Source organism: Eschscholzia californica, unplaced genomic scaffold (assembly GCF_041429995.1).
Source record: "Eschscholzia californica isolate CP2 unplaced genomic scaffold, dmEscCali1.0.p SCAF_4, whole genome shotgun sequence".
Lineage (NCBI taxonomy): Eukaryota > Viridiplantae > Streptophyta > Magnoliopsida > Ranunculales > Papaveraceae > Eschscholzia > Eschscholzia californica.
Window position 1 is genome coordinate 24,412,962 of NW_028238461.1, and position 72,089 is coordinate 24,485,050.

The 72,089-nt window shown below is 37.6% G+C and overlaps 2 protein-coding genes and 2 long non-coding RNA genes across 4 annotated transcripts; 1 reads left to right on the forward strand and 3 right to left on the reverse strand.

Moving 5' to 3' along the window:
• Positions 1 to 2,863: 2,863 nt before the first annotated feature.
• On the forward strand, positions 2,864 to 5,060 carry LOC147543808 (uncharacterized). The gene is made up of 3 exons (XM_086635515.1): positions 2,864 to 3,126; positions 3,295 to 3,494; positions 3,586 to 5,060. The coding sequence occupies exons 1-3, from the start codon at positions 2,864 to 2,866 to the stop codon at positions 5,058 to 5,060; spliced, it is 1,938 nt and encodes a 645-aa protein (XP_086491641.1).
• An 8,958-nt stretch (positions 5,061 to 14,018) lies between these two features.
• On the reverse strand, positions 14,019 to 15,339 carry LOC147543809 (uncharacterized). The gene is made up of 5 exons (XM_086635516.1): positions 14,968 to 15,339; positions 14,532 to 14,884; positions 14,349 to 14,439; positions 14,150 to 14,245; positions 14,019 to 14,102 (listed from the first exon to the last, which is right to left on the reverse strand). The coding sequence occupies exons 1-5, from the start codon at positions 15,337 to 15,339 to the stop codon at positions 14,019 to 14,021; spliced, it is 996 nt and encodes a 331-aa protein (XP_086491642.1).
• Positions 15,340 to 20,493: 5,154 nt separating this feature from the next.
• Positions 20,494 to 26,871, reverse strand: LOC147543810 (uncharacterized). The gene is made up of 3 exons (XR_015239850.1): positions 26,539 to 26,871; positions 26,389 to 26,435; positions 20,494 to 20,530 (listed from the first exon to the last, which is right to left on the reverse strand). It is a non-coding gene; the product is annotated as an uncharacterized LOC147543810 (long non-coding RNA).
• A 13,945-nt stretch (positions 26,872 to 40,816) lies between these two features.
• LOC147543811 (uncharacterized) lies at positions 40,817 to 44,688 on the reverse strand. Its single transcript, XR_015223919.1, has 3 exons — positions 43,990 to 44,688; positions 41,978 to 42,351; positions 40,817 to 41,908 (listed from the first exon to the last, which is right to left on the reverse strand). It is a non-coding gene; the product is annotated as an uncharacterized LOC147543811 (long non-coding RNA).
• Between the last annotated feature and the right edge of the window lie 27,401 nt (positions 44,689 to 72,089).

Below are 72,089 nucleotides of genomic sequence, written 5' to 3' on the forward strand. Positions count from 1 at the left end.
GAATCAAGCATTGCACTTATTCTAAGTACAAATGGGAGTCCGAAGGAGATGTCCTTCGACCAAGGATGGAATGCGAGCAAGTTGTCGGATATGACGATTGACGAGAAGATCATCAAGTCCGGATGATTTAGGGATCGTAATGTTTAGCTACAAACCAACTACGTTCATCGAATCACGAAAGCGATTCGCGGCTAACTTCGTTCGGATCCTAGAACGGGTTACACAAAGAGTGTCAACTTGATCGAAAGATATGGCTAGAGAGATTGGACGTATATACATGGATGATGCCCATAGAGATATGTCCAAAGGCCTAAAGAAGTTTAGGCGAAGATAGTACGAAAGGCCCGAAAGAAGAGATTTTGGGCCGAGGCACCAAAAGGGATATTTGGGCCCAAGAGAGTGGCGACCAAAGGGATATGGACAGACACAAGGAGCCGACCAGATCAGGCCATAAACCCTAAGGGTGGGGCGGCCGAAACAAAAGGAATAGAGAAATTAGAAACTAGTTTCTAAATTTCACTATTTCCTTGATCTTATTCAAAATGGTCTTTTGAGAATCTAATTAGGGTTGGACTCTAATGAGAACTCTATATAAGGACCCTTAGGCCATGTTTGGCGCGCGGAAATGGAATGTGATTCCCAGGAATCACGTTCGCGTACGCGTAACGTGATCCTTAGGAATCAGATTACTGTAGTTTGATGTTTGGTTTGATCAGGAATGGGAATTTGATTCCTGACATATTCCTAATTAGGTGTTTGGTTCGTATAGGAATAGGAATGTAAATATTTGTAAAAGTTTACCTTTACCCTTACTTAAACTACATAAAATACATATCAACTTTTTTTTGCATAAAATATACACATCAACTTTTTTGTTTTGCATAAAATATACACATCAATTTTTTTTACATAAAATATACACACCAACTTTGTTATATATTAAAATCAACATTATTTTTTCAAATTCGTAGATATGAATTAATAACACGATACATCAAAGGGTTAAAATTTGAAGATAATAAATAAATGTCTTAATAAAAATTTATCTAAAATTAAATTTTGTTCATAAACCTAAATAAAAATTTATCTAATATTAAATTTTGTTCATAAACATAAATAGTACTTATTAATACCAGATCCTACAAAAAAATAAAATTGGTAATTCAATATTTTGTTAAGGATATATTTGTCAATAAATATTAATATATGTGATTCCGGGGAAACGGGAATCACAAACCCACCTTCTCCTTGGGTTTGCTATTACCCTTTTTTGTGGGAATCACATTCCTGGGCCCACACCATTCCCGCGAGCCAAACAATGATCTGGAATGTGATTCCCGGGAATCACATTCCATTCCCACGCCATTCCTGCGCGCCAAACATGGCCTTAGGGTATTAATAAGGTGTGAAATTTCTCATAAAGCTTTCTTGCTCTACCACATCAAGTAGAGAAAAGAAAGTGAGCTAATTCCCATAACTATCTATCTAGTCAATGAAGAAGGAGTTCTTCATCTAACCACATTGTTATTCTAGCTAATAAACAAGGTGGGAGATCAAGGTGATTACTCGGTGTCCCAAATAGAGGAGCTACAATTGAAGCTCTTGGTCTTCTCAATAGCGATTGGAAAGGTTCGGGGGTAAACTAGCGATAAAGGTATTTATGTGGTAGTTTTACTTAATTCATTATTATTGCTTATGCATGAGATCCTGGGATACTAGTGTTTGACATTAGATGTCAAGTTATCCGCGTACAACACTAGTAGAAGAGGTCATAACCCAACAAAAATATCTAAAATAATCTAAAATGAATCAACTTGATTTTGTAGATTCAGAATCTCCAACGATAGCGTCCAGTGAAGAAGAAGATTTTTGACTCCATTGCGTAATTAAATTTCGGGAATTTTGCTCAAATGCCCCGTTTTAGGGTGCCAAAATCAATTTTTGCCCCAAGTGAAAGAGTGTTTGCAAAAATGCCCCTTTTCTAGGTTTTCATATTTTTCTTTCCCAACTTACCCTCCTATATATAACATATCTAGAATTTCTAGATATATATCTTTAGTTTTTCCCCAAACCAGAGATAGAAACGAGTTTTTCTTCTCTCTCTCTTGAATCTGGATCGAAGCCCCACTTTTCTCAACCTAACGTCCATAATTTTGGGTCGAATGAATCTATGAGGTCGTAGTAACTCGATTGATTTCGTTTTCATGTGATCAAGTTACCCAAAGTTAGATCCATAAGGTTGAAAAGCTTCCATGCTCTCTCTCTCTCTACCCAGAAACCTACAAAGACTCATCTCCATTGTCTTGAAACAGGTATTTCATCTCTAAACCTACACAATGTTATATGTTTAAGTTTGATTTTGTGTTGTATCAATGGATTAAAGACTAGGTTTGACTATTTACATAATTTATGGTTTATACTATAAAAAATTTAGGGTTTTTGATTTTGTGTTTTATTCTGTGTTTGATATTGAATGAAAGTATGAAAATGATATTAGACGTAAGTAGGTTTGATTTTGGTCGGAATCCAATTGAAATTTTGGTTTATTATTCAAATCGGTCATACCGTGTCGAATTTATATCTACACATTCGACACGACCGAACCGATTATACATCCAGTAAGTTTACCCACCTACTGATACCACAATCGATGTGGACATGTCGTTATGTAGTTATAACATACGACACGACCATGTCGATTTTGTGGATATAACATCATTCATCAGAGTACTGTAAGTGTATGTCCAAATTATATGTTTCATGTTGACATGGTCATCTATCTAATTGTGGTTAAGGTTTCGTACATCTATTTACATGTGTATTTTGTTTTTTTGTTTTGGAGGAATTTCTTTCTTTTTGTGAGATGGGATATCTTAATATATGGTTATTCCACGGGGGTGATTGGAGAAATGTGGATAAAAAGAAAAAAGAGTATGTTGGCGGGCAACAAGGTGGGATTGTTTTACAGGAAGGTGCGACCCTTACTGTTCTTCGTGAAGTTGTTAGCTCAGAAGTTGGTGTAAATTTGGATATCGAATCAATGACTCTAAGTTTCCAGGTTCCCGGTATTTCCGAATTTGGTGCACCCATGGAAATACGTACCGATAAAGATCTCAAATTTTATTGGTCAGTTGCAAAATCTCACTTCCTTAGATGTCTACCTCTATATGCGACGATTTAAAAAAGTTCAACAATAAAAGCCAGTGCAACACCATCAGTAAGTTTTGTACCTGATACTTTTTGCGAGAGAGGATCTTCATGGGCTCGTGATCTTTTTTATTTTGATTTGAATAGTTATCCAAGTACCCCAGGGAACACCCCAATTAAAGACGAAATAACTCAGGTCGATGATATGAATTTTTTTCCCACACCTGAACTTAAAGAAGATATTGTCCGCACCGATAATGTTATTCGGCCAGAAAGTAAGGGGAAGGAGAAATTGAGAAGAAACTTCATCCGTAATGATAAAGATATTCGTCATAGCGAAGTTAAGGGCAATGAAATTCCGGTAATTAAAGATGAATATATAGTTGATAAATTGTTCGGAAATTTGAGAGTATTCGGATGATGAGCTGGGTGGTGTAGGGAATGATTCATCGTCAGATGAAGTGGAAATAGTTGATGAAAGTTTTTTGGGTGAAGGTCATTATATATTTGAGAAAGTTGAAGGAGATGATTGCAAAGACAATCATGTTTCTAATGAATCGAAGTTTCTAGAGCAACATAAGTTCATTGGTTGTGCGGAGATAGGGAATTTGCCTGAAATGTGTGGTGTAGACGAAAAAAGCAGTGGGTATGACACTGATTGTTATTCTGTAAAGTGGAATGATGTTTTTGAAAGTAAACAAGAATTAAAGAGAAAGTTGAGTGTGTGGGCTATCAATACAAAATTTGAATATAAGGTGAAGAAGTCGGATAAAAATCGCTTTGTTGCATCCTTTGTTGATGAGGATTGTAAGTGGTACCTACGTGCAACTACCATAGGTCAATCTGGTTGCTTCCAGGTTGTGAAGTTAAATAATACCCACAGTTGTAGTGTCATTAGCAATCTCCACAGGGTGCATAGACAAGCCACTTCCAAAGTGATTGGTGAGCTGATCAAAGATAAGTTTGTTGGTGTGAAAAGAATTTATACACCAGACGACATAATAGTTGATATCCAACAACAAATGGGTGTTTCACTATCATATAATGTAGCATGGCGGTCAAGAGAGCATGCTCGCAATTTGTTGAGGGGTGTTTTTGATGATTCTTATGCGATCTTGGAACGGTACTCGAAAGAACTTATTCGTCTAAATCCAGGTACTGTGTGTTGTATTGAGAAAGATAGTTTGAACCACTTCAAATTTTATTTCATGGCTTTGGGATGTAGCATAAGGGGATTTCTGCGTGGCATCAGGTCTGTGGTTGCTGTAGACGGGACATTCCTAAAAGCAAAGTACCTTGGTGTTTTGCTTGTATGTGCTGGGATCGATGGAAACAACAATATTTACCCACTTGCATTTGGCATTGTTGATTCTGAAAATGACATGGCGTGGCATTGGTTCATGTATCAGCTTCGAAAAAGTATCGGTAATGTGGAAGACCTAGTGATAGTTTCTGATCACCACAAGAGTATTGAGAAAGCCGTGATCGACGTGTTCCCCGGTGCGATGCACGGAATTTGTAATTATCATCTTAATATGAATGTGAAGGAAAAATTCGGGCATGAAAATTTTAGTTCGTTGTTATTTAGAGCATGCAAAGCCTACAAAGTTGAAGAATTTTTTTTTCAGTTGGATATTGCATTTCCTCGCATTGCTCGTTACTTGTGTGAAGCTGGGATTGAACGATGGGCACGTGCTCACGCTAGTAAGAAACGATATGACATGACGACATCAAACATTGCCGATAGTTTGAATAGCTGGATGAAAGAGGCAAGAGAACTTCTTGTTACATATGTTATTAAGTTCCTTAGAAGTACACTACAAGACTGGTTTTTAGACGTCGTGAACAAACAACTTCTAACGACACGATCCTTACGGAATGGGCATCAGATTTGGTGGATAAAAGGAAGTTGAGGGCCGAGCATTTAAGAATTTACCAATTTGCGGTGAACAGTTCGAGGTAGGATATCCTCTTCATCGTGAGGTTGTGGATATGAAAAATAAGACGTGAACTTGTCGTGTGTTCGATTTTCAACAACTCCCATGTGTGCATGCTCTAGCTGTTTGCAAGTACAGATGTTTGGATGTTTTCCATCTTTGTTCAAGGTATTACCATCTCGAAACAGTCAAAGATGTCTATGAAGACTCGATTTTACCAATGACATCGTCATCCGCATGGTCGTCTTCAGGCGCTGCGTCTACCTCAAATATTAAGCCTCCCACTACACGTCGTCAAGGAGGAAGACCTAAGAAGGCGCGAACAAAGTCTCGAGGCGAAGTCTTACCCAAGAGACAGGTGAAATGTGGGCGGTGTGGTCAGTTAGGACATAATCGTAAGATATGTAGAAATAACGAACCCGTTCCTACTTTTTGCAAAACTCTTCCCAAATGATTGTTTGATGATGTTATGATTGTTTGATGACATTATGTTTAGATTGTACAATTATAAGTATGTTTTAAATGATTATTTGTTAAATGATAAATTAACAAGGCATTGTAACTTCATGTAGTGTAAATCGGTTCAGGTATGTCGATTTTTCTTTGATTTTCGATGGTTCAATGTCGTTTTGTACCGAGCATATACGACATCGTCTAACCGATATTAGTTCCAGTAACATATGAAAAATTATCGTTACGAATCGGTTATTGCATGTCGTTTAATTCAAGGAAAATTCGATGGCATCTCACCGATTTTAGCAACTGCGATTTCTTATGTATTCCATTTACCAAATGCTATACCCTAGGGTTTATGATTTGGATATTTGTTTATGTGACATACATTCTTATTACAATGACACCATAGAGTGTAGGGTTTAGCTACTTGTGTAAGTTGATACCCATGCTTATAACCATACTATACGGTATAGACTTTCCATTGTATAGTCACATCCTTTGACCATAATAGTGTTTAGGGTTGAGGTATGGTGTACTGTAAAGTAGTGTACTTCTGCGTGGTCATTTCATGTCACCATAACCCAAAAAATCAGGCTAGAAATTGTAGATAAATTAAGTATGGTACTTGATATGTCTCATCCTTGACCATAGTACAACACTTGAATAAGTTCCCAATATAAATGGGTTCATATGAAGAGTAGATAAACAACAACCCAAATAACAATTTGAGTTTCAAAAGTTTGTTTCCAACTCCAAGAGCATTTGAAGATGGATAGAAGTAACAACAACTCACAAGAAAATGTTGGTAATCGTCGAAACATAATCACACCACGCATGAGAGCTCGTCTCTACAATGAACACGAACAATGGGAACTTCTACGGGCTGAATGTTACAGGGAGTGTATAAGAGTCCCTGCATTCCGAGATTACTATTTAGATCCCACATTTCGTCAATACGAAAAAGCGCTTCAGCGCCTAAGAGATGGAGTAGCAAGAATGAGACTTCATTTACAGAGGCGTAGGTTGTTTCTTTCTGGAGAACACTAGTCCCCCTAAGTTCTCCATTTGTTATCCGAACACAAGGTAGGCCATACACCGACGTTGTCCGGATTAATCTAGACGGTATAGAAGGTTACACTGTGGGTTCGGACAATGAGGACAATCCAAACCTAGCGTCTGACTCATCTTCCGAACCGGAGGTTTGAATGTGGGTTAGTTTAGATTTAATATCGCAATTATTTTGTTTACGTATTATGAAAATGTTGTTGTTTGCTTACTGATCGGCTCATCAATGTCCGATCGTTTTGTTGTTATGTAAGTCGACAATGCCCGAACGATTAGAAATATTAATATCATTAACTAGATATTTTATTACTCTTGAAAAGTTGCTCATACATAAAATCCACCATGGATAAATTTTTCAACTAAGCATCAATCATTTCTCCACATTTGTTACACAAAAACATCTCCTTTTCGAAACAATAGCGATATGTTTTGCGAGAGCACTTTGACCCTTTGTGGATGCTGCTACAATCTTGTGTATCACTAGAAGAAGCTTCTTCATGAAAACTCCTGCAACCAGTCAGTATCTTTCCCATAAACCGAGGACATTTGCGTAGATCATGTCCACATTCGTAGCACAAACAACAATATTTATTCTGAAATTGACAAACATAGACAAATTATTAAGTTGGCTAAGAAATTAGAAACCCCCCAATACCATAAAAAGAACTTACATCCTCCTCCATCTTAATTGCATCAGATAACCATTCGAATGCATTACATGAATTGTTCTTACATAAAAGGAAGTGACACTTTCCTCTAACATCACCAGTATACATTAACGACATGAACCTTGGCCAACCGTAACCACATCCTACACGATGCCATCGACATTCGAAAAGCACATGCCCTTGCTTTTTACATGCTATACAAACATTTGCGTTAACGTTTGCCATCTTCCGTGTAGGTAGTTTAACCAATACAAGACTGATCATGAAAATTTCTATATATGTATAGAAAACGTAGCTTGCTCAACAAGTCATTTCATTTATAACATAGGGTTACATTGCTTTATGACTTTGCTGCAAAAGTCATTTAATAGTTGCAGTGTGTAGTTAGTAGATGTGACAACACAACTTTTCTAATCCACACACTGCAATACATTTATGAATTAAATGATAGATACTTAACGTAAACGACAAATTATTGTTTCTTTTAACATTTCGAACTTTGAATCTGTTTCATGATATCATCATGTTTTGAAACCACATCTGTTTCTAGATCAAATTCTTCACAGTTTCGACAGCTGGCGTATTTTTCCGGTTTTCCACTCATAGACATGACACAAATATCCATCCAACCACTACACAACGGGTTAACACATGGATGCCCGGACCAAGGACATTCAGTATAAGCATGATTATCTTCCTTACAATAGTAACAACAACTTTCCTTTTTTGATTTTGAAACTTTTAACTCCATAGCATCATCTAACCATTGAAAATAATCACACCCATCAATTTGGCATTTCAAATATTTTCTACGTCGTGACGGACCACTTTCAAACCGAAGTAATTTTGCAATACCGATACACCCACTATTTGGACATTTTGAATATATCCAAGGACATTTTAATGCGGTATGCTTGGGAAGGTCACATAGTTGACATACAATGTTGGAAGACGAGGATGCTATATAAGATTAAAGAATGATTTTGTAGGTAACGAGAGTGAGAGTAATCTTATTTGTGGACATTGAACCTGTTTTATAATGGTTTCATCAAAAAATGACTGTTGGGCAACGGTCGTTTATTTTTTTAAAAAATCAAAACATAGTATAGCCAAATCAAAAAATCATAAAAATGACCGTTAGACATCATAAGGTAAAATCGGTTGTTCTATGTCGGTATATTACATTGAATTTCGGTTCGATGCAGCCGAAAATGACAACAGTAAGGTATAAGACATCACGAGGTAAAATTGATCATTCTATGTCGGTATACTTACTCAAATTTCGGTACGATGCAACCGAAAATGACAACAGTAAGGTCTTAGACATCACGAGGTAAAATCGATCTTTCTATGTCGTTGTACTTGATCACATTTCGGTACGATTCCATCGAAAAGGACAACAGTAAGGTCTTAGACATCACGAGGTAAAATCGGTCATTCTATGTCGTTGTACTTGATCACATTTCGGTACGATTCCACCGAAAAGTACAACAGTAAGGTATAAGACATCACGAGGTAAAATCGGTTGTTCTATGTCGTTATGTTAGTTTAAATGTCGGTACGATGCAACCGAAAATGACAACAGTAAGGTCTTCGACATCACGAGGTAAAATCGGTCATTCTATGTCGTTGTACTTGATCACATTTCGGTACGATTCCACCGAAAAGGACAACAGTAAGGTATAAGACATCAGGAGGTAAAATCGGTTGTTCTATGTCGTTATGTTAGTTGAAATGTCGGTGCGATGCAACCGAAAATGACAACAGTAAGGTATTCCTGCAAGTTCATAAGTCAAAGACAAAAAAGCATATAAACCCATAAAGATTGAAACGTTGTCTTCAAACAAAAACAAATTGTATTAAACAAGGAAATTAAACACATCCATATTCGAATAGTAGTAGTTCAAACAAAATACATTTTGAAACAAAAGAAAATAAATCCATCCACATTCAAACATTTATTTCTTCTTAGCAGTTTTTTTTTGGACCACCTTTTTCCCTCCCACTACCCTTGTCGTTGTCCTCCTTGGCGGCGTAACCGCTTCATCCGGGACAATTGGCGCTTCAGGCAGAACTTGGTCATCTAATGTCATTTGAAATACTTTCATGTGCGAATCCCCCTGATAGACCTTGAAAGTAGCCATGACATTTCTAATTGCCTCTCTCTGAAAAAAATAATCGAAGACAAATGTAGTAAATAAATGACAATTAGAAATAACAAATTTAAAATATACTTGCATAGTGTAAGTTTAGTAAACTCACGTAGTATTCGATGGACCCAACTTTGTTTTCGGCTTGGGTACTCGTCCTTTCTTCCGGGTTCTGCACCTTCGGGTGAGATACATGGTTGAACCAATTGATGTAATCATCTCCGCTAGTTTATCCTCAGCCAAAATGTGATTGCGGTAGTTCTGCCAATACCAATTGAAGTCACCATAATCCTTTTCATCAGACCTCTTCTTCTTGGTCAGTCTTATGGGATCGCTTGGTATTGTTTGGATAATTCCAAACTGCCAAAGTATCCTTTCGAGTAGATATGGTTCAGCTATGTGTTCAAAAACGATACATCCAGTGAAGAATGCACAGTTTGGAATTATAGACCGACCACCATCGATAGCTTTGTATGGGTCCCAAATAACCTATATAACAAAAAACACCCATTGAATGTATTGAACTAGTCATTGCAAAATTAAAAAATAATCGAATTTATTTTACCTCTCGATCCTGGAGGTCGTCTAGTTTTTCACGATATAAAACCAAACGACCCTTTGGGTTCGCGGAAACAGAATGTGAAGCCCACTTACACATCAAGGGCATGCCATCGATAGGCCTGTACTCCGGGTTGAGAACGGACTGACCAACATCAAAGTGGTCGTATATCCATGCCTATAAGAATGATAAACATATTTTCAAACTTAAGCTTTACATACAAAGTCCTAGACGAGTAGATATCATAAAATCAAATTGAAAATTACTTGGAGTAGTGGAAGATAACCAGCTATTTATCCTCCCTTCGTCGAGGCATGACCAAGCTGTTAGAATAGATATGCCAGACATGCCGAGCCCCATGAATATTTGGGGACTTCAGATAGGTGCATCAAGTACCGGAGATAGTACGGGGGTACTTTGGTACCGCTCTTGTCACAAAAAAGTGTAGACCCCATCAGGTGTAGTAGGTACCCTCTGACAGCTATGTCCTTTCTCTGGGCTGAGTCCTCATCTTTGCTACCACCACAGACCAATTGAACCCAAGACATTCTGACATTCTTACACTTGGTCTCTTGCAATTCAGCCTCAACGTCTTCATCTGTGACCCCTAATCCTTCCTTTAGAAGAACGACGTCATCAAACTCCCTCTTTTCCATTGTCATGGAATTCCCTTCAATCGGGAGTCTCGTTATCTTTTACACGTCTTCTAGAATGATTGTCATTTCCCCGAAGGGTAAATGAAATGTGTTTGTGTCTGGTTGCCATCTCTCACTAAAAGCCGTGATGATTACATGGTCTAGCTTCTGATATGAGTGTCGAGCTATTTGCATGAGTCCACTTTACTCGACGCGATTACGAACATCAATGCATTCTTTGTTTAGGTCCCAGACATGATTTTTCTTCTCCGTATCATTACTTTGCACGTGGGGCCCCAATTTGTGTGCAAGAAGCGTGGTTGTGCAACCGCAATAAACGACGTTCCTATACAACAATATAGTTTATATTATACACATTTCTCACCCTAAACCAAATGAAATAAATAAGCTATGTGTTCAACACACCAAGTTAGGTAATTTGTTACCTTCCCGTCCCAAATGCCTCTCGCTATGTGGTCCCCGTAATTTACGAGAAGCTTTATATCGACCGGACCTCCGGGAAAAGGACTTTCGTGTGGAGCCCTTTTTTGTTTCTTTGATTGTTTACTTCCTTCTCCCGTACCTTTTCGGGCGTCTTCTTTCCTTTTTCGCACGCTCGTGGTGGGACGAATACGGGGTGCCATGACTTTACATAGTTGAAGAAAGTATTTATAAGACATAGTTGATGCAAACAAATAGTAGTAGTTCAATACGACTGGAATATGTCGAACCCCTTTACATAAAAACCGACAAATTACTTAACATAATTGAAATAGAACCTAACCTAAGTCTATTAAGAGTAACCATAACAAATTTGATGATTTCAATATTCAAGTGTAGTAAATTTCGATTAAATTTCACCATTCAAACAGAAATAGAACCTAACCTAAGTCTATTAAGAGTAACCATAACAAATTTAATGAGAACAATATTCAAGTGTAGTAAAATTCGATTAAACTTCACCATTCAAACATAAATAAAACCTAACCTAAGTCTATTAAGAGTAACCATAACAAATCAAAAAATCAAAAAAATCACACAAACTGTTGGTTTTAGGGTTTACCTTTAAATTTTTGGATTATTAATCTCTTCACAAATCCAAACAAAAACGATTCTTAACCTTGCTTTGATTGTCACCTAAATCGACCACAAGCAACACAAACGAACTGTGCCAACTTATGTATGTAGAGGAGCAAGATAAATCGGCTGACAAACCCAACTATTGATGTCTTTTCAATTTTCTAGAGTGAGAAATATTGAGTAGAACATGAAACGGTATGGGGGAGAGAAAGGTTCAGTACATGAGAAGATTGATGAAGGTGAAGAGAGGAGAAGGGTTTTTTGCAGAAAAGATTGGTTTAGGGTTAAAACTGAATATGAGTTTAGGTTTTTAGAGTTTGGGGATTTTGTATTTTAAGAGAAGAGAAGTTTGGGGATTTTTTAGAGAAGAAGTAGAGAGGGAGAAGTTGATATGTTTTTTTTGGAGGGAAATAATTCTGGAGGGTTAAAGGCCCCCGACCAAATTACGGTAGGCACACTCGGATTAGAGGGTCATCTCACAATTTGTGGTTCAACCGGCGTTTGCTAACGGCGTTGGCTAACAAACAAATAACGGTAACCAATCGTTTCTATCTTTACGTAATGGCTAACGGCCTTGGGTCAATAAATTATGTCAGTTATAGCATTTAGTTACAAAATAATTTTGACGAATTTCAATAAAATAAACGTACTCCATGAATCAAAGTAGATGTCGTTTCAATGAAATAACATACATAATTATACTTTTTAGGGGATTCTAATATTCGTAATAAAACATTGGGATCCCAAATATTAATCTGAATCACTCTCCTTGGACGTTCGTCTTTAGGCTCGACTCGCGGACATATATTATGATCGTGTCCAACCTCATCGCAAACAGGGCATGGTGTTTCAGCCACCTCCTGAATAAATTGAACATACTTTTTATGTTACATTTGGAATAAATTTTATATATACATATAACCACAATCGTAACCTAATAAACTAACCTTTGACAAACGATCGATATAGTCTGAAACTCAGTCAAAATAGTTGCACTTCTTGCAGTGAAGATAACCACCTCTTCCACCAACTCCGTCTGCATAACTCAAGCTTAGATAATCATGACAATCGTTCAAACAATAACACCTACTCCATCCACACTCGCTCATGGAATGCCCGGAACGATTACAAACCAAAAAAAAAATACGACAATGAACCAGACATCTTTACTCAATGGGAACGCTCGAGCAACAAGGTATATTTATAATCTCTTACTGATACTCTACAACAGCCTCTCCATGCCACAACACTTTTATAGGGGAGGGTTCAATAAGACACTTTGGGTTGAGCGGACAAGGCTACATTTGCAGGGTTGACTGGACAAGACAACTTTTGCAGACTTGAGGGGACAAGACATAGTGTCTGCTTTGATTAAACAAGACATACACCTTGGGTTGAGAGGAAAAAGACACGCATCCGGAGTTGAACGGTCGAAATGACCACATTTAACCTGTTGGAAATCTCAAAAAGTGTGTTAGTTTTAGGGTTTACCATCAAATTTGGGATTTTAGATCTCTTGCTTTAAGACAGACTGGGTTGAGCGAACATGACACCTTTTCCAGAGTTGAGCGGACAATACAACTTTTCCAGGGTTGAAGAGACAAGTCATAGTGACTGGGTTGATTTAACAAGACAGACACCCTGAGTTGAGGGGACAAGACACACATCCGGAGTAGAACGGTCAACATGACATTTTTGGGTCATGTCTAAATTACATATTTCTCAACAATTTAATATAAAGTTACATAGTTAATTAATTGGACACGCATTTAATATAAAGTTACATAGTTAAATAATTGGACACGCAATCTCTGACGGAACTTGATGATATCAGACTCGGTCCAATTAGAATGTTCTCCGCCCTTCGTAAAACATTCAATATACTTCAAAACGTACAACCCACGATCACTGCTACAAAAAATGAACAAACAAAATATTATTTCTAAACTATTTACAAAGGAAACACTGTGTGCTTTGAAAGGACGAAACTAAACATATTACTAGCTCACCTGTTGTGCTGTTGAGGTATGTTGGCTTTACTCGTCACTACCCACGCTTTTCTAGATGATCCATCACTTACCACCTAGGGCATAATACGACCAAGGAATGAAGAATGTCGTGTTATTGGACGGTTCCCACTTAAAGAATCATATATAGTTATTTTTTTCTTAACTATGTCAACGACAGCAAGTACCCAGTGGTTACTATTAACAAACAAAGACATATACGCTATTTGAACTTCCTTCCAAGGCTTTGTCACAACGGGTTGTGAACCTGACACATATTTGTGATGCATGTTTGAACCCTTAAGAGGGTCAGTCTTAAAATTGCTTCGTCCCGCACATCTTCACAAATGATGCTACAAGTTTATATGAAATCATACTCTTAGTCCTAAGACCCTTTGACTGAAAAGTAAAATACAATAAAGACGGTAAAGTGTAGAAACACTTACCGAAAAAAGGCAATCACCAGTGGTCCATTCCGACCCGTACCTCTCTGGGTTGCAATCTTTGCGTTGCCTGAAGTAGTGGAGCACAACATCTATATGCTATTGTCCAAAGATAATGTAATAAGTGGCGTTACACTATCGATATGTTATGTCCTCACAACACAAATAAAATGATTTCATATGGCCAAGTAGTGGAGCACACCTCGTTATTTAGCCACTTTCCCTTCATCCACAAATCTCTAAACCATTTTGGCTCGACAATATTTTGACCAAGATTAACTGGAACTCTCGACCTATATAATAGAAATAAATGTTCATTAAATGAATTTCATATGACAAAATATTAGACGACGATAAAGACGATATGAAATGTAGTGAGACTTACACTCTTTTCTTCCAATTAACGATCCAGTTAAATAACCCGACAAAATCCTTGGGGGTGCACTTTTGCAATTCATGATATGAATTTATCTCCCCTCTACGTCTTTTCAACCTTTTTTGACCATCGTTAAAGTCATATTGTTCGAGGACCTTCTGAACTGCCTCAACCTTACGGTCTGCAACTGCATCTATATCATCGTCTGATACCGCAAATACATTGCTAAAGGTTAAGTACATGCTTTTCTCTGAATCCTCTGAATTCTCTGAATTCTCTGAATTCTCTGGATTCTCTGAATTCTCTCGCACCTCTTTGCTAGCCTCATGCACACTCTCCCCGGACTCGTCTTTGTTAGCTTCCTTAACCACAAAAAAGTTTAATCATACAATGCTACTAAAAACAAAATGAAATAAAGATACAAGTTAATTAATCAACTATTTACCTCCATCACGTCGTCGGCTACAAAATCACTCGGTTCCCTCTCTTCTTTCAGCAAGCTAGACGCACCATCACCCTTTTCTACATGTGTAGTGACTCTTGAAATATAGGTAGCCAATTTAATTTGAAGTTCTTCGATTGTGTCATCTCTCTGACGAAGTGTCTCCCTAAGCTGAGAGACAACCCCATTAAGCCTTTGTATTTGGTCATCCCTAGAACGGATTGCGTCTCTAAGTTCATTGAGAATCACATCCACCCTATCTATTTTTTCCTTGGCTTCAACTGCATCTTCAACTTCAACTTCCTTACCTAACTCAGTATCGTCAGGTGAAAAAAGACCAACAACAACCTTCAAAAACAACAAAACTATAATCATTAACTATACGGAAAACAATATAACACATTAATTAATGAAATCATATCGTTAAAAACTTACATCAGCTGCAACAAATTTTTTGCGCATATTTTCATACTCAATTTTCCCTTTACTCTTCCATCGTAAAATACGAGGATATAAGACAAAAGATTTTCTTTCCGCATATTCATTCGCAATAGAAGGGAGGCATTCATATACCCATACCTACAATTAAATATAACAAATAAATTAACAATCATAAATGGTACAGGAAAGATATATGATAAATGGAAAACTTAAATGGGAAATATTGGAATACCAGGAATGTAAATGGAAAACCATTCAGATTGTATCTCAACTGACTACCTTCTTTCTTGTTTTTTATACCGCGACCAATACATTTCTGAAGGCTCCCTATAGTTCTCTTGAACACTTTAGGACCATACGCGTACTTGTTGAACAAACTCAAGTCTTCAACCAACTCTAAATCATCCCGGTCAACAAATAACTTCTTCGAATCCTTCCCCAACAAAAAGAAGTCTAAACATAGAAGCAAGCAAAGTTTGACCTTATGAACATCATCCTCGCATGTACCAATACACGTTTCCAACATATCCTTGCTGACTTTTTTTATCTTTAGCAAAGTATGCATCGTGCAAAGAAATATCATTTTCTATCTCGTCCATTTGTGGTGGCAACTCTTCGTTCCGGAGACGCTGTAAGTTGTTAAGCCCTGATATGATGGAGAACTCCGTGATAGAAAATTTCAACTCTTTACCACCAATGTAAAATTTCATTGACTCCCCGTCGTTCAGGAATGATTGCGGATAACACTCCCGCAACAACATGTTGTGGACAGCCACCCCACACCATGTTAGGTCCGTCATTTCAAGAAAATGACCAAAACATGTCTTCCGAAACATACCGAGCTGCCTTTCGTTCAATTTTCTTTTTATAAATGAAATAATTTCAACCTTAGATAAACAGGTAATCCCTGCTTTGCAATCAATGTTTGTCTCAAGTTGTGGCTCCTTTGCCTACAAAAAAAAAACATAAATGTTTAAACATGTGTGGAAAGGCAAGGAAATGTCAAATTTAACCAACACAACTAACCGATAAGTGACAACCGAAACAAACTAAAGGATAACGACATGGGTTAATCGATTTTAAATCCAGAACCTTGTGATGTAGAGGAATTGGCCGAGAAATACATGGATGAGATCGAAGCAGCCAAATACAAGGGTGACAGACTAAAACGGCCAAAATTGAAGGTACGGGTGTCAGAATTGGACGAAATTTTGAGGGATGGTGCGAAATAGCATTCCGGTCATTCGTTGTCGCTTCGCCACACAGGCCTACTTTGAGGGGAAAATTCCATCGTTTAGGGCCTCAAAACGGACTTTTACTAGTTTCTTTTTCTATTTTTGGTAATTGTTTTCAGTTTAGGATTACTACTATTCCAGTATTTTATTTTTTTGGAGTTTCTATTGGAGTTTGACAAAGATTAGGAAACCTTAAGTCTATATAATGAGGGCTTAGAAGTTGTTTTAGTTATTCATTCAATCAATAAAATTCAGTATTTTAGTATTCTTGTTATCAATTTCGGTTCAATAGTTTTTAGACGGAGTTCTAAGACTTTTATCAGTTTTTCCACTGCGTCACCTTGGGTAACCTACTGGAGTTACATTCGATTGCAACATGTCGAAATTTTATAACATAATCGACATTTGTAAATCGATTATAGCTACAAATCCTTGGGTACCTATTGGATTTACAATCGATGCGTCTGTATCGAAATTTACTGAACACTAACGACACGATTCAATCGAAATTTATTGAACACTAACGACACGATTCAATCGAAATATTCATCAATCTATTATGTTACCTACTGGAGTTTTGATCGGTTCTCATATGTCGATATTTTATAAAACAAGTCGACTTCTGTCAATCGACCTATTCAGGAAGCAATATTTTAACACTCGATTAAAAAACATTGATAATAGAAAGCATGAAACAACATTAATAAAATATAATCTAAAAAACAACTTTTTATATATATATATATATATATATATACCATGTTCATCAGGAAATATAACATTATAATCATTTGCTAGATCGAAAAATAAACACAGAATAAGCTTTCTTCTCTTCACTTAGTTCTTCAACCTTCTTCCCTTTACTTGTACCAACAGGGTCTTGCAACTCGGCCTTTGCTTCATCAAGCCACTGGAAGCCAGGAAGGAAACTTGGGAAAATGACAAGCAAGGTACTTCCTTATTTCACCATTCATCACGGTATTACACAACATCGTGAGGCTAGTACATCCCTCAATTTTACAAGGAATATAAATCCATGGACAAGAAGGAGAAGAATGACCACTTTCTTCGCATAACTGACATTTGACACCTAAAGTTCCCGATATAGTTCCTCCTAGTACAAGCTTATCAACACGGTTACGCTTGTTTGAACCAACAGATGAAGAAGAAGACGACGATGAAGAAACCATGATTGATGAAAAAATTGATGAAGAAGAAGTGGGAAATGAAGAAGATATGAAATCGAAATTTATAGAAGTAAATGCATTGGAATCAAGAAGAGAAGGAGGAAAAGTCTAGGTACATTGGAACTCTTCTGCAATGAATGGAGTCATATTTTCAAGATTTGATTGAAAAATACAATGAATGACTTTTGACTATTACTGTCGATCTATTCGTGTTGATCCAATTAAAACTATTTGGACATAACCCAATACCTACTGGAGCTTAATTCGGTTCGATCGTGTCGAGTTTTATTGACATGATTCGAACAGGTACAACCGAAAGCAATTGAAAATCAAAATACAAATCAAAATCAATTATCATTCATGCTTTCATTCAATATCAAACACACAATCCAACACACAATCAAACAGACATTGATACACACAATAAAACACATAATAAAACACAAATTCAAAAAACCTAAATTGTTTATAGTATAAACCCTAAATTATGTAAATAATCAAACCTTAGTCATCAATCAATTGATACAATACAAAATCAAACATAAACATATCACATTGTGAAGATTTATAGAAGAAACACCTGTTTCAAATTGAATGAGATGAGTCTTTATAGATTTCGGACTAGAGAGAGAGAGTGGAAGCTTTTCAAGCTTGTGATTCAAACCTTAGGTATGTTAAAGAGATGAAAATGGTATAAACCGACTAGCTTCGAGTGATGGATTGATTGGAGCAACAAATTTGGACGTTAGGTTGAGAGGAATCGACTGATTACTGAGATTCAAGAGGAGAGAGATGAAGAATTAGGGATGCTTTCGTTTCTATCTCTGGTTTGGGGAAAAAATAAAGATATCTAAAAATTCTAAATATGTTATATATAGGAGGGTAAGTTAGGAAACAAAAATCTGAAAACCTAGAAAAGGGTTATTTTTGCAAAAACTCTTTGAGGTGGGGCAAAATTGATTTTGGCACCCGGAATTTGGGCATTTGAGCAAAATCCCCTTAAATTTCTCCCTCTTCATCACAACTACAAAGCTTCTACTGAAATGCCCATGATATACTCGGCAGACTCCTCAAATGCAGTTACGTATATAGCACCAGTGGAGTATTGTAGTTTTAACAACAGAATATACCTATAGTTGCAATCAACAAATGCCTTATCACATTTGGTGCAATGCCATTGGCAGTCTTCATTCATAATAACCTTTTTGTTGCACTGACGTGTCTCGTCCATTAGGGGACAAGCCGTATAAGTAAAGTTTTCAGCTTTGACTGATGATATCGTGGCACTGACAGTGATGAAGTCAGGTTTTTCAGATGTTCGAAGTTGATCGTCTTTGATTTGGCATATAAATGTACGACATTTATTCATCATTCCCTGTGGATCCTTGGATAGGGAGATGGAATTGACATTGCTTCCCATTGTGCTAAACCATTTTTTTTATTTCACCGGCCTCTGGAATGTCTGGTTCCACGAATAATTGACTCGATGGGAGCATCTCTACTGATTTTCCATTAAAATCTGAAACCCTTACCGACTGAACAGATAAAATAGGAAACACTCCAGTTTCGACCATAAGATGAATCTCTCGTCCCTCCTCATTGCAAAATTTACCTCATTGAGTTAGGTCCAAAATATAGCTAGACTTATCCCTTACTTGAAGTGTTCTTTTTTGTGTTTGAGTACCATCTTTTTCCGTTATAGGCGTAGTAACATTTATTGAGGAGACCATCCCAATTATGCCAACAAATGAATTGGGTTGCATGGTTTTAATGTCACTGATGGATACGAACTGGAAATGATGCTGAGGTATACACGTCTCATCCTCTAGTCACTTTTGAATTCTAGAATACTTTTCTAGATACAACTTGGAATCATTTTTCCAGTAATTGAAAGACTGCGAGGCTGGTTTCAACACTCCATTAGAAATCAAATACACGCTGCCAGCCTCAATGTCGTCGTAGAATTTATCGACTACATCGTTAAAACATGGTACATGCAGTTCCCCACATTCAGAATCAAGGATATCGAATGAAAATAATTTTCCTTGTCCCCTGGCATTACTGTACGTTTGGAGGGGACTTTTTGTTGTCACCCGGGCCTTCACTGTCCACCTTTTCGGGTTAGGAGTTAGAGACCTAATAAGTAATACCTTTGATGGAGTTCCTTTAGTAACAATGTTTGACTCTTGGCTTTGATCTGACACACATTTCCTCTTCATTGTCTACACAACATGTTCCAATATTAATGATGATAAAGATCTAACATGGAAATGGAGAACCACCCATAATAGACTATATCAACACTTTGCTATTAGGGGAGAGTTGGTTACTAATCAAGTCTATTGTGGACATAATGTATAGTTTGTAATATATTACTATTACAATGTTACTGGTGGATCACATATTGAAAGTGAATAAACGTATTTGTGCGTTAAGTGGATTATTTGGAAGGGGAAAAAGTTAGAACATGGAAACTAACAGTACTATCGTTGTATAATTTGTAATAGATTGTTATCACAATGTTATCGTTAGATCACATACTGTAAGTGAATTTAGGGTGATTCTAATGAAGTGTATTTATGTGTGTGAGGATGAGAAAGAGGGATCAGCCTCACCTCAACCTTGATGTGTTATTCGATGAATGAGCTGGATGTTGTAAAAAGATGCCCCCAACTATATCACCTTTGTTTTTCCTGCAGAATACTGCAATTAACTAAGAAAACACAGTTAGTGATTTGTACTTATGGATGTCGAATACCGTACCGAACAAAAACATTTATTATACATAGCATGACATATGGTATTTTGTGAGCGAAGGCCACCATGTTTTTGTTGTTTCTCCTTGTGGGGGTGATAACCAACCATCCGATAAGATATTTTGTTAGGAACAAATTTGACAACATCACGCCGTGACAATACCAACAATGCCTAAGTTGTTTGGTAAAATATAATAACGTTAAGGGTAACACAATTATATAAAAAACTACCAACTCCATATATAATTACGGGATACCATATGTCATATATAGCGACACTACCAATAACTAAGAAGTGAAAATAATTTCCAGAGACCAACCACCCTTTATTTAATTAATTAAGCTAACATACAAAAATATAACAGTTTCATTTATTCACGACTCTAGAAAACAGAGGTATTCTCAAACTGTGTTGTTCGGATTGAAGAACGGTAAAAACGTTATCATCATTTTGATGGCGAAAGGGGCGCGAAAGAGTATGTAAGTTTACAGGTCTTCACATTTTGACTCAGCATAGTGTACTTTCATTGGTATTTTTTTACAGCATACGACCATGTACGTCATGCTCACCCCCTTGAATGTTCGGATATCATGAGATGGTGTATGACATCTGGCACAAGGTGCCAACGAAAGTATTCATAGGTTGGTGGTGGGCGTGGACGTTGTGGTGGAGATGAAGGGTCGTTCACCGACGATGAAGATGAGGACGACACTGTAGGGGAGGACGGTCTATTAATGGACGATCATGACACAACATGATAATGGTGAGGATGGGCGATTAACACACTATAAAGAATCGAATTGCTTTTCAACTTCAAATGTTTTCCACTTTTTGTGGGACGTGTTGTCTTCTTTTGCGGTAAATGGTAACATGTTTGAAACATTTTTTCCTCTTTTGAAAGCATTGTAAGAGGGTTAAAAAATAAGTTGTTGGAGACGTCCAAAAAAGCGAAACCTCTACATGGAAGATACAAAAGGGTTGTAAGAAAAAGATAGTAGGGTAGTTTTACAAATTTACAATTGAGAAACCCAAATAATATAAGAAGATGGGATGAAAAACAACACTTTAGCAACTAAGTGATTTAATTTCCATAATAAACATGTTTCATTAGTCAAGACAATCTACATGCTACTATTTAGGAACAAAATAAATCAGCCAAAGACTCAAATTCCTATGGAACTTACCGGTAGTAGTAATGAAGTCAGATGAGAACCTTAACAGGGAACTAATAAATTCATGTATAACTCATAGCTGTCGAAAACAATATAACATATATAGTTTCTAATCATTAAACCAAAACTCTAAAACAAATGCTATGTAATATCTATTAGCTCCGAAAATATGAATTATCTTCAGGTGCCCTGCACTCATGCAAGGTGTTTATGACGTTTTTAATGCTAAAATGCTTTATCATATTAAAGAGTAGTTAGACTGCCGATTAGCTTCTCCATCTAGTTATTATTGCCCTCTGGCCTGCTTGCAACTAATAAACTACAGGAAGGAGTTTGCAGGGTTTGATTGGGTTTTGAGGCTCAAAGTTATGCTCCAGCTACAAGGACCAATATTTTCCTTACTAAGGAAAGTCACCTGAAGCCTCAAATTTCTTTTGAAAACATTGAAAGCACTTGACTAAGAAAGTTCAAACATACACTATTGAACATGACACTATAAACCATGTCAAACAGCTTTGATAAACATATGGCAGCTCATCTAATGAGACCCAATAGCTCATATAATATGAGGACACTATTTGCAGAGTTCTGTTACCATTAATGGGTGACCAAAGAGATTTTCTATTGACACAAACTCAAATTTCTTTTGAAAACATTAAAAGCACTTGCTTACTAAAGTTCAAATGCACACTATTGAAAACTTAACGCTATAAACCATGTCAAACAACTCTGATAAACATCTGGTAGCTTATCTAATGAGACCCAATAGCCCATATAATGAGAGGATACTATTTGTAGAGTTATGTTACCATTAATGGGTGACTAAAGAGATTTTATATTGACACAGTAATCCTGGAATATTTTACTCGTATGGTTCAGAATCACCAAAATAAAACACCAAGGTCGGAAAAGATAACATTTTTTCAATTTCTCAAAGCATACTACAGATAGAAGGTACTTTGAGCATCACTTTGTGTTCCGGAAAATCCAATCACAAAAAACCTATTTTTCACAGTCTTCTATTAGTTTGGTTTTCTAGATTATTAGTTTGAGTTTTCAATCAGAAAAGAATTCATAATCCAACCCACCTTATCCTGTTGTTGTCCAAATACACCCATTCTACTTTTTTGTTTGTTGAAACCACCCATGCTACTTTACAAGTGAATACTCTCCAAAGACCATATATATTTCAACCGAATGGAATAATTTGGTGTGCGAAAAGTGTAAAAATCATTATATTTTTAAACGCAATGCGCTAAAATAACTGGAGTTCAGAATACTGGAAGTAAAATTTCCAAGCAGAAGTCAAAAGGGTTAAAAATTGTCCACATTCAAGATACCAACTTGAATCTTTCTCTATTTAAATATTTGTCTCATATCTCTACTAGGGTATAACCCGTGCCCTAGGGCACGGACAATTGTATCAATTGAATTTGACGAATTTTAACCTAGTGTTTTTAGATGTGCCACATAGTATTGCTCTAGCCGCTCTCCCCAAACATGTCACCTGATTTTTCATATTTATTATTGCTATATTCTAGATATCATAACGTTTCGGTATTCTACTTGTTGTTTATTTTCTTTTGTTTCATTTTTTCTTGTTTTATTGAGAGAGAGATATCTCAGTTTCTTTGTTTAATCCTTGCAATTTTTTTTGTTTCTTTTTTTTTTTAAATTAGTTACTATTTTATTTCTAAGGACACCAAAATTATAGTCGCTAAGGATCTTATAAGAATTATAACTGAATGATTGAACTATCGGATGAAGATTCTGTCTTGCCAAAAAGAATTGGGGTTGTTCCTTCTTTACCAATCAAAAACTTAAAATTCCAAGTTCATTATAGAGTAACTCTGAGTTTGGTTGGAAGATAAGTTACAAAAAGTGTAATAGGTGTTGACGGAATTAGATGGATTTTTATGCCTTATTCTTCACCTGTTTGAACCAGTGCATAATTTAAGGAGGTGGCTGGACATGGGCTGATCTGGTACGATCACCACCATCGATGAACTCAAGCTCATATATTACCCCATGAGCTCAAGCTCATTCAATCACGGCTCATGTTGATATCTAATTATGTATGATAATTTAACTTTATAAATTTATCAAATCAAGCTTTCCTTTAGAATTCATATTATACAGACACCCTTTCCAAACTTGCCGAACTTGATTCAATACCAGGTCAAAATCATGAATGAGAAGCATTCATTTATATCATCAATTCGAGTACCAACTTGCCAAACTTGATTCAATACTTTCCCATAACTTCCTGGTAAAACAATATAGTTGCATAAATCCTAATAAACGTAGTAAAATACTCATATTTTGAATTCAAAACATCAAAATCAATCTTCCCTTGTTGAATAATCTCACATGAACTAACATTCTAAGTTTTTACAGTTATTAATCCATCTGGTTGTCTAAAAGCAATTAGAGATTGAGCTCCTACTCTTCCAATAGATGTTGAGCTAGGGTTAGTAATGATTTATTTGATGAATTATAAGTCCAATTAAGGTAAGAATTCAATCTGGGTAGATAAGAACAATGTTGATATACTCTCTTTTCTGAAAATGTTTGAGATGAACATGTTAGTGAAGAAGATGAAGAAACTGAGATCTGGGCATGTTGAAAAAGAATGAATGAGATGAGATCGGTAAAGTTGCAGAGATTCGAAAACCTTTGACAAATAGACACCATTGTTGGTTCTTTCTCTCTCTCTACCCAGTTTCTTTTGGTTGCAGAATAAAGTGGGGGTATTTATTTGGAGATTTGGAATTTTCATTCTAATGTAGTGGGGGTTGGTTAATTTCCTCCAATTCATTGTATAAAATCTTTAATCTTTTGCCGAGTTTACGTTTTCTAAGATTTTAGGGTTATTTCCCAAATGGCCCCCAACTTTGTGACCAGCTTCCTGCTTGGCCCCCTACTTTAGCAATAATTCTTGTATGGCCCCCTTTTTTCGTTATCTTTAACATTCCGTTACTCTCTCTCCTCCATCTCATTTTCTCTCTCTGCCAAGTCACCTATCACGCCATATCATCATCTTCTCCAGCAGGGGTCGCCGGCCGGCCAAATTTCCGGCCGGCAACCTTCAAATTTTTTTTTCTCTCTCTTCTCTACAAAATTTTTTTTTTTTTTTTTTAAAGTTCTCTCCTATCTCTCTCTAAACTCCGACGAAGGGGGTTTCCCTTCGCCGGAGGATCTGTTCGTCACGAACAGACCAGATCTGTTCGTCACGAACAGACCAGATCTGTTCGTGACGAACAGATCCTCCGGCGAAGGGAACCCCCCTTCGTCGGAGTTTAGAGAGAGAGAGAGGAGAGAATTTTTTAAAAGAATTTTTTTTATTTTATTTAGAGAGAAGAGAGAGAAAAAAAAATTTAAAGTTCGCCGGCCGGAAATTTGGCCGGCCGGCGACCCCTACTGGAGAAGATGATGATATGGCGTGATAGGTGACTTGGCAGAGAGAGAAAATGAGATGGATGAGAGAGAGTAACGGAATGTTAAAGATAACGGAAAAAGGGGGCCATACAGGAATTATTGCTAAAGTAGGGGGGTCAGGCAGGAAGCTGGTCACAAAGTTGGGGGCCATTTGGGAAATAACCCTAGATTGTAATGAAGAAAAGAAGAGAATAAAATTGCTATTTAACCATCCTCTTAAAAAGAATGAATAGCCACGAAAATATCTACAAGATTTGATAAAGATATTGTGTTTTGATTTCATATTTTAAGGAAAAAAACGAAAAATATTGATGCTATTACAAGAGATATTTTGACAATTTTGAGATATTCGATTTCCGCACTTATATATTTGTATTTTGTAGAAGGACATTGAAGAAGGACTATAATTTAAATTTCGAAAGACTTTTAGACAATATCTTATATTAAAAAAATATGTTTGTCCCAATCAACGTTTTTCCTTCTGTTTTATTATATGGATATATCATTCTTTGAACAGTTGGAAAAAATAATGGAAATTCTAAAACAACAATACTGTACTAAATTTGAGCACCTAACATGTACAATAATCCTTTCAGGATTTATATAAAGAGACAACCATGCACACAAGCAGGTTGTGTTGGGGTCTAGGATTGATTTGTTAAAAATCGACTCATCCATGAAAAAATATCTAACTCAGATTAACTTCATAATGCATGGTTGCTCCACTATGGGACCTTATTGAAACTATACTTCAGTTGTAAAAACTAACAGGTTGATGAAATCTATTATATAAAACTTACTTCTAAAGAGACAACCATGCACACCAACAAATTAACTTCCTAATGTACGGTTGTTTATTGAACCACTTTGGGACCTTGCTCCACTTTGGGACCTATACTTCAGTTGTAAGAAAGTCATGAAGATAACATTTTGCTAGTGGCTAAGGTAACCTATAATATGAGAATAGTTAAAACTAATTGTTGGACTAATAATTAAAGACATGAAGAGAACTCACCATGTTTGATAGTTTCCTGAGACAATTAACAATCAATAACATAAACTTATTTCTCAAAAACACTTTTGGGATTTATAACAGAAACTTATTTGTCAAAATCACTTTTGGGATTTATGTCAAACAGGTTGTGTGCATCTAAAAGGTTGTGTTGGTACTTAATAACAATAACAGAAACTTACCGGCTGGATGATCAGTGAGACTCTGAACGTAGAAATCACCACCTTATCTATGTACAAAATCCAGAAAAATTGAAAATTCAGTAAAGAAATTCAAACAACTACAGAACTTAGATAACCAATAACTGAATAAAAAAACTCAATAGAACTCACCATGTGTAGAGAACTTAGAAAACCAATAGCTGAATGATGAAATCATCAGCTTTTCAGAGTTTTATAGTGGATTTCACCATCTTCAATGGTGAAATCATGGGATTAATCATTATTTCTGGCTTTAGGAACAGTTATTTTTAAAGTTAAGAGATTTTACGTCAGGAATTGGCTGAAATCGATGAAGAGAATTGAACTGAATTGTCTCATGGATATTTGAGAATATTTCGAAGATATAACGGTGAAAATTGAACTGAAATTGTTCCTAACGGGATATTTGAGAATATTTGAAAGATCAATAGAGTTGTAACGGAAGTTTGACGGTGAGAATTGAAGTGAAATTGTTCCTAACGTGCTATTGAGAAAATTTTGAGAATTGAAGTGAACTTGTTCGTAACGGGGCTATTGAGAAAATTTGGAAGATCAATACATTAGTAAGGGTTATTTCCCTAATAGCCCCTAACTTTGTGACCAGCTTCCTGCCTAGTCCCTGACTTTAGCAAATATTCGCATATGGCCACTTTTCTGCCGTTAACGTCACAAGACCGTGAAATTCACTTTTTCTTTACCCAAAGTACCCTTACGTGTTTAGGCATGCCTGACAACCCTGCGCACGTCAAATCCCCACATTAAATGTTCAGACATCATCAAGAGGGATGTTCCCCAGGCCCGTTTTTTCTTGGAACGACAATTAAGTAACCTCCTCGCCTTCCCACCCAGCAAAGTACAAGAGTTAAATTTTAACTTTCTTCTCTGGTTCATTCTCCCTCTCTCTAACTCTTCTCTTTGTAAAACTCTGCTTCATTCATCAAACTTTATTCTTCTTCTTCTGATCTGTGTTTCCCCTAAAATCTTCCATGGACGACAACTATCATCGTCGTTATCCTATAGAAGATGTGATCGATGTTCATGTTCACTATGGTGGTTATTTTCCCGAAGGCACCGATTGGAATCATATTCATTACACAGAGTACATCGATGGAGATGTAGTCATATTTCAAGACATTGATGTCCCTCTAACGAAGGAGTGGACGCTCGTGAAGTTCCTTGACGCCGCATGCAAAGGGTTTAAGTTGCCTCCGGGAACTCATCTGCTCTCTTTGTGGGCAATTGTTCAAAGCAAGTCCTTCATTGGTATGGTTTTAAACGGTGACATCTTAAACTTTTGCTTTCTACAGGCTAGAACTTTCAGAAAGGAAGATGGATATCTCCATTTTTTCCTTGTGGTTGAATCTCCAGAAGTTCCCCCACCACCACCAGTTCTATACCTTGAATGGCATAACCCCCCTAAAAAGAAGAGGTTCAAGTCGAAGGGTGGCTTTGGGTTGAGGGAAAGAATTTTCGCAAAAGGGTTGAGGTTACTCGAAGAACGAAGGAATGGCAAAAGGATAATGTTGACCAGAGGAGCAGTAAAACGAAGACCTAATTTGATTATTATTGATTCGGATGACGAGATTGAACAAAAAGGAGGTGATGTTGTTAGCGGCTGATGGGCCTAGAAATTTTCCTAAATAGGTCACCACCCGCAAGTATACGGGTGTCAAGTAATAGTTCCGGTAAGACCGGTTCGTTCCTCAGAGACTAAGTCAATCTTATTCTGACTCCTATAACTAATTTGGATTTTCTTCAGATTTTGATTTTCTTGCAATTTAAACAATAATACTAACAAAGACAAATAATAATGGTAAATGATTTTATGGGAGAAGTAGCCTAGGGTTTTGAATCCGTTACGATCAAACACAAATATTCACTCAAATCTTATTTTTTTCTTGTCTCACCTCAATTGATTCTCTACGATTCTAACTATTGCCTATCAACTATCAAGTATTCGTCATTAAAGAATCTAACCTAAATATGACGAATCAAGATGTACGAAGTATAGGTAATGAAAGATTCAAACACAATTTCAACATTCGCCTATTAACTAAAAAGCATTAGTCATTAAAGATATACCTAAACATGACTAATCAAATCAGAAATATAAACGAAGAAGAAGTTATGAATAATTTCGAAAATTTATCAATTGAATTTATCCTTCAAACTATTAAGATAATAAGTCAATATTCATGTAAAATGTTAACTTCATCGAACCCTAGACTAAAGGAACTTAGCTACTCATCGCTAAAGTGATCATAATCATGGTGGGATAAATGAGAAATAATAACATTAAAGAAAGAAAAAGAATCGGAGAAGAAAACACCTTTTTTCTCGCAAATTTCCCTCTGTGCAGCCAAACAGACCCTTAGGGAAAATAATTTTCTCGTCTTCCCGGAAACGATTTCCTGATGAGAAACTTATTTTCTTTCTCTGGTTTTTCTCTCTCTCTACTGTTTTCTCTTTCTTTCTCACTCTATCCTTTCTCTTCCTCTCTCTATAGCAATAATAAACTCTCTCTTTATGTCTCTAACCGAACAGTAAAGAAAAGGGAAGAAGAAGACAATTTCAATGGATTTTATAATAAATTCAATCTTTTTCTCTCTCTACAAAACAATATTTCTCTTTCTCTTCAAACTCTTTCAATCTAAACCCCTCTCTCTCACTAATAAAAGGAGAAAGAAGAAGAAGAAACAGAAACAGAAACAGAAACAGAAACAAAGTCTCTCCCTTTTTTTTTTCTCTCTCTAGGTCTCGGTTTTTCTTATCATGAGCTGCCTCTCTCTCTCTCTAAACTCTTTCTCTTTCTTTAGCCATGGAGGAGATGTTAATGGTGGTCGGTTCCCAAAACCCAGCTCGCCCCGGTTGATGAAAAACCCTCTGTATCTTATAGCCGAGAGCCTGTTTTCATCTTCTTTCCTTTTCTTCACTCTCCCTCTTTCCATTTTCTGGAGAAAGTTTCTTTAATTTCTCTAAATGTTGCCATCTTCAAGCTGATTACTTCCCTTCTCTGTCTCCTCCTCGATCTCTCGGTTCTGTTTAAAGAGAGAAAGAAAATCTCTTTTTCTCTCTCTACTGGTATAAGAAGAAAGTGAGAAGATGAGATGAGAGAATCTTTACTACCACCAATCGTGGGCTGGCATGTTGGCTGTCAAGTGAGAGTGAGTTGGTGCTTCACGGTTAGATGAAAAAGATGCAACGTGCTTCAGTGACTGTCGGATTTAAGAGACAAATCTTCAGCCGTCCGGATCTATCTTGCACGACTGAGAGGCACCCGAAGTATAGTGCTCTTGGTTGTACCGGATCATAATGCAAAGAAAACCCCGCGCGCCGTCCAGGTATACCCGAAGATGACCCGCATGGATTTGCAGTCGCGCGATCTCATTCCCCTCGCGCCACGTGTCTCCGACGGATCTTTGTTTCATTTCAGTCAACTGACTTTAACCAAAACTTTGACTTGGTCTTTCTTTCTCATTCGGACTCCGATTCAACTTCTGTCTTCGCCTACGGATTCCTCTTGGATTCTATTTTTCAACCGGGTACTAAAATTTCTAGAACAGCCAAATTTTCAGAATGACCAAAATGCCCTCAAGTGTGACTTTCTCCCGATTTTATCCGTTTTCCGCATTCAACTCTGTAAAAGACACCTGGACAAAAGAAACAAACAAATCGTCAGAGTAACCGCTCGAACTAGACTAACTAACCCGAGTTAAGAGATTCAGATGGGACATTTTCATGTCTCATCAGCGGCTCTAGTATGGGCCATGGAGTTAGTGATGATAGTGCGGTTGCTTCATGTGATGGAAGAGTTGGTGCTGGTGTGGGTTTGGAAAAAAATTCAGAAGTAGTCGAACATAGAAATGTTCAAATGAGAATTAGTGGTCCACAATCTTCAGGGAGATGAACGGGAGGTGATTCATCGTCGACATCAACAGACTCATCATCGACATCAACAGATTGGTCAGATTCAGATTCAGAAGTTAGGTAACCAGATATTAATCAGAATGAACAAGATTTTGGTGATCATACTAAAGTTAGGCAAACCGAAATTGATCAACCAGATATAGATTTTGGGGAGGACACAGAAATTAATCAAATGGAGGAAGATATAGGTGGCCATACTGAAGTTGATCAAATAGATGAAGATTTTGGGGGTCAAACGGGAATTGATCAAATGGATGAAGATTTTGGGGGTCAAACAGGAAACGATCAAATGGAGGAAGATTTAAGGGTACGAACATAATCAAACAAAGTAAAGGAAGATTTAGGGGGTCAAACAGGAAACGATCAAATGGAGGAAGATTTAGGGAGTCAAACAGGAATTGATCCAATTGAGGAAGAGATTGGGGTACGAACAGAATCAAACCAAGTGGAGGAAGATTTAGGGGGTCAAACCGCAAGAAGCCAAATGGAACAAGACGAAGGGGGCCAAACAGGAAATGAGACTGACTGGACTAACTTTGATTGGGATCAGTTTATGTGTACTGACGGCGATACATGGAAATCGATACTAAGACAGATGGTGGGGGAGAAAAGGTCATAGTAGAAGGAACTGAAGAAGGGGATAAGGATCATCCTATTGAAGAAGAGAGAAATAACTTAGATGAGAATGTTGATCCTGAAGAAGGTTATCAGAGTATGGATTCATCAGAAGACGAAGATGGAGATGATGAATACGACTCAAGATTCGATGAGTATTTAGATTTCGTTGAAGGGACTGAGAATATGTACATGGCAGAGGATGCAGGGATCGAAAGAGAAGTTCGGGAGCAACAACTGGTGGCAGGCATGATGTGGCCAACCATTCATGAGGCAAAATCATTCATCAGGTCATATGCCATCTCTCATCATTTCACAGTCAAACAAGTGAAGAATGAGACGAAGAGGTTGTATTATAAGTGTAAGGAACCGAGTTGTGAGTGGCATGTTTACATTGGTCTTATGAGTGATGGAAACACTTATAGGGTTGGGACAAATGTAATTTTGTGCATACTTGTGCCGCAGATACTGAAAATAAAAACCCAATTACCAATTCTCAGTGGATAGCACAGGGTCTGTTAGAGGAATTTATTCGAAACCAAGACATGACGGTTGATATTATAATGAAATGGGTAAGGAAAAATCATGGGGTTAATGTCACGTACAAAGTTGCCTGGAATGCTAAGAATATCATGTTGGAGAAGATTAACGGGAACTTTGAAGAAGGTTATCGTCTCGCACCAGAAATGGCAAGACAGATACTTCTATCTAACCGAGGTAGCGTTGCAACTGTTTCAAGGGATGACAACAATGGCAAATTCACAGGTATGTGTGTCTCTTTTAAATCTAGTATTGATGGGTTCTTGAGTGGGTGTAGACCAGTATTAGGTCTTGACGGTTGCTTTTTGAAGGGTAAATATGTTGGTGTATGCTTGTCTATCATGTCTCTTGATGCTTGTAATGGGCTTTTTCCAATAGCCATATACAATTGTCGAAATGAGTGTAAGGAAACCTGGACTAGGTTCCTTGAAACTGTTGGAGGTCATTTACAGAGGCACCCTCAGCCTCTTACCCTTATTTCAGATCGACAGAATGGTTTAGTTGATGCAGTAGACTCTGTATTTGGGCGTGGTAGGCATAGGTATTGTTTCAGACATATGTACAAAAATTTCAAGAGGGTCCACCCTGGTCTGCACTGATGCACCCGAAAAGGTTGCACACCCAAGCGGAGGTATCAAGTAGAAATCCGGCAAAGCCGGGATCGATCCAAGGATAGGAAGGTAGTTTGAATAACGAAGGAGTCTCGTTCGTCGGTCTAGGTATCACTAGCTAACTTAGACTAAGACGGAAAGGAAACAAAGATAAATAGGGGTTTTGATCGAATAAGCAATAAGAGAATAAAACAAGTAAACTAATCAAACGATAAAAGTAAACGGGCAAGAGAGATTCGAGAGAAGAGTTCGGAGGAACAAGAGTCGATTCGGGCAACAAATAAGTGAGAGAGGTGTCGAAGTCCGGGAATCCATAATCATAAACCTACGACTATGTGTATTACGATTTGATGTGTCGAGGTACAATCGATATTCGACTCCTAAAGTAGATGTCTCTAAGTACTATGTATATCCGGAGATCATACTTAGTCAAACAAACGTCTAAATCGGTTAATCCCGAGTCAACGAAAGTGTCGTCTAGTCGCCTAACTATGTGAAGTGCATGACAAGACACATGAAATTATGACTTAGACTACAATCGATATCGAATACTTCGTTTCGTCTATTAACTATGCGAAGTGCTTGACAAGACACATGAAAATACGATCAAAACGATAATCGAAATAAATGAACATCAATTTATAATCAAAACATCAAATCATATTAAACATAGTCACGAATTCATCACATTTCATCTCATATAATCGACAAACTAAAGTTAGCTAAACATGGTGATTGAATAAGAAATGGAAAGGAAATGGTGAGAGAATCCCCCTTTTTCGATGTGGTTCGAGGCTAAGATCGTCGGAAAATATGAGTTTTTAGTTGCAGCCGATCTCCCCTTAGCAATTTCTGGGTTCCCCATAGCGACCACCATCATCTTCTCCATTTAGAACACAACCTCCATTAAAGCTAACCCTAGCTTTCTCTCTCTAGAAGATTTCAAGTCCAAAACCAAATCAAATCACATGGGTAGCTAGCCAAGATGATGGGGAGTAAAAGCCCTAAGTTTTCCGGCCCAAATGATGGCCGGAAAACCTAGAAAAGTCCGGCCAAAATGATGAGGATTCCGGCCAACCCTAAGAACCATGGAATCCGACCAAGATGAAGGTTCGGCCAGCTCCAAGGTGCTGTCCCGAGCGCGTCCCATAGCCGTCCCGTGTCTTTGAGCTGTCCCGAGCATGAGCTTCCCATCCCGTGCTTGCTGGTCCCGGCTGGAGATGAAGATCGGACAGCAGCTGCTGTTCGGAGCATCCTTACGTGAAGATGCGGTTGCTGTCCCGTCCGAGCTGTGCACGTCCCGTGCTCCTGCCGGGCTGCTGCTCCATTACTCTCGTGTGCAGCAGTCCCGAGCTGCAGCTCGGGCTGCTGCTCGGCCGGCCAAGCTAGGTCGGCCTAGTGTTGGCCGGCCAAGCTTGGCCGGCTTCCTCCTTCTTCCTCTCTCTTTTTCTCTCTCTCTCAAGCCTTCAAACTCAAAGAACCCTAGAACTTGGTGATGAAGAACCAAACCCTCTTGCCTCTTTCTCCTCTCTCTTTTCCCAAGATAGAAGATGATGAATAGTGTCTCCTCCCCTTTGACCCCTCTTTCACACTTGTGTATACACAACCCTAGACTTAGTCAAACTTGACTAAGTCTTAGACCATTTGACTTGGACCAAAGAGAGGGTGCTCATAAGTTCTCTATTATTATCTTCCTCTTTGGGCTCTTGGGTTGGGCTTCTTTCTAAAACAAGGGAGTGCCTTCATCTTGTCTCTACATTTAAAACCAAGGGGGGTGCCTTCATAGAATCCTTGTTTCAAGACCGAACCTCGGCTTCTTTCATTCACAACTTCTCCGTCCGAACTCCGAATCGACTTCCGTTTTCACCGTCGGACTCGTCATTGACTTCACTTGTTGTTTGACTTCTGATTTTGACCAAAATGACCAAAATACCCCTGGTGCTCTTTTCTTCCCTTTTGCCGCATAAGATGAAAATGTGATAATTCGCTCTCTTTATTCCGAATTACACGCCAAACCCCAAATAAACTACCTAGCAATAAAAACACATAAATAATTAGAAATAAAACCCGAAAGGAACTAACTAATCAAAGTTAAGTGACCTAAATGTGGCATTTTCACGCCACATCATGCACCTTGAAGAGTTTGCTTGTAATGCAGCCAAATCATATACCAGGAGTGGGTTTGATAGGTGGATGTCTGTATTGGAGACAACCAGCTTAGTTGCAAAACAGTGGCTTATGAGAGAAGACCCGAGTACATGGGCAAGATCTCATTTTGATGTAGCTGCTAAGTGTATCACCAACAATTTCTCCGAGAGCTTCAACAGTCAAATATTGAAGTTGAGAGACAAACCTTTGTGCAAGATGATTGAAATGTATTGGATGATGGTCATGTCATCTTTTTATAACCGTAAGATGAAGGCTAAGGTATGGAAACAGGATGGATTAGTCCCAAAAGTGGAAAAAGTGTTGACAAAAAAGAAGGAGAGCATTAGGAACTACGTTGTATCACCATCCGACTCAAGTCTTTGGAATGTTTCTATTCCTAATGGAGCTAGGTGGCAAGTAGATCTGAACTTGAAGACTTGCACTTGTTGTGCATGGCAGATCTCAGGTTTGCCATGTGTGCATGCACTGGCTGTTATAGTGCCTAAGCGAGAAGATCTGACCAAGTAAGGTTTATCTTCCCTATTGGCCCCCTTTCCTTATGTTGAAGTTTTGAACAAAGTTTGAACTTATACTATGTTATCTTCTGTTCATATATAGGTATTGCATTCCTTTCTTCACTGTTGAAGCCTTCACCAAAACGTATGACCATCGAGTTGTCACAATTCCAGATGAATCAGTGTGGGAAGAGGTAAACTTTTCCTTTTTATCCCCTATTCCCATTTAGCCCCCTTTCCTATTTAACTCCCTTTCACAACTTATGCCTTATGTTCTTTTCCTGTTTCACCTGGTTGCAACCCCAATATGTTGTAAGACCTCCAGTACTTTCAAGACCACTAGGCCGACCTAGGAAAGAGAGAAGGAGAGATCGGGATGAAGATGGTCGTTACATCTGCACAACTTGTGGTAACAGAGGCCACAACAAGAAAAGTTGCAGAGGAGCCCCACCACCGAATGTAGGGCCATTATCTTTAGGAGGTCGAACTCAGAGTCAACAAGGAAGAGGTAGAGGCAGGAGAGTCGCTGGATGGGGTCAAGGAAGAGGAGGTGGAAGGAAAGGGAGAGGGGGCAATTCAGGAGGTCGAACTCAGAATCAGCAAGGAAATCAGCAAAGTGAGCAGACCCAGCAAGGAAGTCAGCAGTCTCAACAAGGAAGTCAGCACAGTCAGCAAACTCAGCAAGGAAGTCAACAGCAAAGTCAGGAGCAAAGTCAACAACAAAGTGGTATAGCCACTCAGCAAAGTGGGGTAGTAGGTCAGCAAAGTCAATCGCGGCCTTTCATTAGGCCAAGGTTAGTAATTCCTGGGAGGTCCGACACACCGCCCCTCTCCACCGAGCGAAGGGGTCGAGGAGGACGATGCACAACCTACTTCAGTATGAGCAGAGACCCGGGCGGCCTATGATAGCTTGTTAAAAGTCTTTTGATGTTGATTACTTTGGACTTAGTATTTTGGACATGGTGTTTTTACTTAGGGTTAAGTTGAACTTGGTATTTTGGATGTTTATGAATGCTGTTTTGAACTTGGTAATTTGATATGTTTAAGATTGTTGTTTACAACATTGTAACTTTGACCTCTTTTCTCATATGACCCACTTTTCCCATACGACCCCTCTTTTCCAATATGACCCCCCTTTTCCCATATGACCCCTTTCTATGTGAGACACTTACTCATATGTCGACTCCAACTAAGAGCAGATAGAACAAATATAGACAAAATTAAATGTCATTCATATTGAAATCTGTTACAAAGATTATAGGTTACATAACATTCTTCTTCATAAAATTCTTACACAACTCATCATAAGGAACTTCACTTGATACCATCTCACACTTTCCTTTGGATGCTTCAACCTTTTCAATCCATTCCGAGACCCAATCGAATTTGTTGCAAGTACCACAGGAAAAGAATTTTCTCTCATAGTTTTTAGTCGTAAGAGAAGTTCGGATCACCCTCTTACCTGTGCAATGTGATCTCGGACAAGGGGTATCGGACCATGGGCATGCCTTAGCCCAATGATCAAGCTGACCACAGTTGAAGCAGGGTTAGGCACATTTGAAGCACTTGAGGCATTTCTTGAAACCGATGAAGATTTTGAGATACTTGATCCTACTTCCTCCTTTGCCTCATCAAGCCACTGGAAGCTAGGGCATGTAATGAACTGGCAAGCTAGGTATTTTCGAACTTTACCTTCCCCGTTCCTCGCAGCAGAAACAGATTGAATGCCTATACATTTTGTAGCTTTGCATGGAGTGTAGATCCATGGACAATCTAACCCGTAATGTGTTTTTTCATCACAAATTTCACATATCTAGAGAGAGAAACGAAAAACCCGAGAAATTTAGAGGGGGGAAATTGGGGAAAATTGGGAAGAAATAGCCTAGAGAGAGATATCTTACCGTAATTGTGTTTAGATGTTCATCGCCACCACCCATGTCTTCGTTTTTTGATCTTCTCATGAAGTTAATGGTATGGAAGATGGAAAACAGAAGTAAATGGAGGAGAGAGATTTAAGATTGCTTTTGGAAAAGATGAAGAAATAAATAGAGGCGAGAAGGTTTAATCTTGTGTTGGAATTGACAAAAAGTAAATCTTCGAAACATTTAATGTGGGTATTTGACGTGCGCAAGGTTGTCAGGCACGCCTAAACACGGAAGGGTACTTTAGGTACAGAAAAAGTGAATTTCACGGTCTTGTGACGTTAACGGCAGAAAAGTGGCCATATGGGAATATTTGCTAAAGTCAGGGGCAATTAGGGAAATAATCCAACGACCATATTTTGATGGTCAGATTTAACAGTTCATTCTTTAACGCTGAGATTTGAGATGGACAGTCAGATTTGTCTCTAGGTTTGTGTTTTTTTTTTGTCCAAAATTTTGTCCCAGTCAGCACTCTTGATTCATATATATAAATAGATATACAAATATTTATATAATAGATATATATAAAAATAGATATATATATATATATAAATAAATAATATGTATATATATATATATATATAAATAATAGATATATATATATATATATATATATACACAAATATATATATATATACATATATATACACAAATATATATATATATACATATATATACACAAATATGTATATAAAAAACAGGAAGAAGACTATTTTAATGCCCCACCAATATATATAAATAGATATATATATATATATATATCTATTTATATATATATATATATAACAGGAGATGATCAGTTTAATGCCCCCACTAATATATATATATTTTTTAGTTTGATGCCAATTTGATAGGCTACCTTTTAAATGAGATGCAAATGTAACTCTAAAGCCCACTTTAGAGTTTCTCAATGATTTAGTTAATAACTGTAAGACATTAAAGAAACTTATTCTAGCCAACCCTGGTCTCCGTATGAAACGCTTAGATGGTTAGTTAATCTTAGTTTCAACTATTAGTTGAAATATGCCACCATAAGGCAAATTGCTTTGGGTTCAACCCATTATCGGACTCTTTTGATGTTGAAATGTTTATGAAACGCAAGTTCGAGTTCATTATACAACTGAAAGTCCCTAAAAAAAATCATAGGAAGCTCTTACAACAATATATATATATATTATATATATATATATATATATATATATATATATATAAGTAATATACACATATATATATGTATAAATAAATATACATATATAAATAAATATATATACATATATATAATTTAGTTGGTACAGAAATTTATATACATATATATACAAATATATATATATATATATATAAAAGGAAAAAAAAATTAGTAGTGGAGCATTAAATCATCAATTAAAGCTCACTTAGAGCATCCCGACGACACTGGAGACCAGTGCCTTCCCCACCCAACAACGCGGGAGATCACCAATGATCTCCGTGTCGTAAACCATGGGTCATTTTATATCTTTTATGGTCCTTTCTTTATTTTCTTATTTAGTTTTAGTTTTTTTTCTTTATTTTAAATCTTTTAGTGTTTTTTTTGTGTTTGATCCCGTAAAAATTTTAATTACTTAATTAAATTATAATAAAACTGAAAATTAAATATTTTACTAAAATATTCGAAAAAAACTAACTGGAATATTTTTGTTTATACCCTTAAGAACACATAATCGAAGTATTGTGATTATCAGCTCCATCGTTATCGATTTTGTAGTTCTGGTAAAATGCCGTAGTTTTAGTAAAATATCGTATTAGTTCCAATTTGTAGTTTTAGTAAAATATCATATTAGTTTTAAGGCCGCTGCTTTGGTGAATAAAGAAAATTCTCCGGGGAATAAATTCTCGAGGGAATCCAGATTGTTTTGAAAATTCTCCGGGGAATAAATTTTTATGGGGAATACAGAATACATTTTTTTTAAGTTCTCCTCCATATCATCTGTTCTCTCTGCCACTTCATCTTCTCGCCACCTCATCATCTTCTCCGGTGAAGGTCGCCGGCCGGCCAATTTTCCGGCCGGCGACCTTCAAAAAACAAATTTTTTTTTTTTCTCTCTCTTCCTCTCTCTCTTTCTAACACTCCGGCGAAGGCTCCCTTCACCGGAGTGTTAGAGAGAGAGAGAGGAAGAGAGAAAAAAAATTATGTTTGAAGGTCGCCGGCCGGAAAATTGGCCGGCCGGCGACCTTCGCCGGAGAAGAAGATGAGGTGGCGAGAAGATGAGGTGGTAGACAGAGGTGATGAGATGAAGGAGCCTTTTTCTATAGCATCTTCTAAAATTAGAAGCCCCTTAGCAATAAAAAAGAAACATAAAAGTCAATCTTATTTCACTAGTTTTAAGAAAGTCTTTATTCCCCGGAGAATTTTTTTTATTCTCCAAAGTCGCGGCCTAGTTTTAATTTGTAGTGTAAGTGTTGGAATTTCAATTAGTTGTTACGTAATCTTGTTTCATTTAAAAGTTGAGTGTTAAAATGATAAAAATAACATTTGGTGTGATGAATAGTGATTTGGTGGGAGTTTTAGTGTTTTGTCTTTGGGTTCAAAAATTTGGAAACACCAAAAACTTTGAGAAAAGATTCCTTTTTGGTGTTATTTTTTATGCCAACCATTGGGGATGGTCTTAATGTGGGGAGTCAGTAACCCCCACATTTGGGCGAGAAATCAATGGAGCGTTAGGAATCACCCTTACTTAAATGTGGGGTTACTAGTATTAAAGTGGAGTTTAGAGTAATTCTTTTATGACCCACTCTAAAGTGGTTACTAATTCTGGTATGTTTTTCAAGTCAGCTGACTTGTCAACTGGTTTGGCTCGATGAACCAGATATTGAGACAGATCTTGTTGAACGAGTCTGATAATGAGTTAGATCTGACTTGGATTCTTTATGAGAAAACTAATAATAAAAGGAAAGAAAACAAAGGAGGTTGTTTATTTAGTATACCCCAATTATAGTGAAGCATTTTGACAATTACTCATTTAATATAAGACGTCCAATAATCAAAATGATAGGCCTAAAATAGGTCCAATTACTCGTTTATTTAGTATACCCCAATGATAGGCCTAAAATAAGTCTATTACCGCAAGTATACGGGGTCAAGTTATAGTATATTAGTAAATTCGTGAATCGTCCCAAGGGATAGGTAGGCAACTTCGGATATTGACGGCGAGTTTAGTCCAATAATCAAAATGTCAATAACTAACTTAGACTAAAGCACACATACACACCCCACTTCATAAATTTGGTGATTGATTTGTAAGAAATAAGAAAACAAATAAAACTAAAAAAACTATCTAAGTGAGAGGTGAGAGAGATTCAGGAGAAGGGTCGCAAGAAGTCGGACAAGATTCGGGTGAAAGTCAAGTGAGAGAGATACTTTTGTTCACAAGATTGATAACGATTACTACTAATTATCTACTAGAATGGAAAGTTAATTAACTTCACCCACATACATTGACACTTGATGCACCCGAAAAGGTTGCACACCCAAGCGGAGGTATCAAGTAGTAACCGGTAAAACCGGAGTCGATCCAACGATAGGTTGGTAGTCCGGGTATCGGGAGAGTCTAGCCCACCGGTCTACGAGTCACTCACTATCTTAGACTAAAAGGAAAAGGAACAAAGATAGATGGGGGGTTTGTAGATGGAATAAGTAACTAGAGAAGAAAGCAAGTAAAACTAATTAAATAAACAAAGTAAACTGACAAGAGAGTTTCAAGAGAAGAGTTCGGAGGAAATAAGAGTCGGGAGACAACAAAAGTCGGGAGACAAATAAGTGAGCGAGGTGTCGAAGTCCGGAAATCCATGATAATAAATCTATAACTATGTACGGTCCAATCGAATGGATTGATGTAAATCTAGTCTCGATTCCTAAGGTGGACGTTCATAAGCACTACGTATGTCCGGAGATAATACTTAGTCAAACAAACTTCCTAAACGATTAAAACCGAATCATCGAAAATGTCGTCTAGTCGCCTAACTATGTGAAGTGCAATACAAGACACATGAAATTTGAATCTAGACTACGATCGATATCGATCACTTTGCCTAATCGATTAACTATGCGAAGTACTTGATAAGACACATGAAAAACGATTGAAACAAGTAGTCAAAATAAGAGAACATCAATTTATTATCAAAACATTAAATCATATCAAACATAATCACAAATTCATCACATTTCATCCATATAATCGACACACTTGATTTAGCTAAACATGGTGATAAGTAATAAATGAAAAGAAGATGATGAGAAATCCCCCTTTTTCGATGTAGTTCGAGGCTAGGTTCGTCGGAAAATATGAGTAGATAAGGTTCAGCTGATCTCCCCGTAGCAAATTTCTGGATTTCCCCTTAACAGTGCATAATGGGTGTCCCCGAGCAAAAATCAGATCTCCCCTTAGCAATCAGCATCATCTTCTTCATTTAAAACCCACCACCATTAAAGCTTCACCAAGCTTTCTCTCTCTAAGCAATTTTCAACCAAAATCAAATCAAACCATATGGGAAGCAAGATCAAGACATGGGGAGCAAAAGCCCTAAGGTTTCCGGCCAAGAAGGTGGCCGGAACCCTAGAAATAATCCGGCCAAAAACCTTCAAAATCCGGCCAAGAGAACATAGATCCGGCCAACATAGCTCCTGCCCGAGCCAAGAGCTGCTGTCCCGTGCAAGTGTGCGCGTCCCTAGTACCGTCCGAGCTGCAGCCGTGCACGTCCGAGCAGCCAAGAAAGCGTCCCGTTGACGCGTCCTTGCTGCTGCTGCTCGCGCCGGCGAGAGCTTCCCGTGGACGCGTCCGTGAAAACCGAGAAGCTGCTGCTACCCGGACAGCTGCTGTTCCGGCCGTGATGATGTAGCCTCCCGTGCACGCAACTTGCTGCTGTCCGTCCCGTGCTCAAGCAGTCCACAGCAGCCCGAGCTGCTGTTCCGGCCAAGCTTTGGCCGGCCTTAGTGCTGGCCGGCCTAAGCTTGGCCGGCCCCCTTCACCTTCTTCTCTCTTTGCCTCTCCTCAAGCTCTCTTTCTAGCTCTCAAGAACAACAAAGAAACCCTAGAAGAAGCCCAAGGTTTTCTCTCTCTCTTGCTTGGTGGAGAAGATGATGAATAGTGTCCCAACTTGTGTTTACACAACCCTAGACTTAGTCAAACTTGACTAAGTCTTAGGCCATTTTGACTTGGACCAAAAAGGTGCCCATAGAATCTCTATTATTCTCTTTCTTTTTGGGCTCTTGGGTTGGGCTTCTTTCTAAAGCAAGGGAGTGCCTTCATCTTGTCTCTACATTTAGAACCAAGGGGGGTGCCTTCATAGAATCCTTGTTTCAAGACCGAACCTCGGCTTCTTTCATTCACAACTTCTCCGTCCGAACTCCGAATCGACTTCCGTTTTCACCGTCGGACTCGTCATTGACTTCACTTGTTGTTTGACTTCTGATTTTGACCAAAATGACAAAAATACCCCTGGTGCTCTTTTCTTCCCTTTTGTCGCATAAGATAAAAATGTGATAATTCGCTCTCTTTATTCCGAATTACACACCAAACCCCAAATAAACTACCTAGCAATGAAAACACATAAATAATTAGAAATAAAACTCGAAAAGAACTAACTCATCAAAGTTAAGTGACCTAAATGTGGCATTTTCACGCCACATCAACACTCCAAAGTATAATGCGTCCCAATAAGTATAGTCGATCACAAGTTACTATGCATCGACTATCTAGCTATGTACGCACTATCTAATTACATATCAATGAACTAATATGACATTCCAAAGTATACTGCATCACAATAAGTATAATCGATCACAAGTTACTATGCATCGACTATCAAGCTATGTACGCATTATCTAATTACGTGTCAATAGACGATTAAAATCGAAGCCTCTAATTTATAAAATTAGACGAAGTTTATTGAACTCGCATTTAAGAAATAATAAGTAATTCATCATAAATCAAATTATGCTTCACAAGTATTCGAATACAAGAGTTAGCTAAAATATTGAATGAACAATAAATGGAAAAGAAAATGATGAGAGAATCCCCCTTTTTCGATGTGGTTCGAGGCTAAGATCGTCAGAAAATATGAGTCTTTAGGGTGCAGCCGATCTCCCCTTAGCAAATTCTGGGTTCCCCATAACGACCATCATCATCTCCTCCATTTAGAACTCAACCTCCATTAAAGCTATACCCTAGTTTTCTCTCTCTATCAATCTTCAACCAAAATAAAATCAAACCACATGGGAAGCAAGCCAAGGATGAGGGGAACAAAAGCCCTAAGGTTTCCGGTCAAGAAAGTTGCCAGAATACACAAGAAAAACCGGCTAAAGAGATGAAGATTCCGGCCAAAACCCTAGGTGTATCCGGCAAGAAGCTGATGTCCCGGCAAGAAGCTGCTGTTCCATGCGAGTCTAAGGTACTGTCCCGTGCTGTTGAAGTCCCGAACAGCAGCTACAATGGAGTGTTCTTGCTGCTAGGACGTCCCGGAGCTTCTGTCCCGAGCCTAGTGCAGCCGTCTCGTGTACATCCTATGCCCGTCCCGTGCTAGATCGAGCCAGTAGCAGCTTCAATGAAGAATCCCGAGCTGTTAAAGACCCGGAGCTGCTGCTGCCGCGTTCTCTTGAGGTCCGCAACTTGGCCGGCCAAGCTTTGGTCGGCCAAAGCTTGGCCTAAACCTCCTCCCTCTTTTCCTCTCTTCCAAGCTCTAACCCTCTTTATGAAGAACAAAGAACCCTAAAAGCCTTGCCTCCTTTTTTTCTCTCTCTCCTCTTGCTTGGTTGATTGGGGAAGAAGATGAATAGTTCCCCTTGACCCTTTTCTCTAACTTGATTAAAACCCTAGACTTAGTCAAAGTTGACTAAATCTTTAGACCACAAATGGGTGCCCATAAAATCTTTACACATTTTTCTTCTCTTAGTATTTTTTGGGCTTGGACTTGGTTTTGGGCTTTGATTTATAAAGCAAGAGGGTGTCTCTAGCTTCTTCTTTACCATCTAACTTCAAGACAAGACTTCGGCTTCTTTCATTCACAACTTTCCCGTCCGAACTTCAAATTGATTTTCGTTTTCACCGTCGAACTCGTCATTACCTCCACTTGTAATTTGATTTGCTTGAAGTCATTTTCTCTTGTTTTGGGCACATGAAATGATAGTGATAATCCACTCATTTTATTCCGAGTCACACGATTGACTCCAAAATAGGTACCTAACAAGAAACACACATAAAATATTATTGATAGCACTCGAAAAACACTAGTTAGTCTAAGTTAGGCTCTCCAAATGTGACATTTTCGTGTCACATCAAGATCCCCAAACTTAAACTTTGCTAGTCCTCGAGCAAATAAAACAAAACAATAACCTAACTCACTTTCGGAGGCATCCCGGTTGCTTTTAGCGTATGCAACAAGCCTTTAAACCTCTAGGTTACCCCTAGAGGACGAGTATTGTCTCGTGAGGGTTTCCATAGATGACACCCACAAACATCATGATTTCAAATACACAAGGGTTCAACAACCACATCATAAATATGCATGGTTCATATAGTGAAGGGTTTAAGCATGTCAAAACATAATGAATCAAGTAAACAAGTTCATGTGAAAGCTAAAGATCTCTTCACTAATGGTCTTACCCTAAAATGCAAGTATCATACCATAATAAGCACATTTATGTTCCGAAGTCACAAAACCTTGATTTCCAAGTTAGTACATTTTGCCTCGACTTCGGCCTCACGGACATACACTCCAAATATGAAATCACTCAAGAATGGTTCGCTCGTATGTGTGAGTGTGATCACTTAACTTGAACTCAACAAATAAAAAGGGTGAGGTCAACATTTTGGAACGAATGATCTTCGAAAAGGAATTAGCCACTAAATAGAGTGGGGAAGCTCACTCGCCCTTCTCACCCATTCTACCCTCTAAAAATGCCTTCTAAAGTTTAGCGGATACTAGAGATGGATGACGATGGTGGATTCCCGAGAATTTTGACCTCTTCATTATGGTAGAACCTCTTAAGCATCTCAACTTTTGTTTCTTGCTTCGAATACTTATTCATGAACAAAAACACCAACACATATTTACAATCACATCACTCACACCAAAGAGCTAACACATGCTCAAACATACACAAAAATCACTTTTTTCACTTTTTTTTTTTCATATCACATTTTTTTTTTCTTTTTCTTTTCATAACACAAATACAATCAACCAAAACAAAATACAACACACACAACTCTATTCTTGCAATCAACTTTTCATTTCATGCTTGCTTTTGACATTCTTCATTCTTTTATCTCATGTCTTCATTCTCGGGATATAAGATGATGGATGGTGATGGAGTATCCGCTTTCCTCTAGTTGGCATTCTCATTGGGTTTCATGGACTACAAGGGCAAGGTTAATTCGCTATCCTAATGTCACTCCTAGTGGCTAAGGAAATTGAGCACACGAGATCAAATGAGCTCTTTTATAGGTTACGAGGTTGAGTAGCTCTTCATTCTACTCGGAGTTAGCGCGGAAGAGTACACTCGAATGACAATTTAGGCTTTGAGCTCTCACATGGGTTAAGTCTCCACTAATGACTACTTTAGGTCTCTTAGAAATGTTTCTTCTTCACTAAGATGTCACTCACATGGCACAACACAAACACTAAAAGACTCGACTTTCATGCAAAGGCCATTAGCAATCACAAAACTCATCAACTCGACACATATGCATCAAAATTCTTAAAACTATCACTAGAACCACATGCAAATCTACTCAAAATGTTCAAAATTTTCAAAATTTGGCTAATTTGAACCCTTTTGTCTTTGAAACCCATGGTCATGCATTGGTTATGGTCATATCCCGCATCCCCAAACTTAAAACTAACATTGTCCTCAATGTTCTAAGCATACACTCACCAAAAGATAAAGAGGCACATCAATCTAAAGAGAAGAGTGGAGAGATATTACCATAACCGAAGGAGATAAAAGATGATACTACCAAGGCTCATGTATAAAGAGGTTCCAAGTTGATGCCAAACTTGCGCCATCCCCAAACTTGGAACAAACCACGCCTTAGAAGTAAAACATATAAGAATTGCTCCTAGAATATCAACAAATATCATGAGAATGAATCACAAAAAAGACATGACCACATACAAATCTACCGCTAACGTGGGTATACACGATTTCATTGAGCTATGCAATTAGCCTTTGATTATCTTGATTTCACACAAGAACACGAGTTATGTCTCGTGGAGGGTTTCCAGAGATGATACCCACAAACATCAAGACCCATTAATCGGCCTAACGATCATAAAGCAAAAGACGGAAGATTTGGGGTCAACCCAAAGAAAACTATATACAAATAGTAATCGTCTCACAACTATGTACAAACCATAAAGTGCAAGTAAGACGATTGAAGAAAATAAGCCATCCCCAAACTTAGTGGATGCACGGTCCACTAAGTAAGCATAAATGCTATGGGCGACGACTAAGAAGTCGTCAAAAGGATCAACATATAAGTGAAGGGCTAAGAGGTCAGTCGAAGGCAAAAAGTCATCTGCAAGCTTAGTTGATAGAACATCCACTGAGTCCACAGACATTCTAGGAAAGTCGACTAAAATGTCCCAAAAGAGATCAACGACCGAGTCTGAGATCACGTGAAAGGTTGAACTGGACTTTAAGGGTAAGGCAATAGGCTTAGGGACCAAGTCAAGGTCCATGGTTTCCTTAGGTAAATGGTCCGACAAACTATCCAACATGTCTCTAGATACTATGTCATCGATGTCCACAAAGGCATCTAAAGCCTCATAGTCAGCCATAACATCATGTCTGGCATCTAAGACTGACTCCCTACAAGTGTCGAAAATCGAAAAGTTCAAAATAGTGTCATCCCCAAACTTGTTCATAGAGCCATCATCCTGAATCTCAAAGTCTAATGTAGTTCTATCATGATGAGATGACACATGGTGAGGAAACGAGACAACAAGGTTATTAGTTTGTTCAAGCTCTTGGGTCCTCTCAGTTGATTCGTCGACATTTAACTTAGTACTAGGGTTAGACGTATTACCATCGCCATCGGACCTAGTACCCTCTTGAGTTTGGGGTGGTAAAACCCCTTCCTCGTCGACTAATAACGGTGAAGCAATCATCTCTAATGGATGATTTAGAGACTCTAATTGATGATTTAGAGACTCAAACCTCTGATGTAACTCTTGTTGCATTTGAATCTGCGTTTGTTCAAATCGATCTTGTGTCTCTTCAAGTTGTAACATCATTTCAGTCAGACGACTCACAGACTCTAATTGAGATCTATCTTTAAGAGTCTCTTCATGATAAGGCTCACAAGTGTAATTAAATGAAGACTCTTGATAATAACTCCCACCGTACATACTAGGATCATACCTGCCTCTAAAATCATTGGTCTCAGAATAGTGTGGACTATAAGGTCTCTCATACATATTTAGTGTCGGACCATATCCATCACTAATTTGACCATCTCTATACATATGTCGGTATTCAGCTAGTGTCATACGAGATCGATCATGCTCCAATGGTCTATTCCCCTCTCTAATCGAAACATCCCTACACATCCGTTGGTATTCACCTAAGGTCATATCAGGTCGGTTAGTGCGGGGAATCCTCGAAACAAGCTCATCATCATCAACATCGAATGGCCAACCGTTATAAGAACGGGCCATGATCTCGTAGTATTCAAAGATGGTAACACACAATCACAAAATGGGAACTAACAATTATAGAACCAAACAATCGCACAAAAGTAAGAAGGAAGAGGCGATACTATCGACTTTTCGCTCTACTTCTCGATTCATTCCTTTCCTTCGCTCCTATGTCTCTTATGGCTATTTCCTTGAAATGGTACCTAAAAGAAAATACACTTAAGAAAAAAAGGAAAACAAATAAAGAAAAAATGTCTAAGTAAGAAATTAACACTAAACTAATGAACAAACAAACAAACGATATCCAAACTACTAAACCTATCCCCGGCAGCGGCGCCAAAAACTTGATAGGCCTAAAATAGGTCTATTCCCGCAAGTATACGGGGTCAAGTTATAGTATATTAGTAAATTCGTGAATCGTCCCAAGGGATAGGTAGGCAACTTCGGATATTGACGGCGAGTTTAGCCCAATAATCAAAATGTCAATAACTAACTTAGACTAAAGCACACACACATAACCCACTTCATAAATTTGGTGATTGATTTGTAAGAAATAAGAAAACAAATAAAACTAAATAAACTATCTAAGTGAGAGGTGAGAGAGATTCAGGAGAAGGGTCGCAAGAAGTCGGACAAGATTCAAGTGAAAGTCAAGTGAGAGAGATACTTTGGTTCACAAAATTGATAACGATTACTACTAATTATCTACTAGAATGGAAAGTTAATTAACTTCACCCACATACATTGACACTCCAAAGTATAATGCGTCACAATAAGTCTTTTTTTCAGTCAAGCAAACTTATTTTTCAGTCCTATTTTAGTCAAACAAGACTATTTTCAGTCGTACTCTTTGGATTTGTCCTACAGACTTTTACTTACAGTAAATTTATTTCATACAGTCATAGAGTTTAACTTCGGTCATACTTGTTTCACTAAATAGGACCAATCATACTAATTTAGTGGTCTTTGTGGACATTGCTTTCTGGATTATTTCAAGTAACAATTTTTGAAGAACTTGAAAAAGAGATATTAAAGACTTTTCTACTCTAAATTTAAACAACAGTTCACCGGTACATGCCTCGAATGAAAATGATCTAACATTTGAAACAACTAATTGAAGCAAAACGTCGCCAAAGTGACATCTTTTGTGTAGATTAGTTTTTAACAATGTTGGAGTCAGCTATTGATGGGCCTAAAAGGTTACCCTAAAAGGTTTATACCCGCAAGTATACGAGCGTCAAGTAGTAATAACCCGGTAAGACCGGGGTCGATCCGTAGAGACTTAGTCAAACTTATTCTAAAACTTAAAACTAGTAAGATTTTTCAAAGTAATTTGGTTTTGGTGATGAAACAATAAAATAACAATAATGGATGAAAATGAACTCAAATGGGGGAGAGGGCCTAGGGTTTTGAAATCCACCATATAACTCACTTTCAAACACACGAAATTAACTGATTAACTCTCTCGTTTTTTAACTCTGAATTTCAGATAATGAACTATCTTGATTCTGGGAGATGTTTTCGTTCAAAACCAATAACCAATACAAATATAACTGTTTTATTTCGAAAACATAAATCTCTAAACTACTATCTATCAATGAATAAGCATGAACCGTAAAAGGATTTAACATAAGCACGATGCATCAAATCTAAAAGCATAGATAGTGAAAAGATAACCGATTTAACAAATTACACTTTATCGGACAATCCAAAGAATTAGTCAATTAACACTATGCCTAAAAGATCAAGATTAAAACTATAAGTATGATGAATAGGAGAGAGAAAGGAGAAGAACTAAACTTTTCTCGTTGAATTTCCAGTTGTTAGCCAAACACTCCTTTAAGGAAAATACTTTTTCAGCAGTGTGGGAAAATAATTTCCAGCAGTAGTTGCAAGCCGAACGAGGTCTTCTTCTTAACTCTCTCTCTCTCTCTACTGTTCTGGTTTATAAAACAAAGATAAGAAGAAGATGATTCAATAAATACTCTGTGTTTTTCTTTTCTCGCTCAACAAATACCCTCTATCCCTTTCACAAAGATAAAAAGATAATGAAGAACAAGTTTGATGATCCTCTCTGTTTTTTACTCTCTCTTTATAGAATTAACAAATACAAGAGAAGAGAAGAAGAAATAGAGCTAGCAATCGTCATCTCTCTCTCTAACAAATCTATTATCTTCTCGATCGAATATCTTTCCTTTTCGGTAGAATCTTTATTTCCAACTCTTTAATCCAATCTATTTCTATAAATTTGCTATCCAGATCCTCCCAATCGAATATCTCTTTCTCTACTGTAATATTTCTTCCGTTTAATCTATTTTTCGCTCTCTCTAAATCAGAGAACAAAATCTTCTCTTCCGCCTTCGATCGAATCTGTTTAAGATCTCTTCAAGCTCTCAATATTTCTCTTTCTCTCTACATCTCAATTGAATGAAGGTAATTTCTCTTGATCTCTAAATCTTCCAAAAATATCTAGCAGCTTCAATTCCTTCTTTGTTTATACACTCTTTCTATTTATGTTAGGAGCATCTATCTTTCCTTTATAATCTCATCAAACCCCACTTTCCATCTTTCTGTTTCTACCCCACGTTATCTCTATCTAAAAGTTTCAAAATATTCAAGGGTGTTTCTAAAGGCACCAGGGCAAAAGGCTGTTACCATTCGTCTCAGTTAGCACCAGGCCCAACTGTTTTTTTCTCTATTAGCACCGTCTAACTATGTAGGCACCGGTCAAGTGGAGTTAACCATAACCCCTCCATCCAGCTCTCACAAAATCCAACCACAATGATGCCCTAAGACATACTAGACGGACTGGACCAGTCCGTCCGTTTTCATTAAGTCACGGATTAGCCAATCCGTTACTCTTCACATGCTCACGGATTGGCTGATCCCTTTCTCTTCTTCTTGTTCATCGATTGGTAAAACTATAGCTAAATCTGTTGGCATAACTGCAGCAACCACAATTGTAATTGCTAGGATTTTCTTCTTTTTACTTCAAGGATTTGTTCTTGCTAAAAATAAGAAGAAACCAATTTGGGTTTTAAGAGAGAAGGAATTGGTCCTACTGAAGATGATAAGAAAAATTTTAATGCAACTTTGAAAGGTTAAATTGTTGATGAAAATGGATTAGATGTTCTTTATTGGAGAAATCTTGAAGGTGGGCAATTAAGAAGTAGCTTCAAGAAAGAAGTTTTGTTAAAGATTAATGAACTTGAAAACGATAGAAGTTTTAATCATGGAAGAAGTCGTCGGATTAAGTCTAAACCAGTTCAAGAATTTACATTACTTCATTACATTACTTCATGATGTTTCTTCAGATTCGAGTTCATTCGATCGAATTAGACTTGATTCAGAGGATTCAAATGATCAAATTGTTTCCCATCACCACCTCAAATAGTGCCTATGGCGGTGAAGAAAAACCCATCACCACCACCTCCACCTCCAAAGTCTATGATGAAACCACCACCACCTCCACCATGAAAAAACACACCGGCCGAAGCTTATTCGTCTGAAGGAAGTTCATCTGGATCAGGAAAGGCAAAGTTGAAGCCATTACACTGGGATAAAGTCAAATAATATTCAACTTTTTCCAATCTGTTTTTTTTTTTCGATTGATTGTTCTTGATTGATCTTATCTTCTTCTTCATGTTTATGTTACAGGGTTGATGATAATTTAATGGAAGCTCTATTTGGTTATGTTGCAACCAATCAAAAACCCATAGAAACAAATTGAAAATGAAACACGGGTAATCTCAATTCTACTAGTCCTACTTAAATTTAAATTTTCATCCTTGATCCGCGAAAATCACAAAACATCGCTATCGTTCTTTGATCTCTCAATATATCTCGACAAGAGATCCTCGATTTTTTAATCCCAGATACCTTAGAAAAAATTTCAAAACTTCCTACAAAAGAAGAAGATAGAAGAAGTAAGTGATGGGCCTAAAAGGTTACCCTAAAAGGTCTCCACCCGCAAGTATACGGGCGTCAAGTAATAACCCGGTAAGACCGGGATCGATCCACGAAGATAGGAAGGTAATACGAATACCGAAAGAGTTTAACCCACCGGTTTAAGTGTCAGTCACTAACTCAGACTAAAAACGAAAAGATAATAAGTTGAGTTTTTGGATTTATTTTAAATAAATAAACAAAGAAAAACTAACTAGACTAAAAGGTGAGAGAAACTCAGGATAAGAGTCGAGCAAGAATGTAGTGAGAGGGATATTTCGATTCACACGATCGATAATGACTAATACGAATAATCTATGAGCATGAAAAGTTAGTTAACTTCACCCACTTACTTGGATTGGTCAACGAACTCTTTATATTACTCGAATTCTATAACATGAACGCTCTAGAATCCGGAAAGTGTCATCATTAAAAGCAATAAAGACTCTTTGTCACATCAAAACATGTTTCACGAGTATCCGACTACAAAGCTAGCTAGACATGGCGATACAATTAATAAACGGGAATAAAACAAAGAAAGACACGAGTTAAGGTGAGAATCTCCCTATTCCGATGAGGCGCGAGACTAAGATCGACGGGAAATATATGTATTGAAGTGCTGTCGATCTCCCTGTAAAAGAATGCAGGAGTCCCTTTAACAAAATATAATAGGTGTCCTCTTAACCAAACTTGACCTCCCCTTAACGACAGTGTCTTCTTCTTCCTTTCAAAAACAATTCACCATTAAAGCTATAACTAAGCTTTCTCTCACTAGAAATTTGAACACCAAAGCACAAGGAAACACAAGGGAAATTATCAAGTGAGTAACTCAAGCATAAACCCTAAAATTTCAGGCCAAAAAGATGGCCGGAATCACCACAAAACTGTCCGACCAGATCTGCAAAATCCGGCCAAGAAGTTGAAATCCGAGCTGCTCTGAGGTTCGGCCAAGCTTCCCGTGCTCCCGGTTAAGCTTCCCGTAAGCGTCCCGTGAATACCCGAGCTCTTCCCGTGGCTGCTGCTGTTCCCGTCTTTGAAGACACCCGAGCTGCAGCTGCTGTTCTTGAAGATGAAGACCCGAGCTGTTATAATGGAGGATTGAGGCAAAACCGAGCTGCTGTCCAAGTGGAAACCCGAGCTGCTGCTGTTGGAACCCTAGAAGCCTAATGTTGCTGTTTTCCCGGCCGGCCAAGCTTTGGCCGGCGGCTTCTCCTCCCTCTCTCTCTCTCTAGCTTTTTCTAAAATACCTAATGGAGCTCTCCCCAAAACCCTAACTCCTTGATCATTAAAACCAAAGTCAGACTTGTCAATTAGAAACTAGGACCACCTTCACTTGGTCCACTCAGTTTGACTTGGTCTTAAGTCTATTTTGATTTGGGCTTTTAAAGGGTGCTCATAAGATTTCCATTTTGTTCATTCTTCTTTGGGCTTTGGGCTTGCCTTTGAGTTTCATCTAGAACCACAGAGTGCCTTCATCATTTTCTCTACACATCTAATTCTCAGAAAAGATTAAAATATCCTCGGTTTCTTTCTTCCATAATTTTCCGGTCCGAACTCCGATTCGACTTCCGTTTTCGCCATCGGACTCACCATTGACTCAACTTGCCATTTAACCTCTGATTTTTCACCAAAATGACCAGAATACCCCTGGTGCTATTTCCTTACGGTTCCCACATGAGATGAAAATGTGACAAACGCTCCGTTTTATTCCGAATTAAGAGTCAAACTCCAAATGAGGTACCTACCAAGAAAAACTTATAAATAATTAGAAATAAAACACGAAAAGAACTAACTCATCAAAGTTAAAGTATCCAAATGTGGCATTTTAACGCCACATCAGTAAGCGAAGGTGAACATCACCCACATTAAAAACCGGTGCTTATAGAGATCTAGGGTTAATGACCATTGACCCGAGTTAATAAAATTTCCCGATGCTAACAACCTCTTGGTCCGGTGCCTTTAGAAGCAGCCAATATTCAAATGTGAAGATAAAGATTAGATAAAGATGGAAAGAAAGATTTGTATGGCTGGTGCTGACGTTGGCTCTTAATGGGTTGATATTGCGTAACCTGATGCAACTTAAGACGTTGTGACATACTTCAAGGTCAACGGATTTAAGAGATAGTTTTTCAACCATTAAATGTAGCTTGCACGATAGTGGTATCTTGCAATTGGTTACACCGGATCTGTCCCATCAATAATCCCGAATGTCATCCCACTTTGCCATAAGTCTTACCGAAATATTCAAATTTGCGCCACGTGTTAGAGAAAGACCCGATTTTTTACCCAAACATTGACCTAATATATTTTGCTCGTCTAGACTCCGATTTGACCTCCGTTTTCACCTACGGGCACGTCTTGGACTATACTTTTCAACCGAGTACTAAAATTTCCAAAATACCCTCATCTCTAAATGAGAAAAATGCCCTCAAGTGTGTCTTTCTCCCGATTTTATCCGTTTTCCGCGCTCAACACCTTAGAACACACCTGGATAAGAGAAACAAGTAATTTATCAGAGTAACTGCTCGAATTGGACTAACTAGCCCGAGTTAAGAGGTTCTGATGGGACATTTTCATGTCTCATCAGCTGTGTGCATGTAAACTCATGCAAATATTATACGGTCGAAAGGGAGTTTAATATTTGGCAGAATTACATAAGCACCTGTGGTGATAAATGTGTGATGATTATTAGGTTTCCATGTGAACAATGACTTTGTTCAAAGATAAATTTGTTGTTTGATAGGATTTATCGTCAACATTTGACTGCTACAACAAGGTACCACTTACAAATTAATATTACTGTCCAAAGACTTGATCTTAATGTTGTGCTCGGTATCTTGGATGTAACTCATACTTACTTAAAGTTTTCTGAAAAATCAATTTTATTATGTGAGCATATGTATGTATGTTTCGTTCTTTGTGAAGTTAAACTGTATGTAACTCTTACATCAGTAATTCCTGTCGAAAATTTTGTCGAGGTAACTACGGTCATTCATTATTTCCTTGCTAAAGTCAGAAAAGAGTATGAAAAGTATGATAAGGCGAAAAATGACCGTTTTCAGCTCACCTGACTTTTATAAGGCATAAAGGCAATAGAAAAATGAGGGAGTGTATCATGAAGATGTGTCATATAGCTTCAAAACTGAAGGCACCAAATCTCGAGTTCTATGAGGTCTTACTCGTACATTTGGTATTCAATACTCTTCCTGCACAATTTGGTCAATTTAATGTCAGCTATAACTGCAGAAAGAAAAGTGAACTCTTAATGAGCTCATTTCTAAATATGTGCAAGAAGAGGAAAGAGTGGAGCATGAGAATTATGAATATGCTCATCGGGCCAATACCTATAAGAGAAAGGGAAAAGAAGGAATGAAGGATATTAGAGTCATTACAAACGTAAAACAAACAAGTAAAAGTATTGACATAAGGTAAAATCCTTCACAAAAATGAACTAAAGGAGTTTTTCAAGCATTCAGAGTTCAGGACATGGTAAATTTTATAGTAAGGTGAATACACATTTAGAGCAGTTAATCTGAGGGGACTAAAAGTAGGTCTTATAAGTCGAACAAAAAGATAATTTGACTCTAGAAAGCGTGCAACTAATTTACTGTTCTCGTAAAAGATTTAGGGCTATAAAGTTTACGGTCCCACAAGAATGTCTATTTTTTAGAACTGCAATATTTTTTTAAGGATGTTGAGTTTGGGGGGAGAAATAAGGTTAGAGACATTGTCTTTGAGGAGGAATCAATTGTGATCCCTACAACTACTTCTAACAATGTACTAATTTTACTGTGTACGATTGTCAAAGAAGGAAATTTGGAACCCGTAGAAGACAATGTTGAACAACTCCCACTCGAATTGAGAAAATTGTTCCTAAAGAAAAAACTCAACAACCTCAAGAGGAAGTGCCATTAAGGAGATCCAACAGACAAAGGAGAAGTGTTATTTCAGATGATTACATAATATATCTCCAAGAACATGAGGGTGTTGGTGTTGGGTTTTACACCCTTCTACTAATGTTTATAGCGGATAACGACATCTAATGTCTAACATTAGCATCCCCAAGATCACATGCATAAGCCTATGATAATTATTAATTAAAACTAGAAAAATGAATACCTTATTCGCTAGTTTTCCCTCGAACCTTTCCAATTGCTTTTGAGAAGACCAAGAGCTTCAAACGCAGCTCCTTTACTTGGGACACGAGCTATCAACTTGATCTCCCACCTTGTTGTTAGCTAGAACTCCAATAGTGCTTGGAAAAAGAACACCTTTTTTCTTTGACTAGATAGATAGTTATGGGAATTAGCTCACTTTCTCCTCTCTACTTGATGTGGTAGAGTAAGAAAGCTTAGAGAGAAATTCCTCACCTTATGCTCTGCCCTAAGAGTGTTTATATGGAACTCTAATGAGAATACACCTCCTTAAAGGTTTCCTAAAACACCCTTTAGAATAAGATTTAGGGAAATTATCGAAAATAGCAACTATTGTTATTTTCTCAATTACCTAAGGAGGAGGTGTCCAAACACCATGAAAATTTTCAAATATATTTCTGTATATAGCAGAAATCTACCCTAAAAAATTCAGCCCAATCCGAGCACTAAAAGTGGCCGAATCGGCTTAGGCCCCAAAACCCTGTTTTTGGCCTTTTTGTACTATCTTTTCCTAATTCCTTTTTTAGGCCTATGAGATATGTTTATGGGACATTCCCATGATTATATCTCACTCCCACTAGTCATATCCTAGATCAAATTGACACTCTTGTGTGTAACCCGTTGTAGGATCTGGTTGAAGTTAGCCTCGAATTACTTCGTAATTCGACGATCGTAGTTGGTTTCTAGCTTAAACTCTACGATCCCTAAATCAACCGGACTTGATGATCTTCTTCATCAATTGTCCTATCCAACAAATTTGTCGCATTGCCACCTTGGTCGAAGGACATCTCCTTCAATACCTTCAGACTCCCACTTGGACTTAGAACAAGTGCAATGCTCGATCCCCATGTCACTTAGTATCCCATATGATACGTCACGTCATTCAGACTTTTTTGATCGCGAGTACAACTGTCAAAACAAATGATTACATTTTAATCCATTTTAGCACGGCAATGCATTTTCAGTTGCTACTCGTGAAGTGGCCCGAGGACAAAGTATCCTAATGTTATTAGGAGGACATAATCCATTTTTGCGCTCCCACTCAACTTCATGTCTATCCTGTCCTTCCCAGTATCCGTTTTTATAACCTCCTTTTACGGTGCGGCCTTTAACGGAACCAAAGTTAGACATTCCTTACATAAGATGAGCTGAACACTCATGTTTTGAGGAATCTCTTCAATCTTGTCTTTTAAGAAGTATTTGACGTTCATCAAATGTGATGTACTTCTCGTTAGAGGGTTATCCATTGTATAAACCTTTTACACACCCACGTAGTCGAATCGAATACACTATAATCTATCTAGAAAAGCATGGAATTGGTCCAAAACTTAGATAAGATAGGCTATTTACAAGAGGCTCTGACGCCACTGTTGGGTTTTACACCCTTCTACTAATGTTTATAGCGGATAACGACATCTAATGTCTAACATTAGCATCCCGAAGATCACATGCATAAGCCTATGATAATTATTAATTAAAACTAGAAAGATGAATACCTTATTCGCTAGTTTTCCCTTGAACCTTTCCAATTGCTTTTGAGAAGACCAAGAGCTTCAAACGTAGCTCCTCTACTCGGGACAGGAGCAATAAACTTGATCTCCCACCTTGTTGTTAGCTAGAACTCCAATAGTAGTTGGAAGAAGAACACCTTTCTTCTTTGACTAGATAGTTATGGGAATTAGCTCACTTTCTTCTCTCTACTTGATGTGGTAGAGTAAGAAAGCTTAGAGAGAAATTCCACACCTTATTCTCTACCCTAAAAGTGTTTATATAGAACCCTAATGAGAATACACCTCCTTAAAGGTTTCCTAAAACACCCTTTAGAATAAGATTTAGGGAAATTATTGAAAATAACAACTATTATTATTTTCTCAATTCCCTAAGGAGGAGGTGTCCAAACACCATAAAAATTTTCAGATATATTTCTGTATATATCAGAAATCTACCCTAAAAAATTCAGCCCAATCGGAGCACTAAAAGTGCCCGAATCGGCTTAGGCCCAAAAACCCTGTTTTTGGCCTTTTTGTACTATCTTTGCCTAATTCCTTTTTTAGGCCTATGAGATATGTTTATGGGACATTCCCATGATTATATCTCACTCCCACTAGTCATATCCTATATCAAATTGACACTCTTCTGTGTAACCCGTTGTAGGATCCGGTTGAAGTTAGCCTCGAATTACTTCGTAATTCGACGATCGTAATTGGTTTCTAGCTTAAACTCTACGATCCCTAAATCAACCGGACTTGATGATCTTCTTCATCAATCGTCCTATCCAACAAATTTTTCGCATTGCCACCTTGGTCGAAGGACATCTCCTTCAATAACTTCAGTTGGTGGATTGACGAAAGATGACCCAATCAACTTTCATCAAACCATGCAGGATTCTAACTCTAAAAAATGGATCAACGTCATTTATCAAGAGTACAAATAAATGCAACACAATCAAGTTTGGGATCTTGTCCTATTACCTAAAGGTAAGAAACCCATTGGTTGCAAATGGATTTTTAAACCACAAGGAATTCGAAAGGTAATGCAGAAAGATATAAGGCTCGTCTTGTGACGAAAGGCTTCACTCAAAATGAAGGCGTGTACTATAAAGAGACTTTTTCGTCAGTTTCATCGAAAGACTCTTTTAAGACTATTACGACACTTGTTGCACATTTTGATTTTGAGCTACATCAGATGAATGTCAAAACGGCATTTCCCATTGGAGACATTGATGATACAGTATATATGGTGTAACACGAAAACTATCCATTATCTCTCTAACTATTATGTTATCGACGTCCTTAAAGGAATTTGAAGCCTCATAATCAGTTATAACGCCTTCCATTCTAAATAACTCATCCAAATAATCATAAAATATTTTATTTTTACTCTGTCAAGAAGATTTAAAATCCTTCCAAATATCTTCTTCAATCACATTAAGATAAAGACGAGAGAGAGAGAAAAAAAATAGAAAGAAGAGTTGTCTTATTTTGGGGGCCAATCAACAACATTCACGAGCTAGTTGTCAAAACACGTTTAGATGCTTCGAGGTGTAGTTCAATAAGTTGCAACGCGCTTCAGATTGATCCACATGTAAAGGAAGCTTCTCTGGCCGTCCAATTTTAAGAACCCGGATCTTGATGGCACACGGACTCGGAAGCATAGAATAAAGTTGACTTCATCCCAATTTTTGTACCACACAATCCGAGAAGGTACCGGTCGTGATTCTCATGCATCACGGATCTTCGCCACGTGTTTCCGGACCCTCCTTGTTGACTTCTAGTCAACTGGTTTAGACCACAACTTTGACCCGCTCTATTTTGCTCATCTGGACTCCCATTTGACTTCCGCTTTCGCTGTTGGGTTCGTAATTGGCTCTACTGTTCTACCGAATATATATCTTAGTCAAATCACCAGACTCTACAAAAGACCTAAATGCCCTTCGTGTGGTTTTTCTTCTGTTTTTATCCTTTTGTCATGCTTGATTCCTTAAAAGATCACTGAGTAAGAGAAACAAACAACTTATCACAGTAAGGGCTTGATGAGACATGAAAATGTCCTATCTGAATCTCTTAACTTGGGCTAGTTAGACCATTTCGAGCTCTTACTCTGATGAATTATTTACCTCTCTTCCAGGTGTCCTCTATAGAATGGAGCGCCAAAAATACATAAATTCGAGAGAAAGACATACTAAGGGCGTTTTGGGCATTTGGTGATTATGGTAGTCTGGTAAATTGGCTAAGGTTGATGCTCTGATGGAAAGCAGAATTGAAGACAACCAACGACGAAAACGGGAGCCAATCGGAGTTCAGATGGGAGAATTATAGCTAGTCAAAGTTTGGGTTGAAAGCAAGTCAACTTAGAGCTGTCAAACGCACGTGGCGCGCAGAAGTGAAATAGATCTAACGGCTCAGGTTAGTAGCGGGATACATTCTGGCAAAGATGGACGATGCTCGGGATTGTCGCTGAAGAATGATTTTGTACATTACGCCCACAAGCTTTCGTACTCCTCGGGTAAATATGAAGAGAGATTGATGATCGATAAACTCGTCTCTTAATCCCGTGTTCCTGAAGCGCGGTACCGAATTTCTTAGCTGCTCCGCAACTCATGAGATCACTCTCTCTCCCATCTAATATGCTAAATGCAACCGGGATTCCTCCGAAAGTGAATTAGGTTTTACTTTATTGTTTTGCTATGTTTTTTTGTTTGCTCGAGGACTAGCAAATTCTAAGTTTGGGGATGTCTAATGTGGCGTGAAAATGCCACATTTGGATCACTTAACTTGGATGAGTTAGTTCGTTTCGAGTTTTATTTCTAACTATTTATGTGTTTTTTTGGTAGGTATCTTATTTGGAGTTTGATGCTTAAGTTGGAATAAAACGAAACATTTATCACATTTTCATCTCATGTGGAAGAGACCGGAAGGAAAGAACACTAGGGGTATTTTGGTAATTTTATCAAAATCAGAGGTTAAATGGCAAGTGGAGAGTCCGCGGTGAAAACAGAAGTCGAATCGGAGTGAGGACGGGAAAGTTATAGAAGAAAGAAACTGCGGGTCATTTTGGTCTTTTATGAAAATTAGAAGAGGTGGAGACAAAGTTAAAGGCACACCATTGTGTTCTAAATGAGAGGGAAAGCCTAACCAATGTGAAATATCCCAAAGAAGAAGAACAATGTGAAGTTTACGAGCACCCCACTTGATGGGCTCAAGTCAAAATCTTCTACTAAGAGAAAAAGAGGTTCGATTGATCTTCTACATTAGAGAAACTAGGGTTTGGAGAGTTTGATCAAGAGGGAGAAGGAGATGAGTTGCTGCCGGCCAAAGCTTGGCCGGCCAGCACGCTAGTCCGGCCAAGTCTAGGCCGGCACAGCGAACTCGGGACGGGACAGAAGCACAAAGTGATCTGTACAATAGCTCACGATTGAAAGAGCAACTCCATAGCTGCTCGAGATTGAACAGCAACACGGGATATCTGTCTCTTCACCAGCTCGGGATTTTTGGAGGCTCGGGACTTGAAGAAGCTCGACCGGAACGGGACTTCTGAGAAGCTGCAGCAACGCGCATAGCTCGGGACGACAACAACATCTAGAGATGGGAGAGCCTGGGACTTGCCCTCACCAGAAAAACAAGATCTGACCGGACTGTTTCGTGGTGATTTTGGCCAGTGTTTTGGCCGGAAAGTTTAGGGATTTTACTCCGTATATGATTGTCCTTCTTCCCATATGATTTGATTTTGCTTTGGTGCTGAAATCTTAGAAAGAGAAAGCTTGGTGAAGCTTAAGGGTGATTTTATTTGAGAGGAAGAAGAAGACTGACTGCTAAGGGGAACTCTGGTTTCACTGAGGGGACACCTAATCTGCACTGTTAAGGGGATATCAGGACATTTCTAAGGGGAGATCGGAAGCACATACATATTCATATTTTTCGACGATCCTAGCCTCGCGCCATCATCGAAAAAGGGGGATTTCAACCTTAACCCACGTCTTTCTTTATCGTCTTTACATTTATTATGTGTTCCGCCATGTTTAGCTAACTCTTGTATTTAGATACTCGTGAAACATGAATCGATATGTGATGAATGACTCATTGTTTGTTAAATGCTAGTTTGATTAACTTTGTCTAATTTTATGAACTAGAAGCCTTGATCTTAATCGTCCATTGACATATAGTTTGATAGTACGTGCTTAGTTTGATAATCGATGCTTAATGACTTTTGATTGATTATACTTAGTTTGACAAATTATACTTATTAGTGACATAATTTTTCATTGTCAACTCATTTGATAGTTTGTTATTAGTTTGATAGTCGATGCTTAGTAACTTTTGATAGATTATGCTTATTTTGACATATTATTCTTAGGATTGTCAATGTGGGTGAAGTTAGCTAAACTTTCATGATCTAGGTAATTAGTTATTGTCACTATCGATCTTGTGGATCGCAGTATCTTTCTCACTCCATTCTTGCTCGACTCTTCCCGAATCTCTCCCAAATCTCGTTTAGTTAGTTTTATTTGTTTATGTCAAATAAATCAAAAAAATCCAAATTTTCATCGTTTGTTTTAGTCTGAGATAGTGAGTGACACCTAGACCGGTGGGCTACTCTATCTCGATATTTGAATCACCTTCCTATCTTCGAGGATCGATCCCGGTCTTACCAGGTTATTACTTGGCGCCCGTATACTTGCGGGTGAAGACCTTTTAGGGTAACCTTTTAGGCCCATCAAGTTTTTGGCGCCGCTGCCGGGGACTAAGTTTTTAATTTGTTCTAATCTTGGAAAGTTTTATTTTTGGTAAGTTTCGATTTTCTGGCCACTTTGATTTGCTTCTCTATTTTTGGTGTGTAGGACATTAATGAGCGAAGGAGAAGGCGCAACAAGGAAAAGGAGTCGAAAATAAGAAATTTACATTTTTTATTTTATTTTTGGTGAGAGAGAGACTTTAGACTTTCTGGATTTTATTTTTTTGGATTGAAGTTTTGACCCTCATTTAAAGGGCGTAGTTGTAATCAAAACGAAAGAAGCCTCGGGTTCGAACACTTGAGGGAAGAGTGGCTCGGGTCGACTGCAAAGGTATCGTCGTCCCTCTTGAGCGGGAGGTAACTTTTCTTGATCACCCCACGAATCCCCTATTAGTGGGTACTTGTGTGTGTTTTGTGTGCCTAATTGATTTGACGAACTGTTTAGTTTAATCGTCTTTAGTAAGGGCAGAAACCCCATTACAAGATAGGAGTCGGATTTCATCACCAAACTCTTGCCCATTTAGGAAACAACGTTGTGGATCCCAAACCTCACTTAAATTAAAATCTAGTTTAGACTTTGGACTTAGGGTATCGAGCTCATAGGATCTTTGCAAACAAATCTAGAACCCGATTTTTATTTGGGCATTCCTAAAGGGAAAGTGTCATCCAATTCTTTAAAAAGGCTGCCTCAAGAAGAGGAAACATTGCCAAAGGTAGGACGTCTATTCAGCTTTCATAGCTGGCTGTCTCCTGGAGAATTGTTTGACTGTAGTACTTTGACAGAGTAACCCTCATAACAATCATAGTTCAAGTTTTGGTACGAAGTAGGAGTTGTCTAGACTTTTAAGTGAATTTAACCAACCTGACTGTCATATAGATTTTGTTTAGGCTGCTTGGTTGAGTCAACTTGATTGTGGTTGTTTTCCTTCTATCTACGATCTTCGTAGTGCTTCCTCAGTTTAAAAAAAATGACCAAAGAAAGGAATCAAGTTTCATTTTATAAGTGTCAGTTCTCATCTTGTGATCGTGCTTTGCCATCTTGAATACTTTAGATATCATGGCACGTTATTCTAACGGTTCGGCATACCATGTTGATGATGATGACCTTGATCTAAAGGGACCCATCACTACCCGGTCATATATGACCTTGAGAGAATACCAACAGCTGCGTAGAAACGAGTTTAACCTACCTGGTATGACTCTAAGAGATTATCAACGAGTTAATGAGGGGAATATGCAAGTTAAGCCTAACCGACCTGGTATGACCTTAGGAGAATACTAGCAGATGTGTAAAACGAGCCTAACCGACCTGGTATCACATTTGGAGATTATTAACGAATGTGTAGAGACGGTCCGATTAGTGAGTGGAGTAGACCAGAACCTGATCGATCTCATATGACTTTAGGAGAATACCGACAAATGTATAGAGATGGTCAAATTAGTGATGGATATGGTCCGACACCAAATATATATGAGAGACCTTATATTCCACACTATTCTGGGACCAATGACTTTAGAGGCAGGTACAATCCTAATATGTACGGTGATGGGCCTAGAAAGTTTCCTTTAATAGGTCTACACCCGCAAGTATACGGGCGTCAAGTGATAATTCCGGTAAGACCGGTTCGTTCCTCAGAGACTAGTTAAACTTATTCTAAAACAAGGAAGTAATGAGATTTTTCAAATGTTTTGTTTTTGGTGATAGAAATAATAAAATATTAAAACGATTAAAGGAAACGAACTCAAATGGGGGAAGGTGACCTAGGATTTTAGAATCCATCTTAACATGTATTAATGATGATCTAATCAAGCATATCTTCTTTATCACTCAAGTTTTGGTAACCGAATGTACCAAACCCCGGAAAATGTTCTAGTTAGAGTCGAATAACACTAAAGTCTAAACTCGAAGTTTTAAAATAAAAAGTCGCAACTATTAACTATCAATTTGTAAGCATGATTCATTAAAGAACTTAACCTAAACATGAGCCATCAAATCAAAAGCATAGCTAATGAAGAAATCTCCCTATGTCAACACAAAGAATTTAATATTATAACGATTAAGGCCTTTAAGATATTAAGCCATGAAAAGGATCATCACCAAAATATTTTCAGACTTCATCAAGAACCCTAAGTCAAAGAGAGTTAGCTAATCATGATCAAGTGTTGAAATAAATATGAAGAATAAGAGAGAATGGAAGAAAAACTAAGCTTTTTTTTCTCGCTGGAAATTGTTTTTCCTGCTGATTTTCCTGTCTGCAACCAAACGCGCCTTTAGGAAATCGATTTTCTCATCTTCTCGGAAACAATTTCTCTGTGGGAAAATAACTTTCCCACGAATTTTTCTCGTCTTCTCCACTGTTTTCTCTCTCTCCTCTACTGTTTTTTTCACTTCTTCTTTCTTTTTCAATCCGAAAAACTAACTAAATGGAAGAGAAAATGATATAAGATGATGAAACTTTAAATAACAATCTCTATTTCTCTCTTGATTTTTCTGTTTACACTTTCTCTCACTACAAATATATCTCCCTCTCTCTCTCTGTTTGAATCTCTCTTTCTCTCACAAAAACAAAGATTACAGAAAAGAAGTTGAAAATGGATGCTAGCTCTCTTGATTAGATGATGATAATGGTCGCCATGATTAGATGATCTCTTCTTCTCACTCTCTTTCTCTAATACCTCGTTTCAGCCCGAGAGTGGACTCCCCAAAACCGAGATACCTTCTTCTTGTTCTGTTTCTTGTTTTATAGATAGAAAGAAGAAATAAAACCGAATCCGTCCTTCCTTAATTGTTCAATCTCTCTATCTCTTGATCGAATCTCCTCAAATCACAGTAAGTATACTCTGTCCAACTATCTTCTGTCTCAATCGAAAATCTCTCTTTCCTTCTTTGTTCTCTCTCTAATATTTTCCAGCCAAAAAGATTAGAGAAAGCATTCTCCATATCTCATTTCCTTTCTACTTTCTACATAAAATATAGACGGAATCCATCTCTCTTTGTATTTCAAGAGATTGAAAAGATAAAAAGAATTCTCCTTTCTCTGTCTACTTTTATCTTCAAAATCTTCTATCCAAATATTCTTCAATTTCCTTCTCTGTTTATATATATGAGTGAGGAAGAAATCTCTTTGTTTCCATTTAAAAGTGAATGATTTCTTTCTCTTTCTGTTGGGATTTAAGGTTATTTCCAAAATAATAGGAGGGGATAAGATAAATAGATTTTGAATTAAATCTAAAGGAGGGAAATCCATAAATTAATTTGGGAGGTGATGGCACCTTCCCGTGAGTACTGTTGGTATTAGGGGCATGACTTTATGTAGCCGAGCCTACCGAGTTAAGTTGCAACGTTATAAGGACACCCGTCAGATCAACATGAAGGTTACCTTGTAGAAAATCATGTTCCCAGGAAAATCCAGAGTGCCTTCCTTACTGGCCCGAAGGTGTACCACTCGCATATCTTACCGTCAATCTCATGTTCAACGAACCCGCCACGTGTCGATGAAAGCTCCAAGTTGGTTAACCAATTTTACTCCCAACTTTGACCTGGTCTATTCTGCTCATCTGGACTCCGATTTGACTTCCGTTTTCGCCTTTGGGTTTGTCTTGGACTCCACTTCTCATCCGGATATCAACATTGGTCAAAATTACTAGAATATCAAAATGACCAAAATGCCCTTTTTGTGCGTGTTTCTCCCGTTTTTATCCATTTTTTGCACTAAACTCCGTAAAGACACCTGAGAAAGAGAAACAAGCAATTCATCAGAGTAACTCCTCGAAATGGACTAACTAACCCAGGTTATAAGATCCAGATGGGACATTTTCATGTCTCATCACACGGTGGGAGCCTTATTATGAGGAGACTCTCGAGGATAAATCCCAATCAGAGTCTAAGAGTCGTCTTAATGAGATTATGTCACAACTGAGAGGCACAGACTCAAACTGAGCAGGAGATTGAGTCTTTAAGACATCAATTACAGGTTATTAAGTCATAGTTATTCGCCGACGAAGAAGGGGTTTCACCACCCCAAACTCAAGAGGGTACTAGGTTCGATGACGAGGTTAATACGTCTAACCCTAGTACTAAGTTAAATGTCGATGAATTTACTGATAGTACCCTAGAGCCTAAACGGTCTGATGACCTTATTGTCTTGTTTCCTCCACCCTTATCGTCTCATCATGATAGGTATACATTAAACGTTGATGTTCAGGATGATGGCTCTATGAGCAAGTTTCGGGATGACACGATTCTGAACTTTCCGATATTTGACACTTGTAAGGAGTCAATCTTAGATGAAATGCTAAGAAGGCATGATATTATAACTGACTGCGGGGCTTCAGATGTGTTTGAGGACATTGATGACGTAAGAGACATGTTAGATAGTTTGTCAGACTGTTTACCTAAGGAAACCATGAACCTTGACTTGGTCCCCGAGCCTATCACCTTACCCTTAGAGTCTAGGTTGACCTTCCACATGGCCTCAAACTCGGTTGTTGATCCCTTTTGGGGCACTTCAGACGTCTCCTCAAGAACGTCTATGGACATAGTGGATATTCTATCCACTAAGCTTGCAGATGACTTTTTGCCTTCAACGGATATATTGGCCCTTCACTGTTATCCTTTTGATAACTTTCTAGTCCTTGGTCCTAGTATTTATACTTACTTAGTGGACTCTACATCCACTAAGTTTGGCGATTGCCCTTCTTCTTTGGTAGTCTCACATGCACTATCAACAATTCACGAAAATGTGAGACTATTGTTCACAAAAATATTTGCGTTTTGGGTGGACCCACAGATGTTTCGATTATTGGTTTACAGTTAGTCACGTATATGTAATCTAGTAGGTTAATTTTTTCTATTTTTTCGAGTCATCTGTTTTGTCTGGCTGAAGACGTTAAACTTAGCGCATTCTGGGAGGTAACCCACGCTTAGAATGTTTGAATCTGGTAATATCTTTCCCTGATCCTGTTTGCACGGTCTTCAGAATATTGAGGACAATGTTCGGTTAAAGTTTGGGGATAGGGGATTGAATTTTTTGCTAAGTCCTTATTTAAAAAATTTAAAAGGGTTCAAACTTTTAAAATTTTTTTGATTGAAAATGTGAGTCTAGTTGTTTTTTCTTGTTAATAGTTAGAGAGTCTAGTTGATCGAGCTATCCATTTGCTAAAGGTTTTTCCATAAATTTCGAGTCTTGGAGTTATTTGTGCACTAGCCACGCGAGTGTTAGATAGGTGAAAGAGTGGGCTTTTTTTAGAGAACTTGATTGATCATTAGTGTAGACTTAACCAATGTGAGATTCTGAGCCTTTCTTTTTGCTTTGAGTGATCTCTTCTGTGCTAACTCCGAGTAAAGTGAAGAGCTACTTAACCTCGTAATATTAAAAGAGCTCATTCGATCTCTTGAGTTTAAATTTCACAACCACTAGGGATGTCACTAGGGATGTCATCAAGAATGCAAACCTTCTCTTGTAGCCTGAGAAACTTGAAAGCAATGTCAACTAAAGGAAGATAGAAAATTTCATCCATCATTTAGAACCCTGATAATTAAGGACAATTCAGAATTAAGTTTTTCAAACGCTTTAAGATTTTTTTTCTTCTACTTATCTCCATGTGCACCTGGCAGTCCTTATTACAAAATAAAAAAGTAAACTAAAATTATTATAGCAAAATTAAAATTTTTCTCCCAAAATTCTGAAAAAAAGAGGAAAACATACAGGAGTTATTTGTGAGAATTGGAATGAAGTAAAAAAGAGCAGGAGATGTTTATGACTTTATGGGGGAAGTTAATTGGTAATAATTTCCTCAAACATTTTTTTTTTTAATTTCTTTTCTATCAAAAAAGGTGGATTCTTAGGGACATAAAGAAAAATCTCCAAGGAATAAAGACTTGGTCAAACAAGATTGACTCACGGGACATATTTCTTTTTAAGCCAAAAATTCACATCATTAATTTTAGCTCCCTAATCTTCATCTTCTCTCCCCTTCTATCTTCCCCTCTCTCCCTGCCATAGCTGCTGCGCTATCTCTCTACTGTTTCTTTATCGCTCACTCTCTCAATATCTCAATATCTATCGTTCTCTCACTATCTCTCTCTCACTGTGTCTCTCTTTTAGTGTTTATCTCTCTCTAAGACTTTTGCTATGGATCTTTTTCTCTCCTTATAGATCCCAAAAATTCGTTGTGTCATTGTGTATGAGAGGGAGAGAGATAGAGATGGACAGTGAGATAGAGAAACTTGTCACAAAGTAAGATTCATAAAACCAAGGATCCGTGATGTTCGCCTGGTAGGGCTATCCACAACTTTGTTCCCTCTCAGTTTCTCAGGCCACTAAACATCAACTCTAGAGAGTCCAAGTCATAAATCCAGCAAATATACATTACAAAAGGAAATAATATTGGGCAAAGACGTAAATAGAATTATAGTCTCTTGGTTATCAATCATGTATTCTAAAGACTTGTTGATGAAAAATTTGAAATTTTAGAGAAAACAAACAGTGTTAGGGAGAGAGGCAGTGAGAGACAGGAGAGGAAGAGAGAGGAGACATAAGGAGATGAATATTAAGAGGCAAAAACAAAAAAATTAATTGTTGGACTTAAAATGAATATTCCCCCCCCCCCCCCCCCGCCCGCCCACCCAAGTCAAACCTTGTGAACCGAAGTCTTTATGCTCTTCAGATTCTTTTTATGCCCAAAAGCCGCAGGCCAAAAAAGTTTATCACTAACTTTATTTTATTATTCAAAAGACATTACAAAATTAGTTTTTGCTCGTAAATTTCTTTTGTATTGTTTGTATATACATTAAATTGTACTTTTTCTTGTAACTATGTACTTTTGGAATTCAGCAACTTCACCACATTCGACGCCGTAGTTCGTGTATGTAGGATTTGTGTTATGCATCTCGTCATCCCTTTGTAGTTTGACTAAGATAATAAAATGTTGGAATATTATGTTTAACAGAATTGTTCGTTCCCATAATGCACATGGATACTAAAATCTGGCCTATTACATTTAATAGCATTCTCCGTTTCCTATGGACACGGGTTATATCTAGTGTATATCTATTATACAAAACAGATCAATATGACTACGACAAAATAAACTCACAGATGATGAGTGGATAACCACATAGATATATGACTTGGACAACCACTTCTCATTCAAATACAACCATCCATTTTTTTTCCACATTAAATATGAATGTCCATGTACACTTCATTTACCCTTCATTTATCTCATTCGGTTACCAAGTGTTGTTTTCCCTCTCATAACTTCATTATCTTTTTTTCCATGTACACTTTATTCAACTCATTCGTTTACCAAGTGTTCTTTTCTCTCTCATAATTTCATTATCTTTTTTGTATTGACCCTTTAGTATCTCATTTTGTTACCAAGTGTTTCCTTACCTATTAAAAAAAAATATGCTTTCCTTGCTCTCTCTCTCTCTCTCTCTCTCTCTCTCTCTCTTATAACTTCATTTATTTCGCAGTTAACTTTTGTTAAAAATTTATTTTTGTTTCTTTTCACTTTGAGTTGTTGTGATATGGGGTTTGTTTGACAATGCTAGTGAACAAGAAATGAGAAAAAGTGAAGTTATAGTTTGTAATAGCACCCCTTTATGAATTGATCATTTTGAGAATGGAGATGTTTTTCTATGCTTTGATAGGGAATGTTTGTTTGCTCAAATACTATGTGGCTAGAATCGTACAGTCCAATTTAAATTTATGTCTGTTACACCTACTGTGGAGTTTGGATTGTTTTTTCAAATAAGGTCGAAATTGATTGCATTTAATTGGACTTGGACCTATATGAAAAAGGCCGCTGATTTGGGGAAGAAAGAAAAGTTTCCGGGGAAAAAAGCTAAAAACCCAAAAAACACCCACCAAACACACCCCTTAAGGCGACGGCAAAAACCGCGCGGCCGGAGATGGTTGGCGACGTCTTTCTCTCTCCTCGCTCTTTTCTTATCCTCTCTCTCTTCTTTCAGTCTCTCTTTTTTGCCTCTCTCTTCTTTCCCTCCCGAGAGCCCCTTTGTCTAGTTTCTAAGTTATCTCTTTCATAAGAGAATAGGATAAGTGAGAGAGGGAGAAGGTTTTTCTCAATTCACAATATATTTCTAGATAGAGAGAAGTAAAAGATTTCTAGAGAAAGAAAGTAATAGATTTCTAGTTGGTTTTGAGAATTTCGGAAGCTGTTCTGGTTGAGTTTCTTCTCTATTAGGTCTTGTTTGATGATTGCATAAGAAAAGAAATCAAGATGAACGATAAAGGGTTTAAGTGGATGGAATCTGAATATATCTTTCGACATCATAAACACGATATCACAGAGAATCAGTGTAGTTCTTCTCTTGTTTAACACATCAAAGCTCCTATTCATCTCGTAAGATCTTCATCTTTTCTCTTTCTTTATTTCTTTGTTTAATTGATTTTGTTGTTTCTAAGCTCGTTTAGTAGATCTCTCTGTGTATTGATCTGATTTTGTTGCGATTTTTGATTTCTAGGGAAACCTTCGTCTAGTTTCCAAATGCTTATAGTTATATTCGACCAAAAGTTCATCCACGTGCAAAATCACATACGTACAACCACAATCTCGTTTGTAGATTTGTAAAATACATTAGTGTTTAAACAAGCGTTTGCAATTCATGGAATGATAAAATATAAAAATGTAAAAAAGAATCGAAATGAAAAACTGTATAGTTCTACTGCGGATAAATTCATTTTGAGTGTAACGCTATTATGTTTGTAAAATATGTTACGTTTTGTCAGAGTTTAGAAAATATTGGTAAAATTTTCACAATTTATGTAAAATAAAAAAAAGGCTACAAGAAATTGAGGGCATTGCGGGCTGTAAAACAAACTCGCTCATTCAAAATTACAAAATGTAAATGATAATCTGGGTAAGTCAAAAAATTATAAAACGTAAATATGTTGTTAGAATCAAGAAAATGCTATGAGAATATACAAAAAGTTTGCAAAGTACATAATTACCTTTCATGCAATTTTTTGGAGAAAACAAGATTATAGGAGAGAAACAGTGAGACAAGATATGAAGGATTTTTTTAAGAGAAAGATTGATGTCCTAGCTTTAAGAATAAGACCAACAAAACCATGCACGGTGCAACAATCTATCGTTAAAAAAATAACGAGAATATGGTAAAAGAAGAAATTTAATCAATTGAGCATCATGTTCTTCTAGGTTTTCTCTAGGTGAAGACTAAAAAGCTTAGATGGGTTTTCTCTGCCATATTTCTTGATTTTCTCTCGTTGAACTAAAGAAGAAAGAGTTATGATCGATTTTCTTTTGGTCAAAAGATTAGGGAAACATTTCTTTAAACTGAAAAGGCAACTTTTTGTAGACATAGAAACTTCTTATTGAAGAATTATTTTCTTGAAACTGAAAAGATTATTTGTATCTTCTAACATGGGTAATTTTATTTAACCTGGGATAGGTTTGGTAGTAGTAGAGAAAGAGAGATTAGTCATGTAAATTACTCCTAATGGAGTTATTTTCAATTTAATATTATCTTTGGACTCTAAACCCATTGACCCTGTGATTTTAGACCTAAAACCCATCCCCTTAGAAATATATACTTATTTTATTATATTAACAAAAATATATAATGAAAATTAAAATAAGACTGTATAATAAGAAAATTAATTTTATACAAACATATAAAAAGATCAAATAATGAGAAATATTAACCTCTATATGCAGTGATGATGATGGTTATAGTATTAATGGTGGTAGTACTATCTTAAGAATGGTTATGTTTTATTGGTAATGAGGAGGCGGTAATGAAGTAGTGGTGGTGGACGTGTATCGATGGTAATAGAGTTGTGGCGGTTGTAGTGATCAATGGAGGCAGAGTTGTGGTAGTGATGGTGGTTGTGAAATAGATGGGGGTGTTGGGGTTAACGTTGCTAGTGTGGTGGTGGAATGGTGTTAGTTAAGGTGGTATAGTGTGGCGATGGAGTGGTTGATTGGTGGTTAAGTTGTCGTGGAATTGTTGTGGTGGTGGTGGTACGGCACGGGAGGTGGAATGGTGGTGATGGAGTTTCACTGGAGGTGGTGGAGTTGTAGCGGATCAAGGTGGTGATGGTATTGGAGTGGTAGCGGATGTGGTGGAGTGGCAATAATGGTGGAGTGGTAGCAGAGTGATAGTGATAGAGGTGGTGAAGTGATTGTGATGGTGGTAAATATTTCTTGACGGTACCAAAAGAAACAAATTTTGTTTTTTTTAACTTACCTATTTAACAAACAATTAAACAAAAACCACGAAATTTCGAGTTACAAGGAAAATAGATTTTTCTTGCTTAAAATCAGCTACAACTTTTTAGACCTACATGCATAAAGTTTTTAATAAGCACTTGTAACAAACTGCAAGCAGGCTTAATGACTTGTACTAAACTATTGGAG

Excerpts from the sequence above, each read along its gene's own strand:
- LOC147543809 (XM_086635516.1), bottom strand. The coding sequence starts at position 15,339 with ATGATTATAGTTTTGTTGTTTTTGAAGGTTGTTGTTGGTCTTTTTTCA. Across the intron at positions 14,246-14,348 it reads GAAAGTGGCTAAATAACGAG|CATATAGATGTTGTGCTCCA; the intron begins GTGTGCTCCACT and ends TTTGGACAATAG. Across the intron at positions 14,103-14,149 it reads CTGGTGATTGCCTTTTTTCG|TCAAAGGGTCTTAGGACTAA; the intron begins GTAAGTGTTTCT and ends TTTACTTTTCAG.
- LOC147543808 (XM_086635515.1), top strand. The coding sequence starts at position 2,864 with ATGGGATATCTTAATATATGGTTATTCCACGGGGGTGATTGGAGAAAT. Across the intron at positions 3,127-3,294 it reads AAAGATCTCAAATTTTATTG|TTATCCAAGTACCCCAGGGA; the intron begins GTCAGTTGCAAA and ends TGATTTGAATAG. Across the intron at positions 3,495-3,585 it reads TCGTCATAGCGAAGTTAAGG|GGAATGATTCATCGTCAGAT; the intron begins GCAATGAAATTC and ends TGGGTGGTGTAG.